The sequence below is a fragment of the Cibotium barometz genome, chromosome 24, assembly GCF_041138505.1.
Source record: "Cibotium barometz isolate CiBa-2024 chromosome 24, ASM4113850v1, whole genome shotgun sequence".
In the NCBI taxonomy this organism is placed as follows: domain Eukaryota; kingdom Viridiplantae; phylum Streptophyta; class Polypodiopsida; order Cyatheales; family Cibotiaceae; genus Cibotium; species Cibotium barometz.
In genome coordinates, this window is record NC_141069.1 from 42,594,723 (window position 1) to 42,666,811 (window position 72,089).

General features: G+C 44.0%; 1 protein-coding gene and 1 pseudogene across 2 annotated transcripts; both read left to right on the top strand.

Annotated features, from left to right (window-relative positions):
• Positions 1-4,209: 4,209 nt before the first annotated feature.
• On the top strand, positions 4,210-55,169 carry LOC147625324 (zinc finger CCCH domain-containing protein 11-like). The gene is made up of 8 exons (XM_086818647.1): positions 4,210-4,651; positions 5,414-5,498; positions 5,935-6,072; positions 6,203-6,291; positions 25,949-26,137; positions 26,232-26,362; positions 26,490-26,616; positions 54,481-55,169. The coding sequence occupies exons 1-8, from the start codon at positions 4,445-4,447 to the stop codon at positions 54,628-54,630; spliced, it is 1,116 nt and encodes a 371-aa protein (XP_086674773.1). The 5' UTR covers positions 4,210-4,444; the 3' UTR covers positions 54,631-55,169.
• Positions 43,097-44,613, top strand: LOC147625325 (secreted RxLR effector protein 161 pseudogene; annotated as a pseudogene). The gene is made up of 2 exons (XR_015269036.1): positions 43,097-44,328; positions 44,408-44,613. The product of XR_015269036.1 is annotated as a secreted RxLR effector protein 161 pseudogene (transcript).
• Positions 55,170-72,089: the final 16,920 nt, after the last annotated feature.

Here is a 72,089-nt window from a genome sequence, read left to right on the forward strand (position 1 = left end):
CATCCACCGCCTACTAATCATGAACTTAGGTATCCCCATGTCCCATTAATGGTCACAATAACGACCCCATCGATGTCTAAGCCGGGGTTCCCACTAAAGACATGCACCAATGGCTTCTCCTCATAATGGGAGCCTTTATTATAAATGTGCACCAAACATAGATGTGAGATACATGCTGAGCCTATGACCTCAAAGCTAACCCGACGAAGGACAAGCGCCATTGACACACTAACCCAATAGGGTAAGAGATCCCGTACCTTGAAATCGAAGGTTTTACGCAACCACCTCCTTACATTCCACCGCCATGTGAATACGCATATGACATGCTTAGGATGGTGTTTGCAATGGGAAGGGGGGTTGTGATGGACATAGAACCTAGAGCCTCAGAGTTGGGCAAAGCTAATACACATCTCAAGGATGATGACCAATTTGATGGAGCTAGAGATCTCATTCTTAGTAGCTAGAGAAGTTCGATCAAATTCATGAGGCCATGGGACGGACTGATGATCACCAATATCTTCTCATTCGGACTTTGCCTTAAAGGCAAAGTAGGCCAACACTAAACCCACTTGAAAAGGCTAGCTACAACGAGGTCTTAAGACATACTTCAAAGTGCTAGTGGAACCCTATTGAATAGACTATCTATAGCCTCAAGCATGATGAGGAAGAAACCATGTAGGATAATATTTCTAGATGCAATACCCACAAAATACTAGATGATCTATTGCTCATCTACTATCAATTTATGATCGATCTTACACAATGATTACCTATTCTTAGGCTACGTACAAGGTAGCAGTTCTCGAGTCCCAATCAAATTATAGCTATCCATCCAAGAGGCTTCACAACCATCTCTACAGGTCTAGGCACTATAGCTTTGATAAGTGTTGTTGCTGCCCACAAGGTAATAGACCATAGATAACTTGTAAGACAAGGATGTAGCAGTCATGCACCCAAAAGAAGAGATAGGGGATGCATGATCAAACTAAATTAGGAACATGATTTGGGCATAGTGATAAGATAATCGGGATAATTAAGACACTAATCAAAATTGCAAGGATTAAGAAAAGTCACACTCACTCACTTAATCAAGCTCACATACACCCATATTTATAGCCTTGGGAAGGGCTCCAATCCACATTATGCATGGCCAATCATGTGCTCACAGATGCCCACACTCTATGTGCCTACTTGTGCTTTCCATGTGCTACCTTTTTGACCTTTGACCTCACCTTTTACAAATCACCATACAAATCAACCTTTGACAATGGAACCTTAGTCTATTCCTTTTGTAATGTGCATGCTCCTCCCCTTGCTCTACACACGTTGCACCCTCACACATTGTTTTTTCAAAAAGGATGCCCCACCAGCACCAGTTAGAGTCCTAGTTAAGAAGATGAACATGGATGAGTTGGTAGAGAATCTTCTCAACCATTTAGGCCAATAGTGGGGTAGGGACAGCCCCAAGGGCAACTTCAAGGCCATCCCCAAACTAGTACCTCAGGCAGACACCCACATTTATTCCCACGAATATATATGGTTTGGTGCACAATTTGCCACCGAAATAATAAAAGTACAGAGTGTCCGATGTTGAGGCCTAGATGACAATAATTTTGTGCTCATTGTTGCTAGCGCCATCATGGGAACCATGATATAACCCATTGTTGGTACCAAGGAGACCTAGCGCCAAAGCAACCACTAGCCTTGCTAGCCCCACTAGTCACTCCTTAATATGCACAAGCTCTAGGGCCTACATATCACAAAAACCCTTGATCATGAGGTGTGTACATACTGGCATTAACAACATACCCACTTCTAGTATTACCACCCTAACTGGTTCCTTCTAGAACTAATACTTGGAAAACTTTGAGAGTCCAGAATAGGAGAGCTATGAGTCATATCGAGAGAAACCTCTAGCCATAGACTTTACCTCTCTCTTCAAAGCCATGGTGCAACAAACAGTGAGAGACCTTAATAATATGGCATGCATGCCACCGATGCAATGTTTCCATTATGTAAGGGCCCACACCATGTTGCCAAGTGTCCTCTCATAGAACCATCGCACCTAGTGTCCCAAATCGAGGATGGTCTCACTGAGGGAGCTCGATGGAGGGAGATTTTCTTAGCCATCCTCTCTCTCTACTTGAACAATCTTTCTCTAATTATTCCCACCACCATCATCGCCCACCACCTTCCAACCTAGCCCCCTCCACCACCAACCTTGCTCCTTTCTCCTTTCTCTCTCTATCTATTCCCTTCCTCTTCTCTCCTCTCTCCAACCATCTCAAATAATTTTTGTTCCTCTTCTCTTTCTATATCTATCTCTTTGCTCACTCTCTCTATCTACTACCATCTCTCTCTCTCTCTCTCTCTCTCTCTCTCCTCCATCTCTCTCTCTATCCTCCCTCTTTCTCTCTGTATCCTTCTCTTACCTCTCATCCTTCCTCTCTCTCTCTCTCTCTCTCTCTCTCTCTCTCTCTCTCCTCCCCCTCTCTCTCTATCCTTCTCTTTGCTAACTCTCTCTGTCCTCCCTATCCCACTCTCTCTATTCGTCGCTTTACTCACTCTCTCTATTCCGCCCAGATCACTCTCTCTATCCTTCTCTCTTTTTACTAACTCTCTCCGTCCACCCTATCTCACTCTCTCTATCCTATCTTTACTCACTCTCTCTATCCTCCCCTCTCTCTATACATCCTTCTCTTTCCTCTCGCTCCCCCCTCTCTCTCTCTATATATATCCTTCTCTTTGCTCACCCTCTCTATCCTTGCCTCTCTTTGCTAACTCTCTTTGTACTTATCTCACACACTCTCTCTACCCTTCTCTTTGCCCTCCCTCCCTCCCTCCCTCCCTCTCTCTCTCTCTCTCTCTCTCTCTCTCTTTTTCTATCCTTCTCTTTGCTCACTATCTCTATCCTCCCTCTCCCTCTCTATTTCCTTCTCATTTCTCAACACTTAACTCATGTTTTACGTACAGATCCTTGAGTCTACAAACTTAATACTACCTTATTCATCCACACAATATAGAAAATGTCAATTCTTTATTGTTTTGTACGACATGTTGTGCATAAACATTGTCGAAACTGTCAGTGATATCTTATTGCAAAACCCCAACATGCATTGTTCTTACCCTCTTTCTCTCTTTTTCATATTAAAAATAAGATCATGACATAATCATAAACAATTGCTAAACCGAGTCACTTGAATATTCACAAAAGAAATATGTTTATTTTACTACAATGAAATCTTTTTAAAGACACCCTCCATAACGTCTTCTTTGGTATCAATACAAACAATGTTCATGCTTAATTTGTGCGCTACCATAGTACAATCTCCACATTTTTATGCTCTACTATCACTTGCCCTTTTTTTATACGATGCTTTAACAGGCTATCTTAAAAGTCATATCCACGCTGACATCCACCTGCAAAGAAAATATCTCTCTTAATTCCACAAAAAAATGTAACACCCTTAATTTAGAGCACTTATATGTTTGTACCATACCTCGCCATGTTGTCCCTTTTGGGCATGTGTCCCAATGCATCAAAGTGCAAGGATCAATGATATAATCAGGCAAGAAAGGTTGTGTATTGGTTTACTCCAACTATGCTCGTGAAGGTAGCATTGACGAGGGTATGTGTCTACACAAGAGTATGATATGATTTATTGTAACAAAAAGTGATATTCAATGGTAACCTCTATGGTTAGTGTTGCTTACCTCTTGTCCAAACGTCTTTCCAATCTACGTTGTACACCGCACATTCACTAGGGTGTCTAAGGAGAAGACAGATTGCTCGGCCTGTGCTATAATGGTTGCCACTTGATACATAGTACCGATGATAATAATAGAGCCATTGTCGTCTAAGATAGTTGAAGCAATAAAAACTCCTCTCCATTTATGTGGCATAGACATAAAACGTGAGAATGACATATACGCAACATATACACAACAACACTTAAGGTCTTAATGAAGGAAAAATCATTTCATCACTCACATGTACAAAGATTCCATGGTGGGATGTCATCAGAATAACCATAAACGAAACCTCTTGTACGCAACCTCACTATAATACAATATGTATGTATATATAAAATAATTATAATTATTGAAATTTATAAGTTATAATGACGATTATTAATGGTGGCAAGCTTGTATGTATATATAAAATAATTATTATTATTGAAATTTATAAGTTATAATGACGATTATTAATGGTGGCAAGCCAGCATTAGAACTGCGATGCATATGGAGATTTGGTTTTGATGGTTCGATGATGGAAAAAGACCTGTCGATTTAGGGTTTACATTAATTTGTGCGTTTGCAGATCCTTGAATTAGGGTTTGCCTGCCAAAACTAGGGTTTCTGACATGTTCGAGTAGCTCGGCCGTACGTACTTCTGGGGTTTCGTGCAGGAGCAGCTTGGTCGTACATATTTTCTGTAGCAGCCATGCCTCCAAAGCCTAACCCTAACAAGGCTGCCAAGGAGAAGCAGAAAGTTGATACTGCAAAGAAGCGGAAGCAGGTGGAGGACAAGACCTTTGGGCTAAAGAACAAAAACAAGAGCAAAAACGTTCAGAAGTATGTGCAGAGCGTGCAGCAATCGGTTCAGGCCCGAGCTAAGAAGCCAGAGGATGATCCGAAAGCTGCTGCTAAGGTGAGCTATGGTGATTTTTCTCTTCATGTTTTACAGTATTGTTTTTTAAAGTTTTTTTTGTCAAGATCTCTGGTTTTCACGGCACAGATGTAACTAAGATAGTTGAGCTGGCTTCACACACTCCCGACCATCAAGCCTGTAATGTCACAAACATCTCTCACCTGATCATGCCCATGACCAAACCGCTAGAGGGCACAATCCTTCCAAAATTATTGGCAACACAAAACCAGCCAGCCAACCTTCTAACCAAGCACCAACACCTCCTCATATATGTGCATCTGGCCATCTGTGAGGGTGTGAGAAGCCAATTGTCCCCCAGCTTGTTGGCAAGCCTTCAAGCTCCCGACCAGGCCTGACCGGGCTTCTGCCAACCGGCCGCTGCCTGTAAATGCTCTAAGAGATACTATAAAACAGCACCTTTTCCAATCAAATTTGCTGATCTCCTTTATTTGCCAAGAAAATCCGTAATCCATTACGACAGATGCCATGAAAAAAGCAATAATAAAGACCAACCTTACCCAGATCATTATGTCAAAAAAAGGTAATAGTTAATTTTTGTCAATTTAACTGCCATGGCAACCATAAAAACAGAAAAGTGGAAACAACTGTAAAGATCATCTTAAAAATGAGGTATTAAAATAAAACAAAATAAGTTGTCTGACTTTTCAACAGGTAGAGTTGAAAAGATAACATGCTTTTTCATGGTTGCCTACATTGGCATTTCATTCCATGAGCTGAGATTGAGCCCTCCCCTCTATGCAGAAAAAGAAAGAGGAAGAGAGTCAACGGGAGAAGGAGCTGAATGAGCTTTTCAAAGTTGCTATCAGCCAACCTAAGGTGCCTGTCGGTATGGTTGTGGATCTCATTGTGGCCTTGCTGTGTTTGTTTTAGTTGGAAGTCCTTATCACAATGCTTTGTATTGTTTCTCTTTTTTTAAATTATATAATGATATATGTACACACACATGTTCTATGTGTGTGAACCTAATATTGTGCAAAAGTATGTATTTACGAATGTCTGTATGTATATATATAAATAGGGTATCTTGCTGCTATTAAGATGCATCAAGTTGCATAGCACGTCGTGTATGCATTTATGTATGCATGTATGTATGTAGGGAAATCTTGGCCTCTACTAGCGTGCATCCATCCTATGCTCGCATAGCATGTCCTATGCTTGCATAGCATGTGTGTGTGTGTGTGTGTGTGTGTGTGTGTGTGTGTATGTATATAGATAGGGTTGTGTTGTCCAATTTTAAACATGCAATCCATCCTACGCTGCAGGCGTGGACCCGAAGTCTATTCTTTGTGAGTTTTTTAAACGAGGGCAGTGTGCAAAGGGGTTTAAATGCAAGTATTCTCATGACCTAAATGTCGAAAGAAAGGGTGAAAAGATTGATCTGTACAGTGATCAGCGGGATGGTAAGGACTAAAAAAGCTTCTTATGCTTGTGTAGAATGGCTCTGCTGTTTTTGTATCCTTAAAACTAACTTTCTATGTGACAAACATACATCAGTGTTTTCTTACTTGTGCCTTTTTTATCCGATCTCAGGAACAATGGAAGATTGGGACCAGGAGACCTTGGAAAAGGTTGTGCAATCCAAAGGCTTGGAGTACAGTCAAAACAAACCTACAGAAATAGTATGCATTTTACCTTTTAACATGCCATGTTGTATTTTTGCATCCTTCTTGAATCCTAGTAGTGCTTGCATTGTAACTTATGTTGATCCTTGTGATCCCATCACCATGTGAATTGCCATCCTGGTCATCTGTATACTTCAGGCTCCTGTGATCGTAGTTCTTTGCTTTCATAGAGAAAAACATCGTTTTAATGATCCTCTTTCGGGGCATAGTAACAAAAAAATGTGTTACGTTGAAGTGAGACCTTTGAAACGTTTTCAGGATGAAACGTTTCGAAACCTCTCAATAAAACATGTTCCACCTATAAAAATTTAAAGTCAATATTTTTAAATTCTTCTTTTTGGGAAAATTTTGTGCATGAAATGAGCCCTATTTTACTGCCCCCAATAACTCTTTGATTGTGCATCCATGTTTCTCTTTAATAGCTCCCAATTTGCTATTATTTGCACTTGAATTTGGCCTTGCATCCATTTACTTCACATTTCCTTTCTCTTTTTCTCCATCTTCTGCTCTTCTTCTTCTCATTTTCTTTCTCTCCCTCTTTCTTCTCATCTTTTATTTTTTTTCCTCTTGTTTTCTGTCTCTTCCCCCCCTTTCTTTGATTTTTATTTTTAGTACCCATGATGATGTATTTCATGGACATGATGTAACCTTTTGGTCTCATAGGTCATTCGACGCCACACACTACCATCTACTTCACACATGACATGGCAGACATATACACTGGCAGAGTAGAGGATGGGCTCCTACTCATGGATCCCCTGGCATCTATGGATACCATTACAGCCCAGCTCGCATCACTCCTACACACGGCTGCATTACAGAGCTTCCCACATCGTGTACACTCAGGAGAGCCTGCGAGACCTGGGACTATGCCCCAGAACAGATGGTATGATGACGAGTGCAGAGCCCTATACTCACGACTCCGCATACAGAGAGCCTTGGGAGCCATCACAGAGCAGGAGTCGAGGAGAGAGATGAGGAGACTTACTCGCCGCAAAAGGCGGGCCTTCGCAGAGATGCAGGAGCTAGAGATCTTTCATTTCTTCATGAGTAGAGATAGCCCTGTCTCATGGCGGCACTTCAGAGAGCCCCGGACCCCGACACCTATTGCAGACCCACAGACATGGCACACATATGCAGAGGGTCTATACCATGCCCCACAGCAGCCACCTATACCTCAGCCACAGGAGCCTCGACCTACCACAGCTAGCTTCTTTACCCACTCGATGGTACAGGAAGCTATCCGCCGCCTACAGCATGGACGGGCCGCCGACCATATGGGCCTGCAGGGTGAGAATCTCATATATGCAGTAGATTCTTTAGCTCCTTTTCTTGCACACCTGTTTAACAGGGCACTAGCAGAGGGTTTGCCTGCGGAGTGGACGATGCACACCATTGTGCCGATTCACAAAACAGGGGATATGCTCGATCCGAGCAACTACAGGACGGTTATGGTTGGCCACGTGCTGGCCAAACTCTATGGTGCAGTGCTGGAGCAGGAGCTTAGCTTATATGCTGAGCGAGCAGGTTTACGCTCATCAGGGCAGGCAGGCTTCAGGAGAGCTTTCTCTACCACTGACCATGTATTCACTTTGAGATGTATGATTGATCAGGCCAGAGTGAGGAAGAGAAAGCTCTATTGCTGCTTTGTGGATTTCCGCAAGGCATTTGACACAGTACCACGAGAGAGGCTCTTTCAGCGCCTGCAGTCTCTTGGCATACCAGCAGATATGACATGGGGCATCTATGCATTATATGAGCAGGTTTTTGGGCGAGTCAGATGTCCAGGAGGTATGTCCGAGACTATTGCTAGCACCATTGGTGTGAAGCAAGGATGCCCACTTTCCCCCACGCTATTTGGGTTATACATTGATGAGGTGGCTGACTTCATTACACGGGGAGGCGGAGATGGAGTTGATTTAGCAGGTACCTCAGTACATATTATGCTCTATGCTGATGATATTGTATTAGTGTCTGAGTCCCCAGGTGGTCTACAGCAGCATCTACATGCACTCCATGATTTCTGCACACAGAGGGGTCTTACTGTGAACCTTGGGAAAACCAAGGTTATGGTCTTTCATACATCGAGACAGGGCAGGAGTCAGCTGACATTCACTCTCGCAGGATGCCAGGTGGAGGTGGTGACATCATACGTGTACCTAGGGGTTACCTTCTCTGCAGCAGCCACACGCTTTACCATGGGTTCAGCAGCCAGAGCTAGATTGACACGGGGATATGCAGCATTGGCTATGCTAGAGAGACAGTGCCACCAGGCGCATTTTCAGGAGCCCCGGACGAAGGGGTGGCTATTTGACACATTAGTCACACCGGCATTGATGTATGGAGCAGCAGTATGGGCGCCAGGCCTTGCTACCCATTGGTGGACACAGATAGAGAGACCACAGGCCCTCATGATGGCACGCATGATACGCAGCAAACCGTCAGTACCTCATGACATTATCCGAGCAGAGTTTGCTGCGTCTCCTATGATGGTAGAGGCCATATTTCAGACTATATGCCTGCTAGACAGATTCAGAGAGATGCCACAGGACAGATTATCATACAGAGCTTTTCAGGCATCTAGACAGTTGGCTGAGGCAGGAGACAGAGGATCATGGTATGCACAGGTCACACATTGGTTCTCACAGCATGGCCTAGACATGGATCATCTACCACCATTCCAGTATGACAGGGATGCACCACATATCCGTCTCTCTCATAGTGAGAGGAATAGAGTATTGAGACAGGATCTATGGCAGCTCTATACACGAGAGACATGGATATCGCCTACACAGCCTCTTCCACCGAAGATGCTATACTACAGAGATCACTTCATGAGTATCACTGATGATGGATTTATAGAGAGGCCTAGATACATGGAGGGCTTTTTACCACACGGCTCCCGAGTGGCTATTGGTCAGCTCAGAGTTTCATCACACCGATTGGAGATTGAGACTGGCAGAGCAGCACGGATCCCCCGAGAGGAGAGGGTATGCAGATTGTGCAGAGAGGAGGTGGAGAGTGAGGAGCATTATGTATGCAGATGCAGAGCATATACAGCCATCAGAGAGAGATATCCCATTTTATTCAGAGAGCCACATTCCCTATGCCAGATCTTTGAGGCAGTAGACCAGCGCATACTGGGGAGATACATTCTAGACATACAGCGCCACAGAGAGACATTATTACAGGCTCAGACAGCTCCAGAGGGGGGGCGACAGACACAGATTACTATATTTTTTCAGAGATCCATACCCCTCCCAGCCCCTACACGGCAGGGAATTACTCTCCAGAGAGCAGAGACACTTAGAGCCCGCAGGAGACAGAGGACACCTGGCTTTCGGACACCACGCCTATACCAGAGAGAGATGACAGAGATCAGAGCTCAGTTTCACAGAGAGGGTGCGGAGCGACTGGCTTGCTTCAGAGCACACTCAGGCATGTTCTTCAGGGAGCTGTGGACACCCCCTTCACTGATGTATACCATTTTATACCCCCAGTATGGTACAGGATGGAGCTAGCTAGGTTGCATATCATGATTGTATACTCCATGCATATAGCTTTGCATTCTCCTAGTAATAGAGCTCCATCCCCTGCACACCCAGATTCAGCTTTTTTATTCAGTACTTTTTCATTTTGTTGGGATGACAGAGGATACCCCATACATGTACTCCGATTTGTCTCATAGGCCGAGTTCGGTCTTTTGGAAGACGTTAATAAAATCTTTCTTTCTTTCTTTCTTTCTTTCTTTCTTTCTTTCTCTCTCTCTCTCTCTCTCTCTCTCTCTCACTTTTACCAGCCCACCCCATAGGAACCAATCACACTTTCCTCTCCTTCACTATCACGTGCCTCTCCTTACCGCCCACACCAATCCCACCTGTTTCCACCTTCACTCGCCTCCTCATGTCCACGGCTTTCCTCCATCATGCATGACTTCGCTCATGCTAGCTTCCCCTACAGTGTACACTACCTGCTCCACTGCCAACTCCTCTAGAGGATCCCAACCTTAAAATGGGTGTCATGATGATGAATGCAGAAACACACGGCTCCAACTCTTGCAAAATAGAAAGCACGAGCTGATTTCGGCACGTGAACTACCCGCAGGAAGGACTCTGCATTTCTTGCCAAACAAGAACTAGAGATTTACCATCTCTTCTTAAGTGAGGATAGCTCGGACGCTTGACTTTTTCTTGAGGAAAGAAGGACCCCAACATCCATCATAGACTCCAACCTCTGGGAGTCTATGCACGACGTCTTTATGAGGTGCTAAGTTTCGCGACCTTTTGCAGGTACCCTTGGTAGATAACCAAGGTCGGTTAGCTATTGACAAGGCATTAACCTCGGGAATCTGACTAAGTGCATTTGCAACTTGGTTTCCTCAAATTGAAAGATGCAACTACTCATGGTTCAATGTTGATCATTCCGGATTTGCAAAAGCCTTTTAGTGTGGAATCTGATGCATCTGGAAATTGCATAGGAGTTGTCCTTAATCAAGAGGGACATGCTATGGCTTATGAGAGCCGTATATTGCATGATGCAGAGCTATCTCTTGGCATTTATTGGAAAGAGCTCTTGGCTGTAATTCATGCACTTACTATATGGAAACATTACCTTCTTGGGGCTGATTTCACTGTGACGAGAGTTTGAGGTATTTTCTTACCCAAACTAAATTGTCAGAGAAGCATATGAGGATGGCTAATTTCCTCTCTATGTTTCATTTTCAGATCTTGCACACCCCAGGAAAGAAGAATGTAGTGGCCGATGCATTGTTACGAAAGCCGTATGTAGCAGCTATCTCTGTCGCGTCTCATGGGGACTTGTCTGCCATGCATGATTTGTATCATACGGATGTTGATTTTGCCACTATTTGGACTGATTTGATGGCTGGTCATGCACATGCCTCATATGTGATCAAAGAGGGTTATCTCATGAAAGATAATTGCCTATGTGTGGTGTCTCACATGAGGCAAAAGGTTTTGGATGAGTGCCATACTCCTCCATATGCTGGTCATAGAGGCATAATGTGTCACGTAGACATTTCTGTACAGAAGGTGCAGGACCTCGGATGGTGAACTGGTCCCATGTGAGCCTAGTCCGGGACGAGTCAGTCAGGGATCCATCTCAGATGTCCGAGGTCAGGTGTGCATTGTCCTGCACATGAGTCCAAGGTCAAGTGTGCGCTGTCCTGCACATGAAACAGTGCCAGTCCGCGCTGTGAGTCTCCCTCTAGAATGATGTCAGTGGTTCCGTGTATCTGGTATGGTACCGGATGCCAGATCACTGAGTAGATAGTGTTAGGACAAGGGGCCAGCCCATAGGGCTACCCCGGATCTTAGTGTGGGCATGGGAATGGTGTGGAATCACCCCCATGAGGGCCAGGGAGGCCCAGGCTGAACCCACCAGCCATGGAGGGGCTGTAGGACAGCCCTAGGGCAAAGATAAGGCAATTTCGAGGAATTTACAGCCTTTAAATGGTTGTAGGGCATGCATGGGGCAGCCCATACAGGCTGCCCAGCCCTTGGATTGTGGGCAAAGGCTGTGCCCAGCACTCTGGAAGCAGGCGCATGATGCCCAGCCATCTAGGGAGTAATGTGCAGCATTTTAGGTGATTTTTCCAGCATTTATTGCTGACTTTTCACAAGTCGTGGGACATTTGTGGTGGCCGCCTGTTTATCTACTGGCTGACTGCTGTTGGAAAGTGGAATAAATAGTGGAGGCCACAATCCCATTCATTTATCTGATTATTCACCAAGAGCTCAAGCAAATCAAGGGCTAGACAAGCCAAGGGAGTTGCTAAGCAAAGGGGTGGAGTACTGAAGGTCAAGGGCAGGGATTTCCCAGCCAAGAAAGGTCAAGATTGCTGTATTTTCTTTCAGATTTCTCATCATTCTAATAAAGCAAATACACCATCCGTGGTAGAGGGTAATTGGGACCCAATACTGTGTCCTCTCCATCTCTCCCCCTCTCTCTCTAGTTTTTGCACATCTCCTTTCAGTTTGTGCGTTAATTTCGTCGCGAAAAGAGTGCTGAATTCTGAGTATTGAAGTTACTGATTCTTCTCCGAAGCTTCCGCATATTACAGTGGTATCAGAGCCTACTTCAAATACAAAGATTCAGCAAAGAAACCAGAATTTTTTCTCACTCGTGTGGTTGGTTTTTAGACTCCGGTGGACTACCCCTTTTGGAGTGACTCCCGTCCCTCGAAGGACGGTTGGTTTTTAGCCTCCGGAAGCCTCCGAAAGTCTCCCACACAGATAGTGGATGGTCAAATTGCGTTCCGGAAAGGAATTGCATTTTCCTGCTATGGCGAGCTTCGACGACGACAGAGACCAAGAACCATGGGACCAGAGTGCACTAGGCAGCCCAGCTAGGGCACCAGGCTTGAGTGTCACAGACATGTTTCAGTAGATGATGCGAGCAATCTCAGAACAGACAGCCAAGTTGGATGAGCAGAAGGCGCAGATCTTGGCTCTAGAGTGGCGTACCCGCTCTCCAATGTCGCGTTTTCCATCTCCTCCTCCCTCTCCTTCCGTATCCCAGATACCAGATCCTCGACACAGGGACCCTCTCGCGGGGTCACAGCCGCAGCCAAGCTCTTTGCTTGAGTTGCAGATGCGTGCATTGGAGATCCGACAATGAGAAGACGAAGCCATGCGACGCGTGGAACACGAGCGGTACCTTAGAGCCTTGGATGCCAGATTGACACCGGCGGCGCCCTCGAATCATTTTCCCGAGAAAATGAACTTTAGTAAGTATAATGGTAAACTCGATCCCACAACTCTTTTATTCATGGTTACATCAATTTGAAGCTTACTTTGCCGCAGTTAGGAAAACAGATACTGACAGAGTGATCTTAGCCAGTTGGTACTTGGAAGGTGAGGCCATTCCTTGGTGGACTTAGTGGGCTCATGCCCACACCAGAGCAAGTATGGCAGCTTATGTGTGGGATGAGTTTGTCCGCGACCTTAAGCAGCGGTTTCTACCGCCCCACTACCTTGAGCGACTCGAAGACGAGTTCAGGGGAGCGTGTCAGAATGCGCAACCAGTCCTTCAGTTTGCCAATAGAATTTCAACTTTATGTCTGTAATTAGGCTTATCTGATACGGACAAGAAAGGGCAGTTTTTGTATGGCCTGGATACGCAAATCCAATGGGAGGTGCGTTTGTTTAGGCCAGCCACCTTTGAAGACGCTCTCTCGCTTGCGCAGAGTGTAGAAATGAAGCACAATGGTGGCAAGCCCAAGACATCCCAGCCGGCTACTCTTAGGGCTACCGCCTCGGGGGGCAAAGGCCAGAACCAAACGGGGTCTTCCCCAGGACAAAGCCCGGGAGCCTCTGGCTCCAAGAACTCAAACAATGCGTCTAAGCTTACTCCAGACCAGAAAGCAGAGGCAGGCAAGACAGGCGGCAAGTTGAGTGCTGAGGAGCTTTCTCAATACAAGAAGGAGGGTAGATGTTTCTTTTGTCATACAAAAAGACATACTTCTCGGGGTTGTCCGAAGAAGAAGCCTCCAAAGGCCGCCGCCGCCGCCGCCGCCTCCGTGGTGAGCTTAGCTCCCACACAGACCCCAGCGGCTACCCCTAGTTCTTCAAACCCCAGTGCTTCAGTTGGAGCAATTATTAGTCGTCGGGAGCTCGAAGATAAGCAGAAGGGCGCCCATGACCAGGAGTATGAGCGCAACGAATTGCTCAAGTCCTTTGGCTACATAGGTGGCCAGAGAGTCGTTGTCTTGTTTGACAGCGGCAGCACGGAGGATGTGGTCACGGAACAGGCCGCTAGGCGTGCCCGTTTCGAGCTGACTTCGGTGGACAAATAGGTTGAGGGTTTTAGCACAGGCATGACAACGAGCGTCAAGTATGAAGCTCTAGGTGCTAAGATAGTGATTCAGGGCATAGAGTTTGTGCGTGATTTTATGGTTGCCTCTCTTGTAGGAGCAGACATAATTTTGGGTATTCAGTGGTTTCACAAGTTTCTTCCTGACGTCAAGTGGGACAAGCACACGTTCCAGATCAATCGGAATGTGTCAAACGCCCCAGTGACCATTAAGTGTGAGCCAGGAATTCCGAACTTTCCGCTCATAAGCCACTTGCAGGCTAAGCGAGCAGTTAGGAAAGGTGCACAGTGTGCGATGATTTACATCCAGACATCCTAGACGGTGGCCAGTGCTTCCGAGAAGTACTCGGTTCTCCATGAAAAGTTCCAGAAGGTTTTTCTTCGGGACAGCCTTCCTCCCCAGCTCCCCCCGTCCAGACCAGAGGATCACAGGATTGACCTCCTCCCAGGCTCGGAACCCCCGAGCAAGTTTCCGTATCGCCTTTCTAAGGCAATGGAATCGGAGTTGGACTGCCAACTCCAAGAATTGTTGCAAGCTGGCTTCATCCTGTCAGAATATGCAGCGGAGATGATGACCAAGCCTGGGAACACAAGAGCAAAAGCAAAAACGCAGGCAGAAAAACAGCACAAGAGAGAGACAGATGTAGGCGTGTAACTCTGCTCTATATACACAAGAAGATCCCGAATATGATACAAATGAGGTATGGGGGCTGAGGACCAATATATACCTCCCATAGAGGGCAGTCGGCCAGCAACAGAAAAGCCCACGACTGCTGAATATGTCCCACGACTGCATACAGGCAGTCGGCCAGCAAACAGGTGCCCACGACTGATGAAATCCAGTCGGCCAGCAGCCCAGTAGCCCACGACTGATCAACATGGAGTCGGCCAGCACTGGGGTGCTCCTGGCATCACCTGGCAGCCCTCCCAAGCCTCAGAAAAATGGGAAAAAAATAGGGGAAAAATACGGAGTGTGGGGAAAAATGGGAAAACACCTCATAAGGGCGGGCACACCCACAACAAAGGCCCTGGTGTATAAAACTAGACAGGAGATGACTTCTAACACCCCCTCTCAGCTCCTGGCTGTGTAACCAACCACTGGGAGCTGGGGTGCCGCCTGAGCAAATCCTGAGAGCGACTTCGTGAAGAGGTCCACCGTACTGTCCTCCGTCGAACAGAACTCCAGCAAGATGTCATCAGCAACAATCTGTTCACGAACAAAGTGCCTCTGGATGACCAAGGGTTCCTCCAGTGGAAGCCCAATCCTGCAATGTAACCTCCTCCTGCTCCGTAAAACTGCTCCTGGGGCATAAGTAGATCTCCTCGTGTCCGGATCTCCTCCCCAAACCGAGTCACTCCAACCGCGGAGTCGGACTCCATCCAACAATCCCCCTCCTGTGTACAAGAGTCCATGATCCTTCACATGCCGCAGAAACCACAGGAAACGCGATCCTGCCTCACAAAGAGACATCTGCAACAATGAGCTCAACTGCCTCATCAGGAAGCTCCCGTCCAATCCGGTATCCATCAACCAGATCAATGAACCATCCAGCTTCTGAGTCACAGAGACATCACACTGCTCACAAGGATCAACACCTGTTACGGTGCATAAACAAGTCCTGGAAACCTGATGAAACCTGTCAACCACCCCCTCTGAATCCGGAACCACAAAGCCTGGAGAAACCACCTCCTTCTGCAAGCAAACACCTGTCACCTGCCTGGCTTTCCGAAAGGTCCCCGTGGAAAGAACATCCTCAACTACTGGAAGTTCTATGTCCCGAACACGACGAGACATCAGAGCATAAGTGACCTGTTCAGCTTCCTCTGACTCACGAACACAAGAACTACCAACCTCAGTACTGGAAAGTTCCTGCCAACTGCTGCCATCTACTGGTAATAAGCTATCCACCACCTGGTCTCGGAAAGCCTGTACCTGCAGCGTATCCACACCTGAGTAGCTATTACCACACTGCCACTCATCACAATCTTGAGGACCTGGGAGAGAGAGTGCTGAAAGCCTGTAGACTCCATTCTCCACTCCACCTTCCCAAACCACTTGGCCTGTTGCTTTGTCCCGGAGAGCAACAAAATGCTCATCAAACTCCACCCGTACGCCAGTCTTGCAAACCTGATGCACTGACAACAGATGAAAACCAAGTGCCGGAACATACAACACCTGGGAGGAATGCTTCCCCCCTCTGCCATCGGGAACTATCTCCATCCTGCCCTCACTGTGAACTGGGATAGTGGACGTATCCCCAGTAAGAATATGACCAGAAAGCCTGCAGAGATCCTGTAAACCGGAACGGGAAGGAGTCATGTGCCTAGAAGCACCACTATCGAGAATCCACTCCCGAGTATCCGCTGCGGAGAGTCCTCCAATCTCCTCCCTGCCTGAAGAAAATGAAGCATCGGTGTCCATCACCTCCAGGTGCACAAAAGCCGGAGTCTTCATGATTGCTGAGGAATCTTCTCCCTTCTCGGTCTAACGCTTGGGACACTGCCTCCAGTAGTGGCCTTTCTCGCCACAATCATTACAGGTCCTCTCTGCCTTCAGTTTCTCGCGGTCAGCGTCGGACATCTTCTCAGAAGACTTCTCCGATGAAGCCTTCCCCTTGCCCGAGTTACGGCCTTTCGACCGTTGGCCAGTAAAGGCCTCCGAACCTCCACCCTGAGGAGGGTTCGTAAATCGTTCCTCCTGGTCCAGGACCATGGGCACAAGCTCCTCCCACGTGATGGTGCTGAGCCTGCCACTGGTAATCAACGACGAGTAGAATGCTGAGTACGAAGAGGGCAAATGTGACAGCAACGTTATGGCCATGTCCTCTGACGATATCTCCTTCCCAGCCTGGAGAACTTCCTGCTGAAGAGCCTGCAGCTTGTTAATATGCTCCCGCATCGTCGACGACTTTGCAGGGCTCATAACCCGCATCTGTACTTCCAAGGAAATCCTCTTCATGGGCGATACCCTGTTGTAAAGTGAGGCCAAATGCTGCCATATACCTCTGGCCAGCGTCATATGCTTTACATGATTAATTACCTGTGGTGTGCAATTGAGGAAAATAAACGAACGGACCCTGGCGTTGACGCGATCCCACATCTGCGTCTGGGCCTCCCGGTCCTTTCGGGTTGACGGTAACTCCCCTTCCTCTACTTCCGGCCGTGGAATACCAACAACGACGAAATCGGCGAGATCGTAGGACTCCAGAACGGATTCCATCATCACCTTCCATATGCCGTAGTTGCTCCCGTCCAACTGACGGTCCACCGGGAACGTGGGGAGTGTCGGGATCTTCACATGTCTCTCGGCCATCTCAAACAGATCTGCCATAGCGGGGATGTACTCTGAAAAGGGTGGGTGGGTGGGAACAAAGAAGAACTGATACCTGCAAGTGGCTGTCCAGCAAATCAGCCCGCCTTCCTCTTGCTTCTCCTCTTCCCGAACAGTCCAAAACAGTCCACCAATCAGCAACAAAACAGCCCCCCTCTTGCTCACACAAATCCCAAGACCTATCTAGAGCCTAGGCTCTGATACCATGTCAGAATATGCAGCGGAGATGATGACCAAGCCTGGGAACACAAGAGCAAAAGCAAAAACGCAGGCAGAAAAACAGCACAAGAGAGAGACAGATGTAGGCGTGTAACTCTGCTCTATATACACAAGAAGATCCCGAATATGATACAAATGAGGTATGGGGGCTGAGGACCAATATATACCTCCCATAGAGGGCAGTCGGCCAGCAACAGAAAAGCCCACGACTGCTGAATATGTCCCACGACTGCATACAGGCAGTCGGCCAGCAAACAGGTGCCCACGACTGATGAAATCCAGTCGGCCAGCAGCCCAGTAGCCCACGACTGATCAACATGGAGTCGGCCAGCACTGGGGTGCTCCTGGCATCACCTGGCAGCCCTCCCAAGCCTCAGAAAAATGGGAAAAAAATAGGGGAAAAATACGGAGTGTGGGGAAAAATGGGAAAACACCTCATAAGGGCGGGCACACCCACAACAAAGGCCCTGGTGTATAAAACTAGACAGGAGATGACTTCTAACACATCCGCCCTAGCGTGTCGCCATTTGCAGCACTGATCTTGTTTGTCAAGAAGAAAGATGGGTCTTCCCGTTTGTGTGTTGACTATCGTGTACTCAACAAGCTGACTATCAAGAGCAGATTCCCGATGCCTCGAATTGACTATATTCTCAAGAGGCTGAATGGAGCAAAGGTGTTCTCAAAACTGGATTTAAAGAGTGGGTACCACTAGGTACGGATTGTGGAGGGGGACATCCCCAAGACAGCCTTCCGTACGGAACGGGTCCACTATGAATTTGTGGTCATGCCATTTGGCTTGACAAACGTCCCAGCTACATTTAACCGCATGATGATGTGTGTTTTCCGGGATTTGATTGGAAAGTGTGTTCATATTTCTGGATGACAAACTCATATTTTTAGCTACAGTTGAGCAGCATGACGTTGGTGTGGAGAGAGTCCTTACGTTGTTGGAAAGCAACGAGCTCTACGTCAATGAAAAGAAGTCGGAATTTTATCTGTTCCAGGTGCATTACTTGGGATATTTAATTAGTGCTGAAGGCATTCGACTTGATCCGGCTAAAGTGGCCGAGACTGTCAACTGGGAAGTACCTCAGACAGCCTATGACATTAGATCATTTGTGGGTATATCCCAGGCATTATACACCCACATTGACAAGTTTTTAGACCTCTCGGCAGATCTCACCGATCTGCTAAAGGGAATAAAAACAAGAAGGCAAAAGATTTGAATGACTCCACGAGCGTTGGAGGCATTCCAGAACCTCAAGGTGGCTTTATCAGAAGCACCTTGTTTAGCACTTGCCTCGTGGGACGAACCATTTCAAGTGATCACCGATGCGAGTAACATCGCAATTGGAGGTGTATTGCAACAGAATGGTCATCCAGGAGCTTACATGTCTCGTAAGTTACTGCCCGCCGAGAAGAACTACTTAGTCTATGATCGTGAACTCCTAGCAGTTATACAGGCCTTGAAACATTGGAAACATTTCCTTTATGGCCGTGACTTCGAGGTTCGCACTGACCATCAGGCATTACGCTGGATTCAGACGATGCCAAGTGCACAGTGGCGTGATCGACAATACCGTTGGAGTAAGATATTCCAGCAGTTCGGTGGTATGATTGAGTACCTTCTAGGAAAGGCCAATCCAGTGGCCGATGCTTTGAGCAAGAAGGGACAAGTGTCTACGATTCAGACCACTAGACTTGATCTTGTTGGTACAGGACTAGCGGACATGAAGCACACGTACGCGGATTCCGAGGAATTCGGTACACAGCGGGAACAGGCATTGGATGCCACATGACCATGCCATTTTCTGATACGTGATGGTTGGCTTTTCTACAAAGGTCGACTGTGTGTCATGAAGTCGTTCAGGGCAGCTCTTCTCCATGATGCCCATGACGCCATTACAGGTGGTCATAGGGGCATGAATTCGACTCTGGAGAAATTAGAACGGCAATACTATTGGCCAAAGATGAGGCGTGATGTGTTTGCATATGTACAACGCTGTGACATCTATGCAATTAAAGCTATCTCCGAGTTGGACTATGCACGATGTATTTCATGTCAGTTGGTTAAAGCCATATGCAGGTCCACCCCCTTCAGAGATCAAAGACGAAGCGGAACTAGACATTGTGGATGAAGCAGAAGTTATGGTTCTAGAACAGATCCTTCTGCACCGTTTCAAGCATGGCTCAGGCCAAAAACACGACAGTTCCTCACGAAGTTTCAGGACCGAGGAACTCATGAAGGGGTATGACTCGATAAAGAATATTTCGAAGACTATCCGGTGTTATTGACGGATTATTTGGAGGCTATGCAGCTTTCGTCAAGTTAAGTAGAAGGGGATGTCACGTGCATCCTGCACTTGGATGCCACGTAGACATTTCTGTACAGAAGGTGCAAGACCTGAGATGGTGAACTGGTCCCATGTGAGCCCAGTCCGGGACGAGTCAGCCAGGGATCCATCTCAGATGTCCGAGGTCAGGTGTGCATTGTCCTGCACGAGTCCAAGGTCAGGTGTGCACTGTCCTGCACATGAAACAGTGCCAATCCGTGCTGTGAGTCTCCCTCTAGAATGATATTAGTGGTTCTGGGTATCTGGTATGGTACCGGATGCCAGATCATTGAGTAGATAGTGGTTAGGACAAGGGGCCAGCCCACAGGGCTGCCCCGGATCTTAGTGTGGGCATGGGAATGGTGTGGAATCACCCCCATGAGGGCCAGGAATGCCCAGGCTGAACCCACCAGCCATGGAGGGGCTGTAGGACAGCCCTAGGGCAAAGATAAGGCAATTTCCAGGAATTTACAGCCTTTATATGGCTGTAGGGCATGTATGGGGCAGCCCATACAGGCTGCCCAGCCCTTGGATTGTGGGCAAAGGCTGTGCCCAGCACTCTGGAAGCAGGCGCATGATGCCCAGCCATCTAGGGAGTAATGTGCAGCATTTTAGGTGATTTTTCCAGCATTTATTGCTGACTTTTCACAAGTCGTGGGACATTTGTGGTGGCCGCCTGTTTATCTACTGGCTGACTGCTGTTGGAAAGTGGAATAAATAGTGGAGGCCACAATCCCATTCATTTATCTGATTATTCACCAAGAGCTCAAGCAAATCAAGGGCTAGACAAGCCAAGGGAGTTGCTAAGCAAAGGGGTGGAGTACTGAAGGTCAAGGGCAGGGATTTCCCAGCCAAGAAAGGTCAAGATTGCTGTATTTTCTTTCAGATTTCTCATCATTCTAATAAAGCAAATACACCATCCGTGGTAGAGGGTAATTGGGACCCAATACTGTGTCCTCTCCATCTCTCCCCCTCTCTCTCTATTTTTTGCACATCTCCTTTCAGTTTGTGCGTTAATTTTCGTCGCGAAAAGAGTGCTGAATTCTAAGTATTGAAGTTACCGATTCTTCTCCGAAGCTTCCGCATATTACATAATGCCTACTACGCACATGATTGAGCGGTATTTCTTTTGGCTAGGTATGTGGAAGGACATAGAGGCACATGTACGTGCATGTATCACCTGTCAAAAGGTGAAATTTGATAGGCAAAAGGCACTAGGTTTGCCTCGGCCATTGCCTATTCCCACGCAGCCATGGGAAAGTATTACAATGGATTTCATTATGGACTTGCCACGCACCCAACAGGGTAATGCAACTTGGACAATTGTGGACAGGTTTAGCAAGCAAGCTCATTTCTTGCCGATCAAAAAGACCATCAAAGCTGAGCATATGGTTAAAATATATCTTGCACAAGTGTTCAAGCATCATGGAATGCTGAAGTCCATTGTGGGGGATAGAGATCCCAGGACTACAAGTCTCTTTTGGTGGGCCTTATTTGATAATATGGGCACCAAATTGGACTTCTCATCAGCTTATCACCCTCAAACGGATGGGCAAAGTGAGGCTACAAATTCAGACGTGTTGGATCTCTTGAAATGTTATGTGGCGGATCAGAAGTCTTCTTGGGAGAAGTACTTACCGCTTGTGGAATTAATGTTGCATTGCATAGCATCTTTATGTGCTTGCTTGCAATTGAAATTGCATGCTGTTTTCATGCTTGTTTGACTAATGTGTAGTTCCGGGTAAGGGGACGCCCGCTTGCAAACCGTGCGTGTGAAACTGTTTGCTGAGATGGTTATGTGGCATGTGACAGGTGGTAAGTGTAAGTATTGGTCATAACCCTAGCCTTAGGAATTAGCACTAATTTATAAGTGAGTGTGTACACACTTCATTAAGTTTTGGACGACCAAAACTCACTTATAAATTATGACTAGCCTGGTGTTCACACACACTGATGTCCCGAGGTGGACATAACCCAATGTCCACCACGCAGACCTTATCCCCTTTGTACAAAGGAAGTAACCAGCCATGTGTCCACTCTAGCTTGCGCCACAAAGCACCTGCCTGCCACCTACACTGGACAACTCACCACCTCACTCTTCCTCCTTTCTCTAGAGATGGGCGCCTCCTTCATGAGGGCTGTTGGGCTGCATTTTCTGCACTTTCTCCTTCCCAACTCCATTTCCAAGCTTGCTAAGGTGTTTTTCAAGCTTCCAAGATTGGGTCTGGTACTTCGTGTACTTGCCTGGAGCACGTCTATTTTGGTATAGTCTCATAAACGGGGATTGTCCATACCAATGTTGCATTGCATAGCATCTTTATGTGCTTGCTTGCAATTGAAATTGCATGTTGTTTTCATGCTTGTTTGACTAATGTGTATGAAACCGGCCTTCAGAAATCTGACGGGCGGTGAAACAAACACTCGCACATAAAACACTTCATCACCCATGGGGACCTGGAAAAGGGAAACAAACAGGGGGAGCTAGAGTGCTCTTGCAAATAGTACAAGGACACCGATTGGCCCCAAAACACAGTGGCACCCCTTGCGGTATTTCTTTACTTGAACAAAATTTGAGTACATAGTACAACTTGTAGAATCCTCTACCAATAGGATCCCTCGAAGCTTTCACCCAGGACTTCCAAATAAGAACTCTCGTTATTACAGCAAAGCATTCCATAGAGAAGGCACACCTGTACAACACCTCCCTGCTTGAAAAGGTCTTCTCCATCCCTACCATGGATCCCACAAACCCTTTCCCAAACAGCAGTAGGGCTGTACCAAACTACATGTCCTTCCTATAGTCACAGCTTGCATGTAACCTTGAGAAAACTACAACCTGTTCACATGAATCCAGAGACATCTTTCCATATGAAACCAAAGACCTGTATCCGATAAACCATAGACCTGTATCCCATAACCATAGGCCTGTTTCCTTGATACCAAAGTCCTGTTTCCTCTCGGGAAAACCAATGTCCTGTTTCCATGACAGATATACCATCAAATCACGGTTGCCAAAACCTAGAGAGAGAAAGATAGAGGACGTGTCAAGCAATCCCTGAATACACATAAGTCCCAGACGAAGAGCAACAACACATCTCTCCTTCCAAGAACATCATCCTGTGCATCTTAACTTGATCCTTTGTATCCTAGTCTCGTAAAACAAGGCCTGCAATCCATGATGAGAGAGAGAGAGAGAGAGAGAGAGAGAGAGAGAGAGAGAAATGAAATGATATATTAACGTCTCTAAGAGGCCATAATGGCCTATGAGACCAAAACTGAGAGTACATCTGAAGTTGGTGTCTCATCAAAGAGAACAAAACTAAAAAGTACAATAAACTGATTGTCCTACAGTTATAAGAACAGAACTGCAAGACTCCGAGATGATACTGAGTAGAAAATACTGGAAAATGTATATCAGGTAGATCCATGTATGCTGATCAATTGAAGTGTTGCCCTCTCCTTAGATCAAGTATCTCCGCCGTGGGGCTGTCGTAGAATGGAGAGGTCGTAGAGAGAGAGAGAGAGAGAGAGAGAGAGAGAGAGAGAGAGAGAGAGATTTTATTAACGTCTTCCAAAAGACCGAACTCGGCCTATGAGACAAATCGGCTGTGTATTTCCTGCAACCCCACCTGCTCGCGAAGAGAGAGAGAGAGAGAGAGAGAGAGAAACCCCTTGGCTGTTAGCCCCTCGGCGCCTCCTTTAGCTCGTCTCCTTCCAAGAGAGAGAGAGAGAGTCAAGCGTGCTATTCAGCCCAACAGCTGCTTGGATTTGTCTCTGCTGGTTGCTTCCACACATGCAGCCCGCCTGCGCCTGCCTGGCTGCCCGGCTGGCTATAGAGTGTCTCCCGCCTGGCTCCCGTTGCTGGCTGCAGCCCATATGCGCAGCCACCTGGTCTTCCACACGTGCAGCTTCCACATGAAGCCCGCCTGGCTGCCCGACTGGCAGCAGTCCCTACGCACAGCTACTTGGTCGCCTTTGCTGGCTGTAACCATGCCAGCTGCCTAGCCCCCTTTGTTGGCTGCAGTCCATAAGCGCAGTCACCTGGCTGCCCGACTGGCGGCAGTCCATATGCGCAGCCACCTGGTCGCCTGCCTGGCCTGTAGCCCATACGTGCAGCAGTGCCCCTTTGCTGGCTGTAGTCCACCTGGCGCCCTCAGCCATACGTAGTCCTACGCAACCTGCTTGCCCGCCTGTACTATACCACGACCACATGATGACTTCGACGATGACCACCCGGCGATCTGTCCTCTTCAGCTCCGCCACCCTTCGCTTTATAAAGAGGCGATTCGCTTTTCTCAAAAACGCCAAAAGCAACATATCAAAAACGCATGTCCATAAAAATAATATTTTAAATCATCAAAGGTTTTAAAAACCTTATAAACTCAAAACTCCCTTTTGTCCCCTTTCACACTTGGGCTAGCCACACATATGAGTTTCCTTTTCATATCCAATTGATGCCTGTTCACACTGTCCATCCCGTGCCCGTGTCCACCTGCTTGTTGTCTAGAGGGAAAAACACAGGGTCGTAACAGTGTAGTTCCGGGTAAGCGGACGCCCGTCCGTGAACCGTGCGTGTGAAACTGTCTGCTGACATGGTTATGTGGCATGTGACAAGTGGTAAGCATTGGTCATAAACCTAGCCTTAGGAATTAGCACTAATTTATAAGTGAGTGTGTACACACTTCGTTAAGTTTTGGGCGACCAAAACTCACTTATAAATTATTTAGCTTTGTGTTCACACACTGATGTCCGGAGGTGGACATAACCCAATGTCCACCGCCCAAACCTTATCCCCTTTGTACAAAGGGAGTAACCAGCCATGTGTCCACTCTAGCTTGCTCCACAAAGCACCTGCCTACCACCTACATTGGACAACTCACCACCTCACTCTTCCTTCTTTCTCTAGAGATGGGCGCCTTCTTCATGAGGACTGTTGGGCTGCATTTTCTGCACTCTCCTTCCCAACTCCATTTCCAAGCTTGCTAAGGTGTTTTTCAAGCTTCCAAGAGTATTTCCGGATGCTAATCACTCTCCTACACACTCCCAATGACTGAAATTCAGCAAAACAGCTCTCTTTATTGCTGTAATTTCTGGTCTTTTTGCTGAAAACCCTAATTTCAGCCCTCCTTTCTCAAGTTGAACCATAAGGGAAGCTTTCCCAAGGTTCCCTTCATCCTCTTGAAGACTTTTGTCGCGAAGAAATGCGACAAATCGAAGATCCCAACACTCCAAGGACTTCCAAAGCGAAGACTTCCGTTGTCATTGACTCTACTTGCTATTGGTAAGCTTTTATGCTTAAATATGGGAGCAAGTAGCCGGAGGGAGGAACCGGATTACAAGATCACATACCCTGTGTAGTGTTCTCTTGTCCTACATGCTCTCTTGCAGATTGTTGCTACCATGTGTTGGTGGAACAATAGAGAGTAGATGGTAGGGAACATGGGCACTTGAGAGGGTAGTGTGGATTGCAAGTCTACATCGACAACCACTTGTTTGCAATACTGTATTCATATGCATTGGTATGGAAATTTGGTCAGAAATGCCCATGACACTATGTACTTGATTCTCCCAAGACTTAGTCACAGGGAATGGGCATTTTTAGACTCGGGAATGTTGGGAATGGCAGCATCTTCCCGTTCCCATTCCCGTTCCATGTCACTCAGCAATTTACTTCTTATATTTGAGCAAGTGTCCATCAAATCTTAGTGTATTTAAGTGTATTGATTAGCATTGTGTTCAATCTGTGAACTTAATGTAACTGTTGCTTTACATACTCCCTTGTCATAGTGATGTTTGTTTCATCTCCGATGTCAATTCTGAGTCAGCATTGATTTGCTGCCCTCAAACTACTTTTAAATCTGCTGCAGGGAGGCAAGTTTACAGTCATGTATTCATTTTGTTCTCACCTCAATGCTAATGCTGATTTGTTTTGGGTTAGGTTTGCAAGTACTTTCTTGATGCTGTGGAGAAGAAACAATATGGCTGGTTTTGGGTTTGCCCAAATGGGGGTAAGGATTGCCATTATCGACATGCTTTACCTCCTGGGTATGTATTGAAGTCTCAGATGAAGGCATTGCTTGAAGAAGAAGCATCCAAAATGTCGATTGAAGAGGAGATAGAAAATGAGGTGAGCAGGGGTATCAGCTTTTACCCTTACCAAGAAATCTTCATAATGTTTCTGCTGGTTTTTAATTTAGTGTTGTCTGCAATCCTGGTTCCAGAGGACTAAAATCAAAACAGCAACTACAATCACACCTGAGCTTTTTGCACAATGGAGAAAGAAAAAGATGGACCAAAGAGAAGCAGAGCTGGCTGCCAGGAGGGCTGAGCGAGTCAAAAACGATCGCATGAGGTGATGTATTACTGCAGAAAGATGCTGCCGGTTGTCCACACAGGCATAATTACCTGGTATAGGGGTCTGTATTGTCTCTACTGATTGCATGTTATTGCACTAAAAGTTATGCTCTCTGATGGAGCAGTGGACGGGAGCTTTTTGCATCAGATGCAAGCTTGTTTGTAGACGATGCTGAAGCTTATGACAACTATCAAAGAGAAGAGGAACAACAAGATACAGATGCAGCTCAATCCTCCATCCAAAGCAATGAAGTAACTCCTTGGCCATTCGTTCTAATGCGCTTATCAATGTGGCTGTTCACACTCATGCGTACTATCACACATGCAATGCTTGTCAATCGAGGCATCTCTTATCATTTTTGCAGAAGCAGGAGAGGGAGAAAGAAAGAAAGCTCTATGAACACCTACAAAAGACTGGAAGGGCCTATGAGACCATGAATAGTACAATGATACCATGGGTATCCAGTGCCATGGAAAAACTAAAATAGAACATGAAACTGAAACACGACTCTATAAGCCACCTAATGGCAGATGTGGCTATGGTGAGGGTGTGATTGCCCCAAATAGGGTTGAACACTATTGACACACTTAAACTATTAATACTATTAAACAAGATGAAATTTGCTCAAAACCAAAAGAGATAGCAATGTTGAAATTTAAATGGCAATGCAATAGGGTTGGAAAGGGCCGACCCCCCTTGTAATATGTTTGTATTATCAAGGATTTCTCAAGATACAAGCTTCATGGGCATCACATGCGAGATTTCCAATGACATCCATGCAATGAAAACATTTTGCAAACATGTTTTGTCGAAAGTAGAGGTTGATTCCACAGCTTTTGTCACGAAGAACCTCACTCCCCAATCCCGAGTGTCTTGCCACAAGCAGCTATGCTCCACTGGCATCCATACATAAGCATGTGAGTGCTAGGCTGAGTTCTTATTTTGAGAGAAGAAATCAGTTTTGATCAAATTGTTGGCGATAGAAATGCTCCAAAGTAGTTCTAGCAGGTACATATCCAAGAGATAGCAGCTGAAATGGACTATCAAGGGCTGGACAGCAGTGTACCACTCATTTGCCGATTGTTCCAAGAGTTGGAGAAGCAAAAAACTATGCCAAAAAGTATGTGTGGATTGGTTATGCTGAAAATTGCCTTCCCTTTCCTCCTCATGAAGTAGGCACCTATTTCCCTTGAAGGAAGGGAGACGATAAGCCTTTCCATATGAATAATGGGTGGCCATTGGGCCACCTCAACAAGAGCTACACTTCTCCCATAAGTGGAGAGGGTGCCCAATAAGCTGTCCACATTCTTTTATTTAAAAGAGTGCCTGATTTATGAGAGTTTGGCCGGTCGCCATCCAATAAGTGCCCAAGTTCACTTATAACCTATCCGCCCAGTCTTTAATGAAGTGTGGATGCCCAAACTCACTTTTAAGTTGTCTGGCCGTACTTTAATGAAGTGTGGACTTACAAAGTAGCACAATGAGCTAAAACAGACACCTACCACCTGTCTACAGCCCACAAGCGAGGTCATAATATAGATTCACGCACACGGTTCACGAGAGGGCGTCCCTTGTGTGTAAACTAAACACATAGATCTTGTAGGCAGTAAAACATTTCACGTGAAAACAGTTCTAGAGATGCAAGTATGCCATGCATAGGAATGTATTGGTCAATCTCCCTTTCATTTAGCTTGTAGTAGGCGGTCATTCCGGGACATTACGTTTCCAGGCCAACCGCTATACCATAATTTGGATATGGGCGTGGACCAAAATCCCCAGCCTCTCATATCTAGCCTACTGGCCCCTAGTGTAGACATCAGTCCCCTATCATGAGGTGCCACATGACCCTTGGCGTAGATGTAAGTCCCCCAACACGAGGTGTCATGTCCACACTATGGAGCGCGTCCATAGGTCCGGAAGTGTAGAGAATGCCCAATTACTGACATCCCTCCCCGCCTTCTAAATAGTTAACCGCAATTGAAAAGCTTCGAAGTATGCTTCCAAGAGTTGTGGATGCTCCTTGAAGTATACCTCATCCATCCATTTAGCATCCATGGGTGAATAATTCTTGAACTTCACAAGGTAGCATCTTTGAGAACTGTCTGATAATACCAACTAGGTACAGATTTGCTCGAACTCGTCGGAGGAGGAGCAGGGTCATCATCATCTGACTGAGTATCCTCAGCTGGAGGTGTAACAGAAACAGCGGGAGCAGGAGGAGGAGGAGGAGGTGGAGATGGAGGTGAAGGAAGCAGAAGCTCACCACCCCCCTCTGAAGATGTAGGAGTCTCGTTGAACACCACATCACAGCTCACAACAACTTTACCGGCCTGAGGATCATAAAGACGATATGCCTTGGACACAGTGCTGTATCCGAGAAAAGTCATGCGTTGAGTCTTCGAGTCCAACTTGGAGCGGTGCTCCTTAGGCACATGAACATACGCCGTACACCCAAATATCCGGAAATGAACAACGGAGGGCTTATCACCATGGAAAGCCTCATATGGAGTTTTGTCGTGAAGAGCAGCAGGAGGAGACCTATTCTGAATGTAGATAGCAGTGGAAGCCGCCTCAGCCTAGAAACGTCGAGGTAATGAAGAATGCTCAAGCATAGCATGGGCCATCTCCATAACGGTCCTATTCTTCCTCTCGGCAACTCCATTCTGTGATGGAGTATATGATGTAGTAAGCTGTCTCCGAATGCCATGTGTCTTGCAGTATTGCTGAAACTCCTGGGATGTGAACTCACCCCCTCCATCTGTCCTAAGAGCCTTGACCGAGTGACTGGTCTCTTTTTCCACCTCAACTTTCCAATCACAGAAGTGATGAAAAGTCTCATCCTTGGTCTTCAGAAAGAAAACCCAAGTATATCTGGTAAAATCATCCACCATCACGAGCATGTACAATGCCTTACTCAAAGACGCGGTACTCATAGATGATAGGACCACATAAGACTGCATGAATGAGAGCAAGTCATGTCCAAGATCTGTGTGTCGCCTCCTTCGGAAAGGCGGCACAAGAGGAACAAGCTGAAGACGGAGCCTTGATGGTCGGTAAGCCCTCAACCAACCCATCCTTCGAGGCTCGCTGCAGAAGCTGATAGCTCAAATGGCCAAACCAAGCATTCCAAAGAGCAGAAGAAGCACCTGAAGAAAGCAGAGCGGTCAACTTGTAGAAACCACTATCTTGGACTCCCTGAGCCAAGATGCTACCAGTTGCTTTATCACAAATGGTAATCTCATAACAAGAAAAAATCACCTCCGCACCCTTAGCTGTAAGGGCACTCACTAACAAAAGGTTAAAAGCCAAATCTGGAATATACAGAATGTCAGAGAAGTACCTCTTGTCCTCGTCAGAACGGAAGATGGGGATAGTGCCATGACCATGCACTGGCACAGAAGAAGAATCACCCAGAGTGATCTCGCCTGATCTAGCAATGAAGTCCTCGAACCAATCTCGATGGGGTGTCATATGAGCAGTAGCACCGCTATCAACAATCCAAGACTGTGACTGAGAAGTCACATGAGGAAGTATACGCCGAGTACCTGCTAAGAGAAGAATGCCATCATCCTTCTTGGGTTGAGGCACCGCCGTTGAGGAAGAGTTCTTTGCTGCTTCATCACGCTTCTTCTTGTGACATTGGGGTGACTTGTGACCCTTCTTGCCACAATAATGACATTCAATGTCCTTATTCTTTGAAGATTTGTTGTCTTTATCCTTGTTGGAATCCTTGGAGTTCTTGTCAGAACTCCCTTTTCCTTTCTTTTGTTGAGTTTTCCCTTTATCTCGTGCTGCCAAAGCTCCATCAGGGCCACCGGAGGTGCCAATCCGCTCCTCAAAGCGAGACTCAATCTGCATAACGGAGGGGAGAACTTCCTCCCAAGTAACTGGAACAGGACGAGGAGAAGAAACCAGAGATTGAAAGTATGCATCAAACCTCTCTGGAAGTTTGGAGAGCAGCCGAATAGCCATATCCTCTGTGGAGATGTCCTTGCCACAAATAGCAAGCTCGTCCCGGAGGTCTTTTATCTTCGAGATGAAAGCAGATAAAGATGGAAACTCAAAAACTGATAAGTTCATAAGTTGCTTTTGCAACGCCAAAATCCGACCCGGAGACTTAATCTCATAGAGATTGGCAAAAGCCTTCCAAACTTCATGTGTAGCATCTGCTCTACGCACATGAGAGAGAACAGCATCCTGACAGTTCAACATCAGAAAGGAGAAAACGCGTCGATCATTTGACTGCCAAATATCAATCTATGCCTGAGTCGCACCATCGGAAGCAAGGGTGGGAGGGGTGGCATTGGCCAGTGTAACAAGCCAATCCCAGAGATCCACGCCACGCAAGGCCGACTTCACCTTCACCTTCCATAGGGTGTAGTTGGACCCATCCAACTTGGCAGACTCAGCAAACATATGAAGAGAAGTCAGTGCAGCCATCACAAAAGCTTGGGCTCAATCTCAAAAAATGCAAGAACTCTGAAGAAGTGTCCTCCACAGGTACCAAGAGTGCCACCAAAGCCTGCAACACCACAAGCCCCCTCTGCAAAGGGAAAGGGCCACTAGAGAGGAAAACACAGCAAAGAAAGGCTGCTGTCCTGTAGAAAACAGGCCGCCTATTGTCCAATCGCCAAGTGGGAAAGAAAACGCTGGTCAACAAGTACCTGATGGCGGAGTTGATGAAGCCAATGTGAAGGAAAAGCGACCAGCAGGGTGCTGTCCAGAAAACGCAGCAACAAAGGCTATGGATCTGGAAGAAAAACGCAGAGGAGAAGGTGCTGAAAACAGGGCTGAATCTGGGGCAGCAAAGAGGTTGCTTAACTGGGAGCGATGATACCATGAAAGAGTGCACAGAGCGGAAGGAGAGTAGCACTAGAATGTGCTGAACTGAGAGTGCAAGCGAGAGAGAGATATGGAGCAAACTATGCTGAATATACTGAAGCAAAACAGTCCCAAGCAAGAGACACAGATAGTCTCATAAGTGAGGGAGCAAAATATGTACAAGACTGAATGAATCAAGAGAGGCCAGCACCCACTATTTATAGTAAGGGAATGCTGGCCGACTGGAGCTGATAAACAGGCCAACTGGAGCTGATGGACATGGCCGACTGGTAAATGCCAGAAAGGTTGGGAAAAATCCCAGAAAAATAGTAAAAAAGGGGTGGCCAGCCCACAAGCAAGGGCCATGCAAAAGGGGACCAAATGGGCACCATAAAAGAGCAGAATCTAGGGATGAATGTGCTAACAGTAGGAAGTGTGGAAAAGCTGGCGGACTCCTTGCACAAGAGCTACAAGGTTGGTCGACCTATGGAACAGGGTCAATAAGGCTCGTCAGCTATTGAAAAACAGGTTACAGGGCTAGCTGACAGTGTTTTCTCTCTCTTCTATTGCTGGTCGGGTTTCCACAATCCACAGAGGGCCAGTCGAGTTGCTTAACTGCTCCCTAAAGCTAGTCAACTTCCTCTATTGCCTTTTCTTTTGGCTGGTTGTGCTGATTTACAACAGATTTTAGCAATACTCTAAGGGTTTCGTTGAGATGGAGCAGATACAGGTTGTGCATGGCTTCAAGGGAAGCAAAACGATTGGCCTAAATGCTGTATTGGGCCTGTTTGGAGCTGCTGAATTGCACAATTGTGTGGACAGCCGTGAAACTAAGGAACAATTGGTGGCTGCGTAAGCCCAGGTTGGTGACCAAGGGTTTGGTTTCATGGGACAGCAGTTGGTGATTGCTTTGGCCCTGGTTGGTGACCGAGGGTTGGATTTATCTGGATAGCAATTGGTGACTGCTTTGGCCTTGGTTGGTGACCAAGGATTTGTTTTCTCTGTTAGGCAGTTGGTGACTACCTTGCTCTGGTTGGTGACTGAGAGCTTGAATTGTTTGTTTTCCACAGATTTGGATAAATCTGGTGTTGGCTGAGGAGTGGAACTCCCGGGCACCCGCATTTTGTATAAGAGAACACTCTGAAGATACCTTGGGGGGGGGGGGGGGGGCTGGCCTAACTTCAGCCCCTAGTGCTGTGTCATGTGCAAGATTATCTTATGTTGTTGCTGGATGTGTATGTGATTATGATGTCTGTGGCAGATGTATTGATTCATGCTCATGTTGTGATGGATGTTGAATGTATGCTGTGATTTGAGCCATTGGTTTTCTGTATTACACGTGCCCGCTTTGTGACATTGGTATCAAAGCATAGGCTTCTTTCTTTGCTTGAGAAAGGACAATTTTTGGGCATACAAAATTTTTCTTGTCTAAGCATATAGAAGAGATAACATGAGCACTCAAGCTGAGGCTCTTGGTAGGAGAGGGCGCATGCCAAGGGATCTATTGGAATCGCTTATACTCCTCCTAAACAAGAGATGCCAAATGCAAGAGAGACTGTTGGTACTGCATATACAGATCTTGTTGATGTAAGATCTGAGTTTGAGGCCTTGAGGCGCCAAGTTAGACGATATTATGATGAGACTATGTAGTGGAGATCTTTGAGAAAGGTTCCAGATGTGCAAAAAGTCTTGAGTACAAAAAGGAAAATTTCTCCGGTTGATGTAGCCTTTGAGGCCATGGGGCAGCAGAATGGGTTATAAAGACTCTCGTGAATTGGCCAAGTCTTATCTAAGAGGACAAAGGGATGTATCCGAGGACTCCAGTGGAAGAAAGGTTTCTCGCTGGGAAGCACATGCAGATTTTGATGATTCAGAAGAGGCCATAAAATTGATGGGCATGGCAGATCTCATTCAAAGAAGAAAGCCAAAGAGTTTAAGTCAAGGGGATAAGGACATCAATTTAAAAGTTCTTTGGGAAGGTGGAAGTTACCAAAGCTCTTGCTTTTATTCGGCAGTTTGAGATAGCCTTTTGCGATGAAGACTTCTCGGAGAAGTCTAAACTGAGACATGTGGGTATGCATCTAAGAGATACAGCTAGTGATTGGTGGATGGCCAAACTCTTGGACCATAGTGCTGCCCACATATGGGCTGAATTCAAAACTCAGTTTTATGATCAATTCTTACCACCAAACTTGGCTAAAAATGTGCGCAAAGAATGGGATTGGCTGAAACAGGAAGAAGGGGAGTCGGTGCATACTTGCATCGCCAAATATTGGAAGGTACTACTGAAAGTTACCCTTTCATGACACTCTTTGATGAAGAGAAGAACAAAAAGAGTTTGGGTTGCATCCGATCATTCAAGAGAGCCTTGAAGTGTACCCAAACCAAACCTTTCAGTAGTTAACGCATTCGGCTACTGTGGCGGAGACATTGCACATAAAACATGATAAATCTAAGGCAATTTTCTCAAGGCCAAGAAGAGGGCTGGTTATGACCAGAAAAAGGGCGGATAGCCCCTAAAAAGTGATAAAAAAGATACCCAGGGTACAAAGGAACGTCCATCCAAGAAGCTGTGGGGCAACACAATGATCATGGGCTGTCAAAACAACAAAGAATTGAGTATGCATGTGAGGGAAATGTTTTGGATGTGGAAGTAAAGATCACTTGTATTATGGGTGCCCACGAAACCTGAAAATGGAAGATGGTGGCACTGAAAAGCCTCATGTAAATGCTGTGCCAGATATTCTGGGAAACACAGGACATACTTCAATTGAAAGACTCATATGTAAAGCATGGGGACAGCTAAAAGATCAACCCGCACTATTTCTTTTTGATGATGCATCCACGGACAATTTCATTTCTGTGCATATGGCTGCCGCCATAGGATTGGATGTATCAGATTATGGCACTCAAATGGATGCAGATGCAACTTTTGAGGGTAAAGGAGTGAATGTAACGCCAATCATTGGCAAGCTTCTCATTCACATACAAGGCTACCTTGATCATGAGACCTTTATGGTTGTTACTCTCACTGGTTGTGATGTTTTGCTAGGAATGCCTTGCCGTGCTCGTATGGAGCCAAAGAAATCATACAAAGAAAAGATCTCATTTATGCATAGAGGTAGAGAGATTGTTATAGATATTGGTACTTCAAGAAGTACCATACCTATTGTTAGTCATGTACAGGTCAATAAGGTAATAAAGAAAGCTGCTTGTTCTTACTTGGTTTTTGTAAGAGAGAGTGGTGAGCATGAAAGAGCGATTGTTGATCAACTAACTCGAGAGCGAGTAGAGTTCCTGCATCGATAGTGATTGTTTTCGCGATGCACTGCCTGGTGAATTACCACCTGAGCGTCCCGAAGACCACCGTATTGATGTGATACCTGTCAGCACAATGCCCAATCGACCTCCATATAGGGTAAGTACTAGCCAGCAAGAAGAGATTATGGCGCAGGTAAATGACTTGCTTGAGAAAGGTTTGATACAACCTAGCTCATCTCCTTATTGCTCACTTGTGTTATTGGTGGAAAAGAAAGATGGAACATACATGATGTGCGTCGATTATTGTGTCCTTAACAAGGTTACGATAAAGAATAGGTTCCCTATCCCGCACATCGATGACATTCTTAACAAGTTGGAAGATGCAGCTTGTTTTAGCCAAATTGATCTCAGGAGTGGCTACCATCAAATACGAGTGGCACCGCAGGATCATAGTAGCAATGAAACGCGTTTTAGTTGGTATGAAACGGACTGAAACGTTTCGTAAAAGTTTTGTTGAATGAAAGGCGTTTCTTATCTGATTTGTTTTCCTAAAAAAAAAACGTCTTATCGCTTGCACTGACTTTTCGTTTGTGGCACATGTTTCAAGGAGCTTGTCTGCACATCCGTTCCGACTCCCAACTCTCGTTGCTGTTGCCTGTGTACGGTTGGCCGACTGGTCACCACTATTGTCCACCCTCACGCTTCGTGAAGCTGCTGCTGTTTTCTAGCATTGAATCACTGTTTACATTGAATAATAATGAATCCAATGTGTTTTCATTGAGTCATGTTTTTCAAGTATTCTGTTTGTTGAAATATGTCAAGGCCTAAACACTTATTTCTTGTACTATTGTACATTCTATATGTATGTATGTATGTTTGTATATTTTTGTTTGAAACTTTTTTTTGCCGTTTCAAAAAAATATGAAACTTTGTAAATGTTTTTGAAACCCGTTTCAAATCAAGCATTTCTAAAACTCCTGGTAACTATGCACAGGATGTACATAAAACTGCTTTCCGAATGCAGTTTGGGCTTTATGAGTTCTTGGTAGTGCCGTTTGGACTTACCAACGCACCGGCCACGTTCAATCGGATGATGGACATGATTTTCAGAAAGCATATATAGTTTACTGGAACCTTCTTTGATGATATCATTGTATTTTCCAAAGATAAGGAACAACACCGTGAGCACTTGGCTATTGTGTTCGAAGAGCTTCGTAGTCACAAGCTCTACATAAATGGTAAGAAGAGTGAATTCTTCTTATCTGGAATTCACTATCGTGGTCACATTGTATCAAAGGAAGGCATATGCATGGACCCGGTTAAATTACAAGCAATCAAAGATTGGCCAGAGTTGCGTACGATACATGAAATTCGAAGTTTTCTGGGATTATGCTTGTATTACCGACGCTTCATTAAGCACTTCGCTGAAATTGCTTCGCCATTACATGATCTCACCAAGAAAAAGGTAAATTTTTAGTGGGGTGATATACAAAAGAAGGCTTTTCATGGTTTAAAACAAGCCATCATGTCTGGATCGGTTTTGATTGTGCCAGATTTGCCATTAGTGTCGCCTATCATCAAGACCTCTCAAATATGCGAGATACCTATCACACAGATGATGATTTTCAGCATATATGGGCTGATTTACAGCAGGGTAATTCAGTCCCGAATTATTCCATACGTGATGGGTATTTGATGATAAACAACTGTCTTTGTGTGCATAAAAACTTAAGGCAAAAAGTGTTGGAAGAACACCATGTACCACCTTATGCAGGACATAGAGGCATTCTTGTCACTACGCAAGCTTTGGAGAAGTATTTCTTTTGGCCTTAGATGTGTAAAGACATTGATGATTATGTTTGCCAATGTTTGGCTTGCCAGAAGGTCAAATTTGACAAGCATGAGTGTCAAGGGTCGCTTCAACTGTTGTCGATTTCGAATCAGCCTTGGGAAAGTATCGCCATGGATTTTATCATGGATCTTCTGAAAACGCAGCAAGGGAATGATTCTATTTGGACTATTGTGGACAGATTCAGTAAACGAGCACATTTCATTCCAGTGCAGAAGAACATAAAGCCAGAGCATATGGCGAAGATATTTTTGGCCCAAATCTTCAAGCATCATGGCATGCCAAAGACAATTGTGAGGGATCGTGATCCTCGCACAACTTGTCTCTTTTGGCACGCACTATTTGATAATATGGAAACCAAGTTGAATTTTTCTTCGGCATATTATCCACAGACGGATGGGCAGAGTGAAATTGCAAATTCAGTAGTGCTTGATTTGTTGAAATCTTATGTTTCTGACCGCAAATCAGACTAGGAGAAGTATTTACACTTGTTGAGTTTGCCTACAACAATATAGTGCATACTTCTACGGGTAAGGTACCCTTTGAAATTGTGTATGCCAAAGTAGTTTTGTCTTCTATAGTATGCACCAAGGATGAAATATTTGCAGAAGCAGATGAGTATGTTAGGGATCTGGATACTGCCTTCTCACAGGTTAGGACAGCCATACAAAGATCCCAAGAAAAGCATAAAAAAGTTGCTGATAAACATCGGAAAGAGTTGTAGTTCAAGGAGGGTGATTGGGTTTTATTGAAATTCCACAAGGCTCCCCTCCGTAAGAAGATAGGCAAAGAGAGAATGTATCCCAAGCTATCTTGCAGGTATTATGAGGTAGCTTTTCGATTGGTGTTACCAGATCATTGGCGGATACGTAATGCCTTTCATGTCAGTCTCTTGAAACCATATGTTGGTTCAGATCCTTTGGAACCAGTACTGGAGGACCAACCAGAGATTGATGAATTGGAAGGAATCTTGCAGCTTGAGCAGATTGTCTTCCACAAGGAACGAAAAGCACCTCGTGGCAACCTTGTTCGTAGATATCTGGTCAAATTCAAAAACTACCCCGCACTTGATGCGAAGTGGGTTGATGAAGAATACTTAACCGGATCTCCTTATAGCATATATGGACGCTTTTCAGTTGCGGACAACTGATTAGAAGCCGAGGGGGATGTCACAATCCTCTAGAGATCTGTGCCATGCGGAAGGAATTTCCTGGAGCATGATGGATTCACTCATGTAAGAGTTGGTGACTTTAATGAGTGATCAGAGTTGGTGACTCTAAGTCAGTAAGAAGAGTTGACTCTGACTACTGTAGTTATGCATTCATGTAAGGGTTGGTGACCCTAGTGTCTGCATAAACTCATGAACGAGCCAGTGACTCTGTTCAGTGAGTATGTTAACTCATGGAAGGGTTGGTGAGATCCTGGTGAGTTAGCTGGGCTCATGCAAGGGCAATGGCTCTAGTGAGTACGGCATTTGGATCCAGCATGGGTCGTGCCCATGGTCGCGACAGTTTTTTGTGTACAAGATGGCAAGTTGGGAGATTTAATCCAAATCATCGCGCACAAGCATTTACTTGTGAAGTGCACTTGCATGTGTGACTTGTTTTGTTTGCCTGGACATTGCATGGTATTTTACCTGGGAATGTCCATAGGCATCGGGGACGCCTAGACACCCCGTGGACGCGCGTGTGCACACCTGTTTGGGACTAAGGCGATGAATTTTATGTGTTTTGCAGGTGGTAAGTGTGCACACTCAACCTTATTTAATTATTATTTCTTTGTTTACTAAAGTCGATGGTTGCAGGTTCACATTCATTAAAGTTTGGGCGGACAAACTTATAATTTATAAGAGAGTTCACATCAGGCTGGACTATTTTAATGAACCAGGACCAATTTTTAGGTTTGGGCACTTGGGCAAGGACCATAAACCCATGAGTTGCTAAAGTGACCTTGGGGACTATTTTTGCCAGACACAAGTTGCTTTTCTGGGTTTTTGGAGTGTGGAGCAAGCCAAGGGCAGCCAGATGGAGTAGGTTGACTTCTTCTGCAGAGGGTGTATGGGCTGTTGACAGCAGTAGGAAGTGTGGAAAAGCTGGCCGACTCCATGCACAAGAGCTACAGGGCTGGTCGACTTATGGAACAGGGTCAATAAGGCTGGTCGGCTGTTGAAAAACAGGTTACAGGGCTGGCCGACAGTGTTTCCTCTCTCTTCTATTGCTGGTCGGGTTTCCACAATCCACAGAGGGCCAGTCGAGTTGCTTAACAGCTCCCTAAAGTTGGTCGACTTTCTCTATTGCTTTCTCTTTTGGCTGGTTGTGCTGATTCAAAGAAGATTTCAGCAATACTCTAAGGGTTTCGTTGAGATGGAGCAGATACAGGTTGTGCCGAGCTTCAACACAGCTTAACTGGGATATCTAGGTCTAAATCTGGATATCCAAGTCTGAATTTGGATTAATTGGGATATCCAGGTCTGAATCAGATTTCAGTGTAAAAATTTTCACATAACTTCCCTGCATTTTCTATGGATGTTCAAATAACACTTTCCATATAATAAATTTTATTTATTCATAGATTCTTAATCCATTTAGAGCATCACTAATCCCTTCTCATCAAGAAAGAGATTAAGAAAAGTTAAATCCTTCATCATAGAGATTAATCTAATCCAATTATGATTCTAATAAGATTAGCATTCTTGGACAAACAATCCTTGGACAGATGTCCTCTTTTCCCGCAAGAGAAGCAGCGACCCTGACCTTTCTTCTGAATTGAGGAAAGTGCCTGGTCAAAACTGTTGATTGACACCTACCCTATGAAACGAGAACCGACTCCTCCAAAAGTAGGGAGCTAAGATCATCAAAATCCAACTGAGTGGATGTGGCCTAGCACCGCAAAGATTGAGAAATCACATCATAGTCTGGGGGAAGCTTGGTGAGGATAAGTGCAGCCAGCTGAGCAGAGGACAAAGCAGCACCCATAGCCAGTAATTGGTCATGGATAACCTTGAGGAACGACGGCATGTAACTGCCTTTAGGGAATAACAAACCAAAGAGAGCTGCCCTTTGCAAGGTAAATGCTACATAGAAGTCATCTCCTGTCTATATTTATACACTAGGGCCTCTGTTGTGGGTGTGCCCGCCTTGTATAAGGTGTTTTATCATTTTTCCTCACTCCCCGTATTTTTCCTATTTTTCCCATTTTTTTCCATGGTGTGGATGGATGCCAGATGGTTGGCAGGAGCACCTAGTGGCTGGCCGACTGTCCATTCAGCGGCGGCTGGCCGACTGCATATTTAGCAGTTGTGGAGGTGCTGGTGGCTGGCCGACTTGCTCCTACAGTCGTGGAGGCCATTTACTGCTGGCCGACTGCTGTATGCAGTCGTGGAGAGCTTTTACAGCAGGCCGACTGCATGCATGGGGCATATAAATAGGCCCCATGCTCCCCACCATTGTATCATTTAGTCATTTGCGGGATCTTGTGTATAGAGAAGAGTTTACACACCTATCTCTCTGTGTTTCTTGTGCTGTCTATTTTCTGCATTCTACTTGCTCTTGTCTACCCAAGTTTTGTTATCATTTCCGCTGCATATTTTGACATGGTATCACAGCCCTAGGCTCGTGATAGATCTTGGGAGTTTTTCTGAGCAAGAAGGGGAGCGTTAGGTTGCTGATTGGTGGACTGTTTTGGACTGTTTGGGAAGAGAAGGTGCAAGAGAAAGGCGGGCTAAGATGCTGGACAGCCACTTGCAGGTTTTTAGAGATTTTTTTTTTCCCACCCACCCACCCTTTCAGTTTCCTCCCCGCGATGTCAGATTTACTAGAGATGGCTGAGAAACACGTGAAGATTCCGACTCTCCCCACGTTCCCAGTGGTCCGTCAGTTGGACAGGTCCAATTACGGCATCTGGAAGGTCGTGATGAAGTTTGTGCTGGAGTCATATGACCTTGCTGATTTCATCATCATCGGGGTTCCACGGCCGGAAGCAGAGGAAGGGGAGTTACTGTCGACGAGGAAGGACCGAGAGGCACAGGCACACATGTGGGATCGTGTCAACTCCAGGGTCCGGTCATTTATTTTCCTCAACTGCACACCACAAGTGATCAATCATGTAAAGAGAGGCATATGGGAGCACTTGGCTTCTCTTTATAACAGGGTATCTCCCATGAAACGGATCTCCTTGGAAGTGCAGATGCAGGTTATGAACCCTGCAAAGTCCTCGACGATGCGGGAACACATTAACAAGCTGCAGGCCCTTCAGCAGGAAGTCCTACAAGCTGGGAAAGAGATATCATTTGAAGACATGGCCATCACTTTGCTATCCCACTTGCCTGCTCAGTATTCTGCTTCTATTCCTCGTTGATTACGAGTGGCAGGCTCAGCACCATTACCTTGGAGGAGCTTGTGCCAATGGTCTTGGACCAGGAGGAACGTTTCACGAACCCTCCTTAGAGCGGCGGTTCGGAGGCCTTAACTGGCCAACGGTCGAAAGGCCGGAATAATAACAACGGCAAAGGGAAGGCTTCACCGGAGAAGTCTTCTGAGAAGAAGCTTGACGCAGAACGAGAGAAGCTGAAGGTCGAAAGATTCTGCAATGATTGTGGCGAGAAAGGCCACTATTAGAGGAAGTGTCCTAAGCGGACAGGGAAGAGTGCTGATTCCTCAGCCTCAGCTTCAAAGACTCCGGCATTTGTGCACTTAGAGATGGTGGACTCCGACGCTTCATCATCTTCGAGCGAGGAGGCAGTTGGCTTCACTGCGAAGCATACCCGGGAATGGATTCTTGACGGTGGTGCTTCCAGGCACATGACTCCATCCCTTGACTTCTTTCTGGATCTGAAACGGCAGTCAGGTCGCATCTTTATTAGCGACAACTCCACTATTCCGATACACAGTGAGGACCGGATGGAGATTATTCCCGACGGCAAGGGGGACAAGCATGCTTCCCGTGTTCTTTATGTCCCTGCTCTGGGTTTTCATCTTCTGTCAGTGCATGAAGTATGCAAGACTGGCTTTCGGGTGGAATTTGAGGAGCATTCGGTTGCTCTACGGGACCGTGAGACTGGCCAGGTTGTTTGGGAAGGCGGTGTGGAGAATGGTATCTACAAGCTCGCTGCACTGTCCTCGTTGACAGGTTCTCAGGTCAGAGATTTGTGGCACTTTCGTTTTGGCCACTTAAATGTGGATGCTTTGAGGCGAGCTTTCCGAGACCAGATGGTGGTTGGCTTGCCAGATGTTGGTAGTAGGCAAGGGCGTTGCAGTTCTTGCATACGACTTGTGTGGACCTCAGCAGACACCATCTTTGGGAGGATCTCTCTACTTTATGCTGCTTGTTGATGATTGTACCAGATTCGCGTGGGTCTACTTTCTTTCCCAGAAGGACCAAGCTTTTGCTCGGTTCAAGGATTGGCACGTGATGGTGGAGAAAGAGTCTGGATTTCAGGTCAAGACTCTCAAGGCTGATAAAGGAGGTGAATTCTCCTCGACTGTATTTCTCAGATTTTGTGCAGATCATGGCATCAAAAGGGAACTGGCCAATACTGGATCACCTTTGGAGAATGGAGTTGTCGAATGTAAGAACAAGACTGTGGTGGAGATGGCGAGGACCATGTTGGAGCATCGTGATCTTCCTCGTCCACTTTGGGGAGAGGCTGTGGCAACGAGTGTCCATACTCTCAACCGATCTCCGACAACTTCAGTACCCCATATGACTCCATTTGAGGCATACTTTGGCAGGAAACCTGATGTCTCGCACTTCCGTGTCTTTGGGAGTGACGCGTATGTACATATTCCGAAGAAGCAGAGGGGGAAGCTTGACTCCAAGTCCGGCACGCTTGTATTTGTGGGGTATAACTCTCTTTCCAAGGGATACAGGTTGTATGATCCAGACAGGAACGAGATTGTTGTCAGCCGGGATGTGGTCTTTGACGAGCATGTTCCAGTATCCACTGTCGAGGAGCCGCCACTTCTTGGAGATCCAGAGGAGTCTGATGATGATTCCCAAACCATCATTCCAGTTGATCAACCTCAGTCACTACAGGAGGTTGAGCCCACAGCTGGAGTAGAGCCCCCGCGACCACAGGAGGCTCCACGATCTGTTCGAGTACCTAGGTGGTTGTTAGACACCCTTCGGGAGTCAGGTGTCACGGAGCTACCCTCCGAGTGGACCACAGAGAACACCCCTCGCAGATCACATAGAGTCCGAGATAAAAGCAATACAACGGAGCTTCTTCAGGTGAACTATGCTTTGATGTCTCGTATTATGCGGGACAAAGAGCCCACTTCCGTAAAGGAAGCCCTTTCACAGGATACTTGGAGGAAAGCCATGCAGGTGGAACTTGATGCCATCGAGAAGAACCACACTTGGGAGTTGGTACCGAGGCCGTCGAAGCGGCCAGTCATTGGTGTCAAATGGGTCTTTAAGACCAAATATGCGTCTGATGGGTCGGTGGACAAACACAAAGCCAGACTTGTGGCTAAAGGTTATGCTCAGCGGCCAAGCATCGACTATGAGGATACCTTTGCACCGACAACACGGATGTCCACGATTCGGACCGTTCTTGCCCTTGCTTCTTCTCAGAGGTGGCCCGTGTATCAAATGGATGTAAAATCTGCGTTCCTTAATGGTGACCTGCAGAGGAGGTGTATGTTGAGCAGCCTCCAGGCTTTATTGTTCCAGGATCTGAAGGGATGGTTTACAGGTTACGTAAGCCTTGTATGGTCTTAAGCAGGCTCCCAGGGCTTGGAATCAAAAGATTGATTCCTTCTTTAATCGGACTGGATTTCAAAGATCGGTTGCAGATCCAAACCTGTATCTCTTTCGGGACCGCGGCATGGTCATGCTTATCATCCTTTATGTGGATGATCTCATTCTCACTGGCGGTCATGTGGAGCACATTAGAGTGACGAAGGCTGCCTTGTCAAAGGAGTTTGAGATGACCGACTTAGGCTTACTCCACTTCTTTTTGGGATTGGAGATCTGGCAGACCCAGAGGGGGTTTTTCGTCTCTCAGCAGCAGTATGTTCATGAGTTGCTTGAGGCCTTTGGGATGAAGAACTGCAAGCCTATTACTTCGCCGATGGACCCGAACACAAAGTTAACCGTTACTGATCCTTGTGAGCCAGTTGATGCCTCGCAGTGCCGGAAGTTGGTTGGTTCATTGATCTGGTTGCTGAACACCAGATTGGACTTGAGCTTCTCCGTGGGGCTGTTGAGCTCTTTTATGCAGACGCCATTGAAGTCTCATTGGGACGCAGGATTGCGGATCTTGCGGTATCTGCAGAGTACGAAGGATCTAGGACTCTTTTACACAAGAGGGGAAGGAGTCAGGCTCCAAAGTTGGAGTGACTCAGATTGGGGAGGAGATCCAGACACGAGGAGATCTACTTCAAGATATAGTTTTACCCTCGGCTCAAGAGCAGTTTCTTGGAGCAGCAAGAGGCAGCCAACTATTGCCCTTTCTTCGACAGAGGCAGAGTACCGGGCTGCTTGTGGTGCTGCTTGTGAGGTTGTGTGGCTGCGGAGGCTGCTAGGCGAGATTGGGTTTCCACAAAAGGAGCCCACAGTCATCTAGTGCGATAACCAGAGTTGTATAGCTATTGCTCGGAACCCGGTCTTCCATGCCCGGACCAAGCACATAGAGATACAGTATCACTTTGTACGTGAGAAGATCTTGGCTGGTGATATCTTGCTACTTTATTGTTCGACGGAGGACAATGCAGCGGACCTCTTCACGAAGTCTTTACCTTAGGCTACGCTCAGGCGGCACTCCAGCTCCCTTGGGTTGATTTCACAGCCAGGAGCTGAGAGGGGGTGTTAGAAGTCATCTCCTGTCTATATTTATACACCAGGGCCTCTGTTGTGGGTGTGCCCGCCCTGTATAAGGTGTTTTATCATTTTTCCTCACTCCTCGTATTTTTCCCATTTTTTTCCATGGTGTGGATGGATGCCAGATGGTTGGCAGGAGCACCTAGTGGCTGGCCGACTGTCCATTCAGCAGTCGTGTGGCTAGCCGACTGCATATTCAGCAGTCGTGGAGGTGCTGGTGGCTGGCCGACTTGCTCGTACAGTCGTGGAGGCCATTTACTGCTGGCTGACTACTGTATGCAGTCATGGAGAGCTTTTACAGCAGGCCGACTGCATGCATGGGGCATATAAATAGGCCCCATGCCCCCCACCATTGTATCATTCAGTCATTTGCGGGATCTTGTGTATAGAGAAGAGTTTACACACCTATCTCTCTGTGTTTCTTGTGCTGTCTATTTTCTGCATTCTACTTGCTCTTGTCTACCCAAGTTTGGTTATCATTTCCGCTGCATATTCTGACAGTGGGAGCCTGCTTAAGGCCATATGAAGCTTTTCTTAACTTGCATACTTTAAATTCGTGCCCCTTCTCAACAAAATCATGAGACTGAGATACATAAACCTCCTTATTTCAAGAAGGCAGTCTTGATATCCAACTAAAGGACATTCCAACCATGATGTGCTGCCTCACCTCGAAGCAGCTCTTCGGCTACTACAAGTGCATCTAGTGGATGGCCGCCTAGCATCTCCAAACATTCGAAGATATGATGGAAAGGTCTCATCACAATCTATGCCCTTCTCCTGAGCATAACCCTTTGCAACAAGACTTGCCTTCTAGCAATCAAACGTTGCCATCAACTTTACACTTTAGCTTATAAACCCACTTCGTACCAATGGCCTTTTTGCCCTAAGGCAAATTTGCTAAATACCAAGTGTCATTTTTGAGGATTGAGCCGTACTCATCCTGCATGGTCTCCATCCAATGATCATTTTCCTGTGCTTCCTCGAAGGAAACAGGGTTTCTCTTCATTGCATATACTCGCAATGATAGCGTGATCCACAAAAGAATAAGATGCATGATGAGAACCTACACATGTCTTGATAGGTAAAGGAGTAGCTAATTTGCTGCATCAGTCATTTTGGCATACTCTTGGATGTCTGTATGATTGCCCTTTCCTCATCCATTGCATCATCCATTATTGCCTCATCAATAGGCTGATTTGTGGGTTGAAATTCGAGCTGATTTTCAGCTGATTGCAGCACCTTTTTGAGCATTCATTTGTTCCACACATGGCTGCCTGGCAGGTAGAGTGTATCAAAGATGTTGTGTGAGCCTACATTTTTCTGTTTTTTACATAAAAGCATGGGTTGAACTGAGTTCTCAACAAAGACAACATCTCTAGTCACCAAAATCCACTTTGTGGCCGGATGGTAGAGTTTGTACCCTTTGCTTTCTGAGCTGTATCCCACAAAAATACATTTTACCGCCTTATCATCCAGCTTATTGCGTTGTTTCTTAGGCACATGAGCATAAGCAAGACAACCAAAAAAACACAAATGAGCCATAGAGGGCTTCTTGCCATTCCAAGCTTCATAAGGAGTAATTGTCTGCAAGGCCTTGGTGGGACATATGTTTAGCACATAAGTGGCATATATAATTGTCTCCAACCCAAAAACATGAGGCAAATCTTGGCCTTTAACAACGCAACGTGCCATCTCCATGAGAGATCTTTTCTTCCTTTTATCCACACCATTTTGGTGAGGTGTATAAGACATTGTGCATTGATGTTTTATGCCTCTTTCAGTCATATATACATAAAACGCCTTTGACATATACTCCCTTCCTCGATATGTACGAAGGGTGCCAACTTTACATGCTGACACATTTTCAGCCATAGAAACAAAGTGTCTAAAGCATGTAAAAGCTTGTGACTTTGCCTTCAATGGATACACCGAGGTGTGCCTGTAGTAGTCATTAACAAAAGTCACAAAGTAGAGATATCCCCTGATCAATGGTATCCTCATGGGACCACATATATCACTATGTATAAGCTGTAATTTATGGACAGCTCTAACTGATCCATCTTTTGGGAATGATGCCCATTGCATCTTGCCCAAAATGCACCCCACAGACATGTTCGACGCAGGCCTCAAGCTTTGGCAACTCGACACCTTCTCTTGGCTTTTAAGGCATAATAAACTACCAAAATTCAAGAGACCAAAGTAGACATGTCATAGTTCTGCGTCACTCATAGCACCTGTGGTAGTAACTGAATAAGCATTACGTGCCAATCTCTCATACCTGTCCAACCTGTGAAGCCCATGGCTTAGAGTACCAAATATTTGTCATCAACAAATTTGACTACTAGGCTTGCCCTAGCAATGGCAGAGACTGATAGCAAGTTCTTTTTGATGCCTAGCACAAATAAGACTTCTGATAGAGTGATTGTCCCACCATTTTTTGCAATGATAAGAACAACCTTACGAACTCCTTTGCCTAACATTGAGAAGTAATGTGCCTGCTAGCAACACTATTAAAGTACCAGACATGTTGATCTATCACTGGCATGCATACGTCATGGACAGAAGGATCAAAACTGCAGTGCACAATGAATGTCCAATCATCCTGTGCATAGTTCATTGACTCCTTTTCAGCACTTGGTGTGGATGCATCAGCCATAGCCATGCTTGACTCTTTCTTCTTCTACTTCTTCAGCCTTTTTCTACATTCATTGATATAATGGCCTCGCTTCTGACAATAGTTGTTCGTCTTTCTTCTTAGTCTTACCACTCCCTTTCTCGGCATCCTTTCTAGAAGACTGGACTGATTCTACCTTTGGCTTATAGCCACCTTGAGAAAAGGCTTTGCCTTTATCTTTTTGACTGGTAGTAGCAAATACTTGATCTCCCACACGCATACTAGTTCAATTTTGCCGAGATTGCTCTTCTTGCAAGAGCACTGCAACCAACTAATCGAAAGTAAGAGCATTGGGATTACTCTTCATCATGAGCCGAAGTGTGGATAAAAAATCTTGGTATAAATCCGCTAGAGCTATGAGAATAGTAGAAACCAAAGAACTGTCCGGATATGCCTCATTAGTACATGCAGTTGCTCCTTGAGATCTTTAATCCTTGTGAGGTACTCATCCATTGAATCTCCCTTATTCATATGCGTAGACTCTAATTGCTTGCACAAGTAGGCTACTCGTGTCTTGTTACGTACTTGGTAAAGCACAAGCAATGCATCCCAAGCATGTTTTACAATTTTACATGAGCAAATATGAGGAATAATGTTACTTTTTATTGAAAGTTCCACGAATGCATGTGTCTGTGCATCCCTGCCATCCCATGTGACTTGTTCTGCTATGGGAGGTGCAGAGGCGGATGCCACAGTTACATCAGAATTTGTATCACCATCCAAAGTACCTATACTATCTTGTTGTGTTGACGAGACAAGGTGTGCCTCAATGCCAATAACAACATTCCAAAGCCCTTTGGTGACCAATACATGGCGCATTATATAGGACCACAACGGGTAGTTGGTCTCGTCAAGCTTATCCTGAGCGGAAAGCATTCCAAATACATCACTGCATGAAAAAAACTAATCTCTAATACCAACTACTTGCAGGTACTGTCAATGCCCAATTGAATGCAATCAAAATGGTTGCTAGTACATCACTGATGACAATGGAAACCTGTAAAGTGTATGAAAATTGCAGAGTTTAGAGTGTGGGAATGATACTTAGCAGGAATGCAGAAACTGATGATAATGTTGACGATGCTGTTGAAGAGGAGCTCAAAGATGTGATAATGAAGATGATGACGTTACTGTCTGCACACCAAATACTACTGCCCGGAGAACCCAAAATTGGACAAAAATAGTTTGAACTGGCACTCCTCCGAGATGCTTGCAGAAACCTTACAATATGAGAACGAGTTCCGAAACATGCAAAAACTATGTTGATGTAGTTAATAACACACTATATGGTATACTTTCTCCACTTAAAAGGATATCACAATCTGAGACAATCAAAAGAGCAACTTGAGGAGAAGATGACAAGGAGGTGAGAGCCAAGTGAACCTGCTCTGATACCAATTGTTGGAGTGGAGATCAATGTAACAACACACACACAAGGAGAGAGATGGAAGCTCAATACTCAAAGTAGATTGATAAGATTGATTGAAGTACAAGGGAAGTGACATGATAAGGTCACTTACACACTCATAAGAGTGCATACATATGCTCGGGGGGGAAAACCTCCTACATCACTACCATATAAATGTTACACCTCTCTCTCTCTCACTGTGCACCTCTCATTCTCAAAGTGGATTGCATAGCCTCTTTTAGCAAAAGAGGAGACATACAACAAATTCTTTTCTATGCTTCGTACATAGAGTACATCTGTAATGCATATATCTGAACCATCTATGGCTGTGAGAACGATCTCACCAATCGCTTTGACAGGATAAGAAGAATTGTTTGCACAAGTGACTTTCGTCCCTTGTGGGGTAGTCTTCAAAGACGTAAACAAATCCCTCGTAGAGGTCATATGTCTTGAGACTCCACTGTCAAAATACGAAATAACCTGTTTCTCATTCACGTTGAGAGACATGTCCTCCTGTGATGCATCATAACTGCAAACCAAAAAAGCCCAATCATCCTGCACAAAATTAGCTGAATCTCAGCTTTGCATGCAAGAGCATTAGAAGAGTCCACTGCTAAACCAAATTCTTTCTTCTCTTGGGCCCGTCTCTTCTTGCACTCACTAATGTAGTGCCTTGGCTTTTTGCAATAATAACACTTGCCCTTCTTCTTGGGTTGATCTACATCATTTTTTCTTGGCTGTCCAAAATCAGCCTTAGACTGATGATAACCACCTTTTGTTTTGCCTTTGCCTTTGCCATGAGCTGCAAAGGCCTGATCAGTGCCATGAACCATGGAAGACTTATTCTTCCTAGTTTGTTGTTCGTGCAAAAGCAAACTCATCAGCTCCTTAAACTTTAAAGGCTCTGGATTAGCCCTCATAGACAACATAAGAGAAGTCTAGAAAGTCAAATAAGACTGTGATAATAATTGCAAAGTCTTGGATATGAGTTCCTTCTCAGGAATGACCTCATCGATATTGAGCAGCGGCTCGTGAAGATCTTGGATCTTCATAAGATGATCGGCCATATTGTCACCATCACTCGTGTCCAAGTTCTCAAGCTCTTTCTTGAGATATGCAACTCTGGCCTCATTCTTTGTGTGATACATAGTCTCAAGTACATCCCAAGCTCTCTTTGAGGTCTTGCAAGACCTGATATGCAGAATAATAGATCTCTTGACAGACAAGGAGATCAACGCCATAGTTTGGGTGGGCATCACGGGCATCCCATCCCTTCTGCACTTGAGTAGCAGCAGCAAGGCCTTTAGCCACAAACAGATTTCTTACCATGAAACTCCGTAAGGAGTAGTTGCTGCCATCAAGTTTGTCCTCTTAGGACAAAACCCCAAACACATCCGATGCATTCGAAGCCATAGATCTTGCAGAAGAAAATCTTGTCCCACACTAGTGCCAAACACACTGCAGATAGTGCCCACTCAATGCACCCAGAGGCTGCGTAGTGGCTCACTATAGCGAGTACCTGCAAGTATATGGAAGAAAAAAAAGAGAGTGTAGGGTATAAAGAATGTACTAGCAAGTATGTGCAGGAGCCAGAAATCGGCAGCAATGAGCTGGTGTAGCACTCAGAAACCTCTTTGGTGCCGATTCCTGAAGCTTGCACTAAGAACTCTGCCGTGACAGTGGGCGGAGATGGGCTGAGCCGTATCGGTGGTCCTCTTCCCACTAGTGCCGCCCACTTTTGGTGGTGAGATGGGCAGTGGGCTGACCTAAGGGGCGAGAGCTTGGGCGGCAGTGGGAGGAGCTCGGGCGGAGCTGTGGCTGAGCAAGGCATACCTGGAGAATTCTCCCAAAATCAGGCCGGTCAAAGTGCAAACGGCAATCGGGAGAATTCTGGTGTCACCACAGAGGCTTGTTGGTGGCCTCATAGTTCTAGAAGACTGTGTGCAGGGCGGTGGCTGTGCTTGACCGGCGGTCAGCGGTCAATGCTGGAGTTGCACGCTGGGCACTTGCGACACAGAGGTCCTGATGAGCTGGCCAAGCAGCAGCAACAGCTTGCGATCCAGAAGCGAGGTTGCCTTGGCACAGGTGCTCATGGCCACACAGTCTCCAGTTCCACGCAGTCTTGTCGGCGGGCAACTGAGCTCCAAATGCTGCAGGCAGGGAAACGGATTCAGAGCTCTGATACCAGTTGTTAGAAAAGAGGGCAATGGCAACGTGCAAGCAGCAACCTCACTCACAGGAGTACACAGAGAGGCAGCAATGGAGCAACAAGACATGCAGTAATAATATGCACGTAATCACATCATAATCATAAAGTGAAAGTACAACAAACCCTAAACCTCACTCACAGGAGTACACAGAGAGGCAGCAATGGAGCAACAGGACATGCAGTAATAATATGCACGTAATCACATCATAATCATAAAGTGAAAGTCTTGTCGCCGGGCAACTGAGCTCCAAATGCTGCAGGCAGGGAAACAGATTCAGAGCTCTGATACCAGTTGTTAGAAAAGAGGGCAATGGCAACGTGCAAGCAGCAACCTCACTCACAGGAGTACACAGAGAGGCAGCAATGGAGCAACAAGACATGCAGTAATAATATGCACGTAATCACATCATAATCATAAAGTGAAAGTACAACAAACCCTAAACCATAAGTGGGTGTCCTTTCACACCAGATGTCCAGGAGGAGAAAACCCAAAAGGGATAAAAAGTGCCCCTGGTAAGCCCTTGTTCACATGTGGCACTACACATAGCATATAATGCTTTCATATGTCATCTGAGCTCTATCAGGTACATCCCAAGACATCTCTGGTCCTCATACTAGTGGTCGGGCGGTTGGTGTTAAATACCATAGCCTTGGTTTTTCCCAAATTGACCATAGGTCTCTTTCCCTGCAGAATCTGTCCAACGCATCTAGGTGTTTTCACAGTCCCTCCTTTGAATCTGAGATGAGGACAATGTCATCGGCATATAGCAATATGGGCACCCCACAGCTATCCTTCCTATTCAGAGGGGCGTGAGCGGAGATTGTGCCAAGATATGTATAACTTGGAGTCACATTTACAGGCACCATGCTCAATATGACTATTGCTGCCACTGATAGATTAGCATGAGGGCATGAATGCCTCCCTAGCCTATTTGGAGACAGTGCTTTCAGGCACATTTTTAGGAACCTGGCACTAAGTGTTGGCTCTTTGACACCTTAGTGCACCCAGAAGATATGTATGGAGCAGCCGTTTGGGGACCAGGATTGGGGGAGGGTGTGTGGAGGAGTATTGAGAGGCTTCAGGTACTGATGTTGTCTTGCACGATCAGGAGTAAGCCATCGGTGCCCCATGACATAATACATGCGGAGTTTGGGGTAGCCCCACTAATCACATATGCTCTCTTCTAGACCATTACTTACATTCAGCATGTATATTCACGAACATAGTAACAAAAGAACCCTTTTCTAGCTTTCGAAACCTCAAAACCTTGAAACTTCAAAACGGTTTTTAAAAACCTCGAAACCTCTCTAGTATGGCAGTTTCGCCCAAATTTAAGTTTTGTTTTCTCCCTTGATTTTTTTGGGATTTTTTTATTATTGTTTTTCTTCCATATCCTCATCACCTTCCTTCCCTCTTCTTCTTCTGCTTCCCTCCTTCCCTTTTCCATCTTTTGCTACTTCTTTCACCTCTACTCCTTCATTCTGTTCTTCTCTCCTCTTCTTCTTGCTTTCTCTTCTTCTCCCTTGCTCTTCTTCTCCTTTTCTCTTTTTCTTCCTTCAATGTCTTAAATCTTTCCCAATTTCTACCTTCACTTCTTCAATTTCTTAAGAGTCCTTGATTGAACATCTAATCAAGCAAAATTGCCATAATGCCTCACCAAAATAAGGATGGCTTCTGGAGATGTGTGAGAAGAGATCATTTTTTCATCATTACACTATGTTTTTAAATGGCTACTATAAGTTCTTTAAGTATTTATACTTCATGAAATTATTGATTTTTTGAAACCTCGCGATTTCTTAGCCGAGAGATGAAACCTTTCGAAACAAAACTCCAAAAACCTCGAAACAAAAAAAACCTCAAAACGTGTCTTGTGACTATGCTCACAAAACATGAGTTCTATAGGGAGCATTTTTTGAGACTCACAAGAGATGGATTCTTTGAGAGCAAACTTCCTTTTCCATACCTCCAGTTCTTGCCGTAGCTTAGCATTTTCTTTTTGTAGTTCTTCGGGCTCCCTGCTCCTCTGTTGCCTCCTGCTTCCTTTTCAACTCCACTCGGGCTAGGACGTCCGAAGCCTTTCTAGAATCCCGTCCCAATTTTGTAGTCAGATCTGGTTGCCCTGATCCTCCGTCTGGATTCTCGTCTCCTCCCTTATGTGGAATTATCTGTTTGCAGGTAGGTGTGGGTGATTCCATCACTGATTTCAATTTCTCCAAATATGCCTCCCACGCCTCCTTGAGGTCTAGTGCATGTTTCTCCCACTGTTCCATTCTCGACACCTCTAGCTCATAGACCTCTGGATACTCTTCCCCATCTAGCACCCCCTCCTATGTTGTTGCATGCATACTCTGCATATCCGTTCCTCTCGTGGGATGTTCTCAGCTCTCCCAGTCTCTACTTGGAGGCGGTGGGAGGATACTATGAACTAACCAATCTCGACGTGCAAAGCATATAACATGTGGATCTGCATATAGAGGACGAGTCTCACTGAGAGAGAGATGTTATTAACATCTATGAAAGACTTGTAGGGTTTGAGACCAAAAAACTGTTACATTCCGTGTGTACAATAAAGTAGGCAGTAGAAGAACCTCATGGTCAGGGCTCATAATGTGTCTTTCCTTTCATGGACCATTTACATGGCCTCAATATCCACCACCTGTGGTGCTGCCTCAAAAGAGAGAGAGAGAGAGAGAGAGAGAGAGAGAGAGAGAGAGAGAGAAATGAAATGAAATGAAATATTGACGTCTCTAAGAGGCCATAATGGCCTATGAGACCAAAACTGAGAGTACATCTGAAGTTGGTGTCTCATCAAAGAGAACAACTAAATGAGACTAAAAAGTACAATAAACTGATTGTCTTACAGTTATAAGAACAGAATTGTAAGACTCCAGGATGATACTAAGTAGAAAATATTGGAAAATGTATATCAGGTAGATCCATGTATGCTGATCAGTTGAAGTGTTGCCCTCTCCTTAGATCAAGTATCTCCATCATGGGGTTGTCTAGAATGGAGAGGTCGTAGAAGCGAGGTAGGCGCCTCCGATGCCGAGCAGTAATGGCAGTAATGGCTCCGATCTGGCGATGGTGAGGATGTTGTGGTCGGGATTCTGGTGGGCGTGGCCGACAAGAGAGAGAGAGAACACAACGAGAGATTTAATCATTAATCATCCTCAAAAGACCCAAAGGGGCTATAGCCTATGAGACCAAAAAGTGATACAATAGTTCCATGAGAGTACTAACCCATGGAAAGAAAAGGACTCGAAAACTGAAAATGGATATTAGCTATCAAACTAGGAACATGTGTGATAAACGTAGTCATGTGGCAAGGTGCAGTGCATACATATATGTGTGTGTGTGTGTGTGTGTGTGAGAGAGAGAGAGAGAGAGAGAGAGAGAGAGAGATTATGTTTTCAAAAAGTCCCCAAGGGTCGTCCATGAGACCAAAGGGTAATACAAAAGCTACATGAAAATACTGATTCATGGGGAAAACTGAAAACTGAAAAAGAAACTAGCTACCTATACTATGAACATGTGTCAATGAAAAGGTAGCTACCTGTTTGCCAGCAGATGCAATCAAAAGAAGTCTCTGATGGAGGTCTAAGTGCACCACCGAGAAAGAAACAAAGAAAGAAAGAGATATATTAAGAGTCTATTGAGAGAGAGAGAGAGGGAGAGAGAGTTAGTTATATCTATGTCTGCAAAAAGACCCGAAAGGTCTATGAGACCAAAAAGGTCACATGGTGTGTGTCTTGGATGTTAGTGCTTCTGCTAGGGCTGCAAGTTCACTCTATGCTTGGATCTTAGCTGCAGAAGCAGGTGGGGATCTCGTCTGAGGGGCTGTGTTGAACCATACATACATCCATGGAACGTGCCCATAATCTCCCGCTCTCAATGTGTGTGTGTGTGTGTGAGAGAGAGAGAGAGAGAGAGAGAAAGAGAAAGAGAGAGAATAATATTAATGTGTTCACAAGACCCAATGGGTCTATGAGACCAAAAAGCAGTACAATGAATCCATGAGAGAGAGAGAGAGAGAGGGAGACAGAGAGTGATGTTTATCATTATTACTTGCAGAGTGAACATGCTGGCAACCATACTGAAGAGAGGAACTTGCTGGAAGAAGATGATGATGACATTTATGGTGACGAGGATGATGACGATCTAGATCCAGATGAGTTGGATGAGCTGGAGGCAAGTATTTCAAAAACCGTGTTGGAGACCTGAGCTCATTTTTGCATGGAGTTCTTTGATTTTCAGGAGTGAGGGCTCTAGAAGCTCAAGCTCAATTTAAGCTCCTGTGTTTTATGTCCAAATTAGTGGATTGCCTGCTATTCTGGATTCTAGATTAGCAGGGGTTTTGTGATGCTGAGGGTGTAGCCTTAAAATACGGACTTCCATGAAACTGAGGCATCATGATGTGTCACGGGGAACAAAAGTGGAATCCGAATTTTTAATGTGTGGCATGGGGCCTTTTTTTGAGATGTGTCGTGAAAAACAAAAACTGCCATTAGAAGTGTGTAGGATGTTTTGACACCATAAGCTTGAAGAGGGGATAAGGCCTTTGCTTTGTTGGATAAAAACTTATACTGATCTTTTTTGTTGTAATATGGAGGGATTTGAGTCAAGAGGATCATAAAGTCTTGTTTCCCTGTGGTGGAAGTGTTCGTAACTCTCTCATCTTTAAGATGACAGTGGGGATTCACTCATGATATATATACGTACAAGTATGTACAAGGGTTCTTGTCTTCAAGTTTCTTCTCAATGTTTTGTACTTTGCTTACTACCCTCCATGTTGCTGGAATTTTCACACTTGCTTCCATTATGTGCCATTGTGGTCTTCAAGTTTCTTTCTTGTCTTAATCTGTCTCCTCCTCGTACCATCTGCCCACTAGAAAGGATGTACTTTGAATGCCTTGCTGTAGTTGAGAACCAAAATTAAACGCCCACTGCATTTTCTTCTTGCATGGTGCTGGAGCTTTAGACCTTTGCACTGCCTATGTGCTAGTTCATAATCTGTCACAAGAACCAAATGGTGAAAAGGCTATTGGAGTCGATGATTTAAGTTGCATTATTTTTTAAAATGTTTTTAATAGTCAAATAATACATCATGGTTCATGAATTTCTTGAAGAATCTTGCACGAGTTGTGAATACTAGTCAACTTCTGTGTATGAAATATTCTTTTGCACGAAAGGGTTTTTGTATGAGTGGGATTTAGTGGTCCAAGACCTAAAATGGGCATAACTTTGTACTAAGTCATCCAAATATGGTAGTGTTTGTTCTCCCATTCCTTCTCATGTTATTCCATGGACATCAATGAACCCTTCAATATACATAAGCTTCATGGACATCAATGGACCCTTCAATATACATAAGCTTTAAAGTTATCCCATGGACATTAATGGACCCTTCAATATACATAAGCTTTTCATATATTACATGTGTAGTGCAACAAAAGTCTATTTTTACGTATCTTGGAAATTGGACATTAACCATTTACATTCCGTTTTAGATCATGGAAAGAGTGTGCTTGGAACTATGAAATGTACACTCACAAATCCAAACAACAAACATAAACTAAATTAGTTTATTTTATTTTTTAATTTTCTTTGGCATTATGTCAACAAGTGCTCTTGTGAACTTCTTGATCACAAAAATGATTGCAAAATAATTTGGCCCAATTACATATTATAAATCATCAAGTGTATTGTAGATTAAATATTTTTAGCGAATGCTTCAAGAGAATTAATAGTGCTTTCTTCAAATAAATAAAATGTGACGTAGGAAAGATATTAAAGGATTCCTAGTATTTCTCTTTTTGAAGGAGGGAATGGGCTTGCAAAGAAAACACCTCATTTTTCAATATGATGGAAAATAAAAAGGTGATGACCCTCACATTATTTGACATGAACATAATCAAAGAAAGGAAGAAGCACACCCAATACTTCGCCAACTATAAGAGGAAGATGAATGCAAATCTATCTTTGAAATTTCAATACTAGAGTTCCATCCAAGGATGGAATGAAATTGTGTTAGTGTTAAAATACATGGTTGAGTTCCTTTCTTAATGAGAAAATTAGTAAGAGATGGAAGGTGGAAGGAGAGCACTTAATGTGGCATGCCTCATTCTCTTTTAGTTCAACTATGTGGGCTCTTAAATTTTCATTCGTCCACTTCTACAACTCTCTCCAAAGTTGGAAATTTCCTTGCAAGAGAGAAGTTACTTATAAGCATTTGCCAGTGAATATTATGGTCCTACAGTTACGAATGTTTGAAAGAAATATAATTTGCTTCTGTACATGGAAGAATATGTAGAGAGCCATTGTAATTCTAATTCATTCTCCAAAGTTGGAAATTTCCTTGTAAGAGAGAAGTTACTTATATGCATTTGCCATTGAATATTATGGTCCTACAATTACGAATGTTTGAAAGAAAAATAATTTGCTTCTGTACTACATGAAAGAATATGTAGAGCCGTTGTAATTCTAATTCATTATGTGGAAGAGACTTTCCCCAAAGCTCTTCTAAGAAAATTATGCTAGAATGTTTCTTTGTAGCACTTTATGAAATGGGAATCATTTTTGACAAAACATAAAATATTTTAATCACTCATAATTATATTTCTCAATAATGAGGAGATACAAGTAAGATCTATTAGCATCAATGCCATGTACCTTCTCCATAGAGGGCACATACCGTGTATATGAGTACTTGGGATTCGTGGTATCCAAAGATGGAATATCTACAGACCTTGTCAAGATTTAAGCAATGGTATATTGGCCAGAACCCAAGATTATGAGAGAAGTTAGAGGATTTTTAAGGTTGACGAGATGGTTATACACAAAGATAGCCTCTCCAATAACAACTTTTCTAAAGAAGAATACCCCATTGGACTACCATGTGTCAAAGTGCCTTTAAAAATTTAAAAATTGCCTTGGTAACCAACCCTATTCTTAAGTTATCAAATTTTGGTTAACCTTTTAAATTAGTTACTGATGCCAGTGATTTTTGCCATAGGAGCAGTTTTTATGCAAGAACTATCGTGGCATATAAACATCAAAAAGATCAAGGAACTATGCCGTCCATGATTTGGAGTTACTTGTAGTAGTCTATGCCTTGAGACATTATCTCCATGATTTGGAGTTACTTATAGTAGTCTATACCTAGAAATCATGGAGACATTACGACTTGAAATTATGGAGAGTCAAGAGACTTCAATTTATCACTAATGGTAACCTCCCGTGTGGCTTAGAATTTATCGATTATCAAATTGTTGCTTGCCGAATTAGGTGTGGAATTTCCCTCGACATGCCCTCCTATGGAGCTCTAGCAGGTCGAGGGGTCTTCACACCCACTTGGTCTTTCTGACTCAACTTTGCCTCCACCACTTCCCGTCATGGCACAGTTTAGGGAGAAGAGTTCCACTTCAAAGAAGGGAAAAATGAAGCCTCAAGCGGGTTCTTTTAGAGGATGAGCAATAGGAAGACACTTCATGATGACTTAGATGTTGAGTCTGATTCAGAATCCAAGCACAAGAATCGAAAGAAGAAAGTCTAGAAGCCAAAGATAGTCAAGGAACCACAACTTGTGGCGGCATGGGCTAAGCTTCAAAGTGGAATTGAAGGAGGAGCTGGATCTGGGCTATGATTTGATGTCTAGTGTGCAAAGTATTCTAAGAAAGATCATACCAAGGAATAATGTCCACTTATTTCCTACTGTATTATATATCATGCCACCACTCATGTTAAGGAGGCTTGACGGGTACAATGGCAGACCGCAACACCAAATGAAGCCCTATGCAGGAAGCACAGGGCAAGGCCCAGAATGTGCACATAGCTCCATAGCCGATCACGGTGGTTGCAGATCATCCAGAGGAGGCCGTTCAAAGAAGACAAGGTGCAAAGAAGAGCCACAAAGTGCCAGAAGCACCATAATCAAGAGGAAAAGGTGTTGAAAAGAGCCAAAAAGTGCTAGAAGCACCAAAATGAAGAGGAAACATTAGGAACTCAATGGGTCTTTTTGGGCCCTTTAATTTGCCATTGCCTAATGGAGGTGATTAAGAAATAGAGAATAGGGAGATTACATGTGGACTGAAACCAATGGTTTGTAAGAGCCTAGAAGGTAGTGGTCAAACTTAGAATAATAGGCTAAATAGGCTCTTTTTTAATTTTTAAAATCAACTAAAACTCAAAAATTTTATACGTATATGAATTTTTCTCCTATTTTTTATAGAAAAGGATAGCTGCAGCCTGTAACCATCATTAAGTAAGGTCTCTAAAGTGATAGAGGCCCAAAAACGAGTTCCCATGCATTCAATGCACATTCCCCTTCACTTTCCACTATCCCTCTCTCCCACTTTCCCTCCAAAACGCTCTCTCTTCCCCCTTTCTCATAGCAGGGCGTTTTTCACTCTCTAGACTACTTCTTTTAGCTATCTACCTCTCTCTTCACTCAGAAACCTAGATCTATAGCTATGGAAGCTTCATCTGCAACCTCCTCTCAGAAGCTATGGAAGTTTGATCCTCACTTACATTTCCTTCCTTCATCCTTCTTCCTTGTCCAACCTCCTTTTACAGAGTGTAACAACAGAGCTTAGCTATGGAAGCTTGATCTGCAACCTCCTCTCAGAAGCTATGGAAGTTTGATCCTCACTTACATTTCCTTACTTCATCCTTCTTCCTTGTCCAACCTCCTTTTACAGAGTGTAACAGCAGAGCTTAGCTATGGAAGCTTGATCTGCAACCTCCTCTCAGAAGCTATGGAAGTTTGATCCTCACTTACATTTCCTTACTTCATCCTTCTACCTTGTCCAACCTCCTTTTACAGAGTGTAACAACAGAGCCAAGCTATGGAAGCTTGAGTTGCAAATGCTTTGGCTCTCATAATCTTACTCATTGTCTCCTCTCACCCCCTCTAATATCCTCTTTCAAAGTGCAGTAATAGCACAGCCAAGCCCTTGGAACTTGCTCTACAACTCCTTCTCTTTTGTACATCTCCCTAGTAATCCAATTCCACTTCTCGTACTGTTTGATGTTCCAGTGCCCATCCTCATCTTGACCACTGCTACAAGAGAGAGATTGAATACTGATCGGAGGCCTTCGAGCTCTAGAAGAAGACATCAGATGTATATATTAGGGAGATTATAAACCTTGATGGCAAAGAAAAATAGAATGCTGAGAAAAAAACTTACAAAGTCACCATTGGAAAGGGCGGATATTGGAGCTCAAACAAGATCGTGATGGAAAAAATCTCTCTCACATCTATTGAATGGCCAATTCCAGACAATGCTTTAGTGGCCATGGCTTGTTTGCAGATCGAAAGCAAGGTGCAAAATGCTATGAAGTGCACATATGGATCTCACAAAGCAACCATAACCTGCTTCATACCTCTACACCTCTTTGTGTACCTGTTCCGTACAAGTGACACACATCGTACCCCAACTTTATGGATTGCAAAGGGGGAGAGAGCTCTCACTTGTTTCTTATCACCTGCATGGGATAAAAAAGTTGTTCAACACAATGGAGACACCATCAGATGCGGAGTAATAGTTGAGAAGGTTGTGATGCGCTACCATATTGCCAAGCAACAGTTGTCCATTGCGTTTCCTTACAGGCGATGGAAGCTTACAAATGGAGAATGGGAGGCGTTAGACTCCGACACAACCTCTACAAAACAGGGTGTGCTACATATATCCATGCAAGGTGGGGATGTAGAAGATGTTGCTGTGAATGATGACTGGTCCCTTGCCAACTTACGTGACTACTTAGTTCTTCGATTCTCACTGAGTGGTGATTTTGCTTTGATAATCAATGGTAGAGTAGTGCGCAAAAGGCAGGAACGATCTTTTCTTTGTAGAGAAATTACTTTCCCTGGCTGTGTAGCTATCAAATAACCACTGGATATGTAATCTTGGATTGAAGTAAATACAATTTCAATTTTTTTTGCCTCACTGTCTTATTAAGGTTTTTCAATTGTCTTGTGCAAGTTTTATTTTTTTATGATAGTGTAAGGTTGGTCACACAAGCATCTGTGGCTTGAGCCACTAGTAAATTAGAAATGACCTTGCGATGGAAGTATATGTTCTTGCTTTCGCATACCATTTTTTTAAAATTTTTTGGTACTTAAAAATTTTAAAAGTTTTTAAAAATTTTATAACAAGGTCGCCCATTTATAAACAATACTTTACTCATTTTCATCAATTGACAATTATCGTTCTCTCCTAACACTTACTCTCAATTTCGCACACCTTTCTGTATCACACACTCTATTTCTTGCAATCACTCATAGTCATGGCACCTCTACTTGACGCACTTATTGCACAGCTAAGAAAGCTTGAGTTACTTCATAGGGTTGACGAGATCGTCCCTATGTTTGAGGGAGCAATTGATGTGCGTGCAACAATGCATCTACACGCGGATGCTTTCACAGATGTCATTCAGTATATGGATGAACACATCAGCACGTACTCCATCATGTTTGAGGGTGATGAGGGCCTATGGGTTCCGGTTGACCTCATCAAGTACATATTCATGGAAGACAAGAATTTTAGATTTCGCCTATCAAGGTTTTTAAAATCCCTCACAGAAAAGGACTACAGGAATGAGGAGGAAGACTTACTCTTGGATCTACAAATGGGCAACATCGGCACTTCTTTCCTGAGCTGGGACATGGTTTTGGTCCTTCTGTTACAAGAGGGTGTGGCGAAAGAAAGTGGCAAGGAAAAAGGGAAAAGCAAAGCTAATGGAGCAGGTCCAAGAGGCTCATGCTGAGGAAGAGAATGTTACAGAACAATGGGAGGCCTCAATGGCATTGGTGGCTCTACAAGAGAATGTCCCCGAGGAGGTTCCGGACCTAGTTCTAGAGGGCGATGAAGTACTTGAGGAGGTCCCAGACCTTATTATCATGTCTTTGCATCCAATCATTATTGATGGGAAAGAATTTTTGTTTTTGGATGACATTGCCAAGACACTCGGGTTTCGCGAGGATGAGGCACTGTCTATTATTGCCGTGAATGCTGGGGGTCAAGACAAAGGGAAAGTGAAAATCTCTTTTGAAGATGACAACCTCACAAAAGCGCTTGCATACGATATTGGTAGCAGTTCCTTGGAAGATGTAGTGGCCAAAGCGCTCGTTGAAATAAAGTAAGATGTGCAATTCTATGAGAGCGTAGATGCCTTTGAACCACACATGCCCTTGGTTGCTGGCGATGCTCAAGACCAAGGAAGCATAAACTTGACAAATGAGCAACTAGTTGCAAGTGACGATGCAACTGAGGTATGTCCTAACTTCTTAGTTGTAAAGCAAATTATTTTTAGTTGTATCATTTCACGCTTCCTAACTTCTATATTAACATGTTGACAGACTGCTTTTGAAGTGGATAAGTTTGCTATGCGCGTAGGAGGAACACAGCCAAAGTCAGAGGGTCGAGATGCATCTCTTTGGCACTACATACCTGCCCTCAGAGCCGACATAGTGCGGGTTTTTTATTTAGACTATTCAGAGATTGCCTATGCCGAGCTCCTAAAATGTAAAGCACTTAGTGCAGTCTTGTCGGAGAACCCCTTAGCCTCAAACATAAATAAATGTATTTTGGTAGCTAGGGAAGCTGCCTTGTATTGCTTTACGGACAAGCATCCCGGCTCAGTTTTAAGCCATTGTGCCCTTTCTCAGGCTCAAGGAATCAATGAGCCGAGTGATATATTCCAAAGCTTAGGCCAGAAACCAGCCTCTAGAACTCTCTCTCCTGAGCTCTTCCAAGAGCTTATTAAAAAGATGTAATGCAAACTTCTCTTCCAAGTTTAATAAAAATTTTTTGTTGTGCATTGTAAGTTGTGATTTTTCCTGGCGTACTTGCGATATACCATTTCAAGCCTCGCAATTTCAAGATTTTGTTCATGTGTTCATAGAAAATATTGTTTAGGATTCATTTTAAATGTGATCGTGATTAAAAAAAGTAATCGAGATTGGGTTAGAGCGGTACGAAAAAATGTTGTATTTATAGATGTATACACACTCACATATATGTATATATATGTACATATATGTATATATATATACATATATATGTGTGTGTGTGTGTGTGTGTGTGTGTGTGTGTGTGTGTGTGTGTACCTATATATATATAAGATTATGGGGCTATTGAAAGATATATATATATATATATATATATAATATATATATATATATAAGATATATATATATATATATAAAAGATATATAGGATATATATATATATATATATAAGACATAAGATATTATAAGTTTTTGGGACTATTATAAGATATATATATATATATATATATATATAATATCTTATATAAATAAAGGGCTATTAGGGCACCTAAAGGACACCTAAAGGGCCTTATGAGTCTCACAAGACCCAAAAAATCAAAAAAAAATTAAAAAAAATGCCATGTGTGCTACGGCGCGGAAATCGGCATTTTGACCTGGTCAAACTGGCGATTAACGTGCCATAGCGCACATGGCATTTTTTTTATTTTTTATTTTTTGATTTTTTTGGTCTTGAGGCTCATAAGGCCCTCAATAAAGGTCTCTAGGTGACTTTATAGGCTCTACCTTTTTTGTATATATAAATATATATATACGTGTGTGTGTGTATATATATACATATGTGTATATATATATATATATATATATATATTTGTATATGTATATATATATGTGTGTATATATATATATGTGTGTGTGTGTGTGTGTGTGTGTGTGTGTTTGTGTGTGTTTTTTCTTGTGTGTATAGTGCTTTTATATTTTTTTTAATGAAATGTTCATTGGCATTGAGCATACAAAAAAAATTGGACTCAAAAAGCTTTCATTAATGTGTGAAAATGCTACAAAGGAATTTGGGAACATTACAAAATTTTGTAGGGAGAATTACAAAGTGGGTTAGCCTATTGATGTAGAAGGCTACGCTCTAAACGTAGGCGTAGGGCTAGGGACATATCTACAGGCTTCAAAGTGACTCTCTTGGCATGTACCATAGCCAGCACTGAGTCTTCAAAAACAGAAACTACAATATCTTCAGCAGCTTCTTGAAGAGCTTCAAGAGCTGTGCTCTGTATGCGGTCAACCCTGTCAGTAAATTTTTCCATTGTTTCTCTCACCAGTCGAGAGAATGGTACCTTTGGGATGAGAAGATCTGTGCTTTTCTGATATTTCCTAATCTCTCGTAGCGCGACTGTCCCTAGCCTCCATTTTCTCTTCTTCTTTGTAACCGGTCGAGGCGGTCCTGGTCTTTGATTCTCCCACGGTGGTCGTTCAGACCTGAACTTCTTTTTCTTTTGTGCACGCTCTTCCTGTTCTTGTTGGTCTCGAAACTTGCCCTCCATTCTTTTGCCACACGTCTTGACCGGACGTCTAGATGTTGTGGCTGCTTATGGCTGTGCTTGGCTTGCCCTCCTTGCGTCCTCTTTGGACTGCTGTCTCTTTTGCATTTCTGTCTCCCAAGCCGCCCTCACAAGAGCAAACTCTTTGTCAATGGTATCTTTCGTGATGCCATAGGACAAGAGCTCGACCTCCCTGTTCTGTAAGATAATAACAATCTCCGGTGGTTGCCCTTGACCTTCCTCGGCTTCTTTTCGACGCCGCTCTTCTTCTGCTTCTCTACTAGGCTCTGCTTCTTCAGCTTCCTTCCTGCGTTGCGCTTCTTCGGCCTCCTTCCTGCGCTCTTCTTCTCTCATCTCCTTTGCCTCTTGCTCTGTTACTTTAGGTAGATTTGTCCTTTTTGCTGTAGCAGGTAGTGGACCGAGTTGATCGAAAAATCGCAAGTCTTGCTCCTGTTCTTCTGGCATGGCCTAGGTATGTACGAGTGCGAGAGATAGTGGGAGGGCAAGAGAGAGTAGAGCACAAAGAAGAAATTGAAATGTGGTGGCTATAAATGAAAAATGACTTAAATATGTCTATAAATATAATTTTTTAAAACTTTTAGAAAATTTAAAAACACAAAAAGATTATAATCAGAGAGTTTAAGCCCATGAGGAACCACACCGACGCTTGCTTGGTTGCTACCCACCACTGCCGTAGTCTCTCCCTAGCATTTGATCTGTTGTATCCTTCAGTTCTTCTTGCATTAACAGTTTTCATTATTTGACGCCTAAGAGACAAATTACCGAGAGTTTTCTGCCTTTTTTTGCCAACCAGAACGCGATAGAACCAGTTGAACATTTCATGGAGCGCATTACTCTTGACTTTGCCACCACCATGGCGAGTGCCCTTAAAATACACGGCCTTTGCTTGGTAATGTGGTTTCTCCATGCCTTGATTGCTCCAAAGTGCTAAAGAGCCATATCTATCGAGAAAGTATGGCCCATGTGCATACAATATATGCTGCATAGATAATTACAAAAAGTCAACAAACAGTATGAAGAACATACTACAAGGACACAAGAAATATAACATTACCATGTAGTGAGTAATGTGTGTTTCTCCCCATGCCTCGACCATTTCTTCTGTAAATCTACAAGTGGCTTGTTTAAGTGCCTCAATACCATGGTCATCCAAGTGAGGTCGCTCTAGAAGATCGACCATTTTATTACACACCTCCCATACACGTGCACGTTTTAGGCCAAGTCTGGCATCATTTCCTCGATATGTTGTAACATCACATATCTTCTTCCAAATTTCAAAGTCAGTGTGGCTATGAGAACCCAAGTGGTTTGATAGCAAGTGTCTTGCCTTTGATCCACCCATGCAAATTTTATTAGGGTTGTCTTGTGTAGGGTTTGATTTTCTGTCCTTTGTCAAGACCACTGCTCCAGCATGTAATCCCATAGAGGAAAGTACACCCTCTAGTGCACGTATCGACTCTTCTCGTCGATCTTCGGGCTCCATGTTCCAGACATAGTTTATGTGGAGCATCAATAGCTGATCCAAAATCCTGAGTCTTGCATGTAATGTGCACACATGCACTTGACATAGTGGAATGTCCAAGATTGGGTTCCAAGCATTGTCCTCCTGGTCACGACTAGGTGGCTTGCTCTGGTCACAACTTAATATGCCATTATGCCATACCTTTGATCCTTTCCTCTGTTCAGCATAAAAAACGATTGCTTTTTTTGCACCCACCTGTTTTTGACTTTTGCCTTTGCTAGGTTGTTTCCCTTTTACTCTTGAGTCTACTGTTGTCTTGGAATGACAACAGTAAACACATGAGAATATAGTATTCGCACCTGTTTTACAACCCAACATACACTTTAAGGTTTTTAGATCGCCACCCAAGTGCCATTCAACGTTAAAGCAGCCTATTCCGGGAACATCAAGCTTTTGACCATTGACCTGACAAGAGACGACATGTTGAATGCCAGACCGTTCAAAATACCACCTCAAGGTATCATGGTTCTCTTTTGGGAGGACCCATGCTGCTTGCCACCAGATGTTCTTCTCTGATTGAATGCCGTAGTAGTCTTGCTTATGCCCTTGACCCCTATTGTTGCTGTCTTCAGTTGCATCCAACTCTTGGGTCTCTAAAGGCTTTCCTCTAAGTGCTCGGCTCATCAAGGTTAAACTAACACGCTCCAGTCTTTGACCTTTAACCACTTGACATTCATCCAGCTTCAAGATAAACATGGCATTTCCACCTGTCTCTTCAAGTGTGAGGCCATAGTACTGAATCATTGCTTTTTGTAGCACTTCCATGTCAATGTAGACATTGTTATATGCATTGTATTCAAAGGGTTTGATTGTTGGCATTGGCATAATATCCTCCACCCACTTGTACCCACCATTAAACATGGATGCAATATCACCATTAGCACACTTCTTTGCCATCTGTAAGCTATAAAGTGTTGGAAGCAAGGATTGCGTAACTCCCTTTGCTCGCAACCCTAAAGTGATTGACCTGTACATTGCTCTGTAACCTTTCTGGCTAATACCTGCTGAGTCACATATAACAAACATCTCTTTGGGTGTGACAATTTCTTTGATTTCCTTCAAGAAATGTTGACGAAGGGTCTCCCGCAGCTGATCATTACCAGAACCTGTTATCATTTCCATGATATCCTTCTCCTGAAGGACATGCTGAAGAAGGGAGACATTAACATTGTCCTCAGCGTTGTTACATCCTAGTATAGCTGTTGCACGTGCCCTACAATCGCAAGAGTCACCCATGAGAGATGCTTTATTCATTAATTGCTTCTCAAAGTTGCTATAATTCCTACAAAAATTTTTACCTGGTTGTTTGTTTATGCCTCTTGCATGCGCCTGCTATCTTAGAAAGTAACCCAACAGCTTTACGTTTTCTTTGCCTTGCGTGATATCCAATGGGAAGGTGAGTGAAATGGTGAACACAACGTCGAAGATTACGAGTGGAGTGTTGAAGACGAACATAATTATCGGTAAATTGATTTATTGTGCGCACGCGATCCGCTAAATTATTCTTCTGCACCTCAAGCTCCTCTGAGAGCTCTTTAATCCTCTGCATCAAACTATTGATCTGCTTTGTCGATGCCGCTTGAAGCTGGTCGAAGGCAAATTGTGTTTGCCTCTTTTCAGCTATCTCATCTAGCCACAACATGTGTAATCTCCTACAATAGCCAAGAAGCCCATTGAAACCATCACCAACAAACTTAAAAAAACTTGTAATGCTTTTGAATGGTGGAGGGGCACCAGATATTGGATCTGGTGGATAAAGATTTCCATCAATCCAAAGATCAATGGCCTTTGCTCCTTGCATTCGAAGCTGATCGTATGAAATATTGGGTGCAACATGCCTACTGCGTAGGGTTGCATATTCTATCTCCAACCTGAAGGCGGATCTTAGAAGGCTTATTGGTGATGTCTTGTAGTGCCATCTACAAGAAAGTAGGCTTGTAAGCTTGGGTTGAATAGGAGTGGAAGGAGCAGGATATGGTATCAAAAAATAATGGGAAGAATGGAGATGAGGGTTGCTTCTCTAGAGCTGCATTGTGGATAGAGAAAGAAGCCAGAAAGGGAGCCAAAGAAACATAGAGAGGGTTGGCAATGGTGAGACAAAAATGCAAAGGAGACAATGCATCATGGGAAGCTTCTTTAGTGCAAGCTATGGCTGCTAAGCAATATAGAGAGAGAATACATCATGAAAAGGTTCTTCTGTGCAAGTCATGGCTACTACTGTGGGTTTGGAGAGAGAACCAAGTATTGTAGAGAGAATGCTCCTGGTAAGCTTCTTCCTTGCAAGCCATGGCTACTACTGTGGGTTTGGAGAGAGAAGGCTCATTTAGGAGTATAGACCTACTAGCTATGGAGAGAGGACCAAGTATTGTAGAGAGAATGCTCATGGTAAGCTTCTTCCTTGCAAGCCATGGCTACTACTGTGGGTTTGGAGAGAGAAGGCTCATTTAGGAGTACAGATCTGCTAGCTGTGGCTTTTGGAGTAGAGAAAGACGCTTTTTTCCATGGAGAAGGAGTGCAGGGCGTTTTAGAGAGAGGATTTAGAGAGAGAAAGAGATCTGGTGCACACACAAAAAAGGGGGGAAGAAAGTGATGAATTTTTGGAATGTTTGGAGTTCGAAAAGGTAGAGAAGGCTATGATAACTGACTGACAGCCCATTACAAAGCTTTAAAGTCACCTAGGTGGCCAGATCTAAGAATATCTCCTTTTTTTCATTTTTTTTTGTTTTTGTGAAAAATCAAATATATGCTTTTAGGACTAGGCCTCTAGGCTTGGTCAAAGATGGATTAGCATTTTAAGCATTTCACTAAACGTCCAAATTAAAAGGCCCAAGAAGACTCCATTGAGTTCCTAATGAGGTGCAGAAAAGAACCAAAAAAGTGCCGAAAGCACCAAAATTAAGCAAAAAGGTGTAGAGAAGAGCCATAAAGTGTCAGAAGCACCAAAACTATGCAGGAAAGGTGTGGAACAAGTTCAAAAAGAGTTGGTATCATTATCGAGTCATGAACTGGTAAAATAGCAGTAACAAACCACAAGAAGAATCCATAGGGATGTAGCATTGTGGGAATCAAAGTGGAAAGAAAAACCCCCACTCAAAGAGCCAAAAAAACCAAGAGTGATGTGTGCTTGAGAAAGGGATAGGAATCGTCATCGTTTGGTTGCAAGCTCTACATAATACTAAAGAATTGAGTAGATTCTTGGGACAGATTAAATGGCATACAAGGTTTCTCACATATCTGGCACATTTGGCATGCCCGCTATACCTGCTTACAAAGAAATGCTCTGTATATCTAGAAGCAGAAGTGTGAACTAGTATTCTGGCACCTGAAGAGATGATGTTATCCAAGCAGCACCGATCATGCAACCTCTGGATTGGGAGAGGCTATTGCATGCCTTTTTGGATGCATCAGATGTTGCCATTGGGAGTGCCTTAATGCAACAAACCAAGGCCGAACAGTTTCGTCTGATTTACTATGCCAGTCGAATGCTATCTGCATCAACTGTGCTGAGAAGAATTACTCTATAATAGAGAGAGAAGCTCTAGGCATGGTGTATTGTGTCAACAAGTTTAGGCATTATATTTTAGGTGATCGATTTGTTTTTCATTGTGATCACCATGCATTAATTTATCTGGTGAGAGCAAGCCTGATCTTACTAATAAACTAGCAAGATGGATGCTTCAAGGGTTTGAGTTCAGCATCGAATATAGACCCGGAAATGAGCATGTAGTTGCTAATTTTTTGTCCCAGATAGAATCTAGAGAAGTTGTTCTAGATCCAGATGCACACCTATTTATTCTAGATATTCCACCAAATACATGGTGTGATGAGATGTTCTTGTTCTTGATTAATGGATCATTTTTAGAAGCTATGAGTAGAGATCATCGAAAGAGGTTGGCACTTCAAAGCAGCACATTTACAATTATGGCAAGACAGTTTTACAACATGGGAGTGAATTAAATCTTGAGGAGGTGCATTCTAGATCACAAGAAGATAGCAATAATCATAGAAGCCCATCAAGGCATTAGTGGAGGACACTTCTCTAAAGCAATAATAGGCAAGAAAATATTCCAGGCCGGATTATAGTGGTGGGTGGCTGACAATGTTAAATTTTGGAGTAGGATCTAGATTCTACTGATAACCCTCCGAGAGGCATGAGGAGATGGTTGCCAATGTAGGTTCTTCATCAACTCAAACTCGCTCACAAAGAAGAGGTGCCATTACCTAACTATATGGTCAGAGTAACAATCCACATAATGCCGAGCAGAGTGAAGAAAATCTTCAATCAAGACATTCAGAACAGAAGGAAAAAATTTCATGTTATTTACTTTCTACATTTAATTTTTACAAACAAGTTCATCCCACCATTGGGTGTGCTAGGTGTTAGCTTAGGAAATAACCCACCACTTTAATCTTATATCCTTAGCTTAGGGGTAGTTTAGAAATAGGATTCTAACAGTCATGTGTCATTCTATTTCTCAAAGCTGATAACTATATACCTGCTCGTCTCGCAAGCGCTAATTGTAATCATGGATGAATGGAAGATCAAGAAGGAGAAGAGAATTGAGAAATACAGAAAGCCTATTTTCCATCTTCGTATTTTTTGTGCAATGTTGTTTGTAATATGTATTAATCAAGAAGGAGAAGAGAATTGAGAAATACACAAAGCCTATTTTCCATCTTCGTATTGTTTGTGCAATGTTGTTTGTAATATGTATTAATCAACTGACTATTGTTTAATTCTGGCATCATGTTTAATGTTAAATCTGCCAACACTAGGCTCACATATGTAGGGCCACATGCCAAGTCCACCTCTATAGGCTCACGTCTTTTTTTGTATGAACTCAGTTCGCATAGATCTATCTAGAGCATAAAAGTCTAGGAACAAGGCCTATGAGACAGGGTTGATGTACTAATAAGTGTACTAAATTCTCTAATAATTACAAAGGACAAGAATTTTCCTTGAAAATTGTAGTCGGTACAGATTGTATGACAAAAAAATCTTCCAAGGACATGGGTACTTAATTCTCCAATAATTACAAAGGATAATAATTTTCCTTGAAAATTGTAGTTGTTGGTATAGATTGTATGACAAGAAAATCTTCCAAGGACATGGGTAGGTGTATTCGTACGGGTTTTTATGATTGTAATAATTGGTACATACTATATTAGATATACCTACCTCCAAGATCACATCTGGAGATTCACGTGTCCAGGCTAACAGCTCACATGTCCAGACTCATGACTTCCATCTCTAAGCTCATAGCTAATGTTCCTAGGCTCACATCTATAGGCTCATGTGTCCAGATTCACATCTTTTTGTGCAGGAATGTGGACTTATGTCCCTTGGTTTGGCCTAGTTTTTGGTGGTTTTGCGATTTTTGGACTTGATAGAGTGTGTTTAGTGTTCTTAGTTCTAATTAATGGTTGTAAAATACAACTAATTAAGTTTTTTTAAATCATTTTTTGATGGTTTAGCATGCTTTTACTCTATGAATTTCACAATACATGAATAAATTATGAAAAAAATGTGTAATACATAAACTAAAATTGATAATTTCACTCTAATTCAACCTGATAGAGATCAATGTTCATGTTTTCTAGGTGGAAATCTACTCATAATCTAATAATTTTTAATCTAATAAAAATTAAAATCAACAAACAAACACATCCAATACTCCAAAACTATATGTAGTGTGACCTCCTAATCTTGCTTGCTCTTGTATGCTTTTAAATTCATGCTTTCTAGATGGATGCATGCTTGAATAGGTTTGATTATAGGCTTCCCTCTTCAATTAGCTTATTCTTCCCCTACTTTTTGTGAGACAAAACCATTGTATAGGGTCATTTCTTCTTGCCTGCGTCTAGGCATTGAGAGCTCTTCCTTCACCCTTTATCACACCCCTTTGGCAATGAAGTGAGGATGGGATGGACAAGCTAGTGCATCCAGATGAGAAGTTACAGATTGCAACTCTAAGGTAAGACCCAAGAACACATGCTTCAGCAAAGGCCAAGGTAATCTCTCGACTTGAACATATTTGGCACTGCTATATCCTAGGACTTAGCTCGGTTTTTTCATCCACTCCAAGCTATTGGGATCAGCCAATATTGCCTAGTAAACAAAGAGAGCTCACAAGAAAGCTATTGTGAGGAAATGATTATGTATTGCTTATTTGTCAAAAATGACATATACAAGTGATTAGTTTTTACAACAGGTTGTCCAAACTTTAAAATGGTATGGTCTCTATTACTAGTCTTAAGCGACTATGTACTATTAGGACCTTTAAGACACTTGGAGAAGAAATTCTAATTCTCAAGCAAAAGAATTAGAGCATAGAATAGACTTGTACAAATTAAAAGATAAACCCACATGGAGAAGAAATTCTAATTCTCAATCACAAAAAATTTTATTAGGAGGTAGAAAGCATAAACCTTAATAAACAAAATTAAATAAACCAGAGAGCTAGAAAATAGGAAAAAGATCACCGTCAACATAAAATTGTGTTGAACCTCCCCTAGATGAATGTGGCCCCTTATGCCACTTACCCATATTTCAATGCATTAAAAGCTTGCTTTTAAAAAGATATCTCAAAAAACATAAAAGAAATTTGAAATAACGATGTATTTATGGTGGATCAAAGCATATGTATGCCATTACTAGTGGATGCTTAAGAATATGATTAATATGAGATTAAGCTAATCACACAAGCATGAAGAGGGTATGAATCAAAACACATGAACTGATTTCTCATTCCCAAACATGCCCTTTCATAGGCCAAGAGTACATCCTTGAATATAGGAG

Coding starts and splice junctions, on each gene's coding strand:
- LOC147625324 (XM_086818647.1), top strand. CDS start 4,445: ATGCCTCCAAAGCCTAACCCTAACAAGGCTGCCAAGGAGAAGCAGAAA. Junction 4,652..5,413: donor ATCCGAAAGCTGCTGCTAAG/GTGAGCTATGGT, acceptor CCCTCTATGCAG/AAAAAGAAAGAGGAAGAGAG. Junction 5,499..5,934: donor CCAACCTAAGGTGCCTGTCG/GTATGGTTGTGG, acceptor CCTACGCTGCAG/GCGTGGACCCGAAGTCTATT.